Consider the following 72,089-nt stretch of genomic DNA (forward strand, 5'->3'; position numbering starts at 1 on the left):
CAATCCTGCTAGAGGTTCTGTAAGTCTGGAAATGTCACCCTTTTCCTTAAGGTTTTGCCTACAAAATGAAGCCCAAACTTTTCAGAGAACAAACTTTTCAAGCTCCACTCTCCTGGCCAGCCTCTTCTCCTCTGACTCACTCCCCATAGCACAGCCTGTGTTCTGGGCACAGCAAATTTCCAAATAGGACCTGTTTCTTCATACCCCAGTGCCTTTGCACAGGCTGTTCTCTCAGGCTGGAAAGTCCTTCTTCTCATCTTCACTCTGTAGATCTGTCCTTTATGTCTCAGGACCCAGTTCAAGTGTTCCCCCTCCCAGAAAGCCTTTTCCACACGCCCTCCACCCATCTGACCTACCCTGTGCCCAGTCCTCACCTCAAGAGAGTTTGCAGCCCCATCTTCTGCATATTCCCACAGCCCTCTCACACAGCCTCTATGGTATGATGAGGCACTTGCTCTGTTTTTGAGCCTCTAATCCTCCCACTAGTCTGGGAACGTGTTTATCTGGGAAGGCGTCTTATTTATCTCTGACTCCATGGGACCTACTTTGTGTCAGGCACATAGTAGGTGTCCCATCAACCTCTGTTGGATGATAGGACAGCTCTGTATGGTTCAAACACTTACAGGTCTGTCCTCTGCCCAGTGTTTGATCTTAGACAAGTTGCTTCGTTTCTCTGTGACTCAGTTTTTCTGTCAGTTGGTACTGGTTTATGTCGAGTTTTCAGATTAGGGTAATAAATAGAAGCAATGGGAATAGCTCAGGAGATGATCAATGGTGAGATAGGAATTTCTATGACAATCACCTTTTGATGATCCCTGGAAAAATTTAATTCTACACTGGCTCTCTGCCACCTCCTAGCCCGCGTTCATACCCCACCCTTGGCCATCAGTCAGGAATGAAAACTATTTGTAATATTGTCCCTACCAGAGCAGATTAGGAAGAAAATTGGTGCTGCATTGCATTTGGGAAGATTATATATATATATATATATGTGTGTGTGTGTGTGTGTGTGTGTGTGTGTGTGTGTGTGTGTATGCATGCATAGCATTTATCACAGTAAGGAACTGGCTGTTAATTCTACAGTAATAAGGATGCTAAGTTCACTTTGGAAGTAAATTCAGCCCTTTGGTAAGTTACCTTCTCTAGGCCTAATTTAAAAACCTTTTATTATTTCCTCTTTTAAACATGCTGTGTAGGTACATACAGAAAACTTGGAAATACACAGATACAACGAGAGAGAGAGAGAGAGAGAGATTCCCCCCTATAATCTCCATGCAAAAGACACCTGCTGTTAACATTGTGTGGTATTCCTTTCAGACTTTTTTTCCTCTAGATGTATATGCGTATTCACATGAGTATTTTCATACTTTATTTTAGAATGTTAGGATTACGTTGTTTGGTAACTCACTTTTTAAGAAAGTGAAAATGTAGCCTGAATATGTTTCTGCATTAATGCATGTCTCTTACTGGATGATGATCTTTCTGTTGTGGGCTCTTCTAGAAGTTGCTTTTCCATTGCCTATGTTACTGGGCCCAGTGAACACCCGGTGGTCTGCTGAAGAAGTCTGAGTTGCCCTAAATGAGGACCTACCTCTTCCACCAGAATGAGCAAAGTACACAATCCCCACCTTTCGAGGTCTCCAGCCACCCCTAGAACTCCCTCCCATGCATGTTCCCAAGCAGTGTGTGGAGCTTTCTTTCCAGTGGTGTGTATTATGAGAATAAATAGGCATGGTTTTCACTTTCTAAGTATGGGTTTTATGTTCCCCTCTGAATGTCAGTTTTCCAACAACACATTTCCTCCTCTCCCACATCATACAGCCCTCTCCCCACACAACCAGCTGCCAGTCAGCTCTGGTGGGAAAGGCTGCTCTAGCACAGGGAGTGGAGGCTCAGATCTGGGAGGCCAGGGACACAGGGATGCCCACTTTCATTGCCATGCTGGGTGCCTGGGAGGGAAGTGACTTGTCTGGGGTTTGTTTAGTGAGTCAGCAGCTTGGCCCGGCTGCCCTGAGAGTGCTGGGAATCGGCCCCAGGCCCAGGGCTGCCAGGCCTCAGCCTCTGACATGCACAGTCTTGCTCAGGGCGGAAACCTCTCTTCCTGGGAAGGAGGGGCAAAGGCCCTGGGGTGCGCGCCTGAGGCTGGAGATGCCTCCCTCCGCTAGAATCTGCACAGGGTGCTTCTGGGTGGTATTTTCCTGTGTGCGTCTTCTCTGTCCAGCCAGACTGTGACTGGGCAGGACATGGTCTTCCTGTCTCCTGTACCTTTCCAGGTTGAACCCCTTCCAGCACATTGCTGCAGGGGAAAGAAAGTGTGCATAGAGGGCAGAGACTTGGACCTGGCTCTCAGCTCCTCCACTTGGTAGCTGTGAGAGCCAGAGTGAGTCACCTCATTTCCTTGAGTCTCAGCCTCAGTTTCCTCAGCTGGAAGAATGGGGATACTGAGACCCCCCCACCCCTGCGCCGGGTGGATAAGTGGATTGAAATCTCATGCTGTCATCTAGTGACTCAAAGCAGGCGCTTAATAAATGAGCACAGCTCCTTTATGCTTCATCTTGCCATGGCCCATCCAGGAATCACAGTGGCTCCCTACCCTGAGCACATGGCCTCACATTTAGGGCCCTTTTCCATCCTCCTCTCCCCAACCCTTGTCTGCACCAAGACAGGCTTTGTGGAGGGAGCATGGCGCCTCAGTGAACACACAATTTATAGAACAACAGAGCTTGCTATGCAAATGCAGCTTCAGGCCAGGCTCCCCCAGTCCCCTTCTTGAACTTCGAGAACAGGAGCCCCCCAGCACTCCTACACAGATATCCTGAGCCCCTGGGATTCCAGAAGCCAGACTTAGGTCTGACACTGCTGCCAACTCTAACCGTCCACCCTTCTTCCCAGCAATGAGCCTTTGCTCAGGTTGGTGCTCCACCCACTCAGATGCCCCGGCCTGCCCTCCCTCCCTCTGAAGCCTCTTCTCCCTGTGGGGGCCTGAGTCCTGCCTCTCCTGTGACCTGTCCGCCCCTGCGTGCCTCTGGGCCTGCCACCCTCTGTCACATACTGCCCTATGGTGTTTTGGCTTCTCCTCCAGATGGAAACTTTTAGAAGAGACAGATCAAATCAGTGTGATGGCTGATTTAGGGGAAAGGGTGGAGAGTTAGGGTTAGGTCAGGGTTTGAATCTCAGAAGGTTACATACCAGCTCAGGCGGGAAGCACAGGTAAGTTCCCTGACTCCTCAGAACCTGTTTCCCTGTCTGTGAAATGAGGATAACGAGACGGAGTGCCTGGCCCTCGGGAGGTGCTGAGTATCAGGGTGAAGACGGCTTTTATTGTATTATGTCTGCATTCTCCTCTGTGCCTCGCACACCCCAGGGGGTTCCTCAAATGCTCCCCAAAGGAGGAAGCAACACACTGTGGATGGGGGGTAGCTGGTGTGAGTGGCGGGGCCGTGGGGCCGTGATGGGGACACAAACTGCACAGAGAGGCCTTATTGGGGCCAGTCGGAGCTCCACCCAGGGTTGACACCCTCAGTCCTCTCACGGGCTCCCTTCCACACTCAGTTTTAGAGAGTTTTCCATAGCTGCTCACACGGATCGGAGGGTGGCATGTCCAGGGATAGAAACTGGAAAGGGACTTAGAGGCAGAGCTTCCTACCGGGAAGGCAGCCCTTCCTGCACAAGCGCACGCACACGCGCACACACACACACACACACACACACACACACACACACACCTGCCAGCATCACAGTGTGGTGGGAAGAGTGAGGCTGGAAATTTTGGAAATTTGAGCTATGGGTTGGTGTTTTCCTTGCCAGTGGCCATGACAGTAACCTTGGGCAAATCCCTTCCTTTCCCTGGGACTCACTTTCCTCCCCTGTACTGTGGGGTGGCTGAATTGGATCCCTGCAGCTCTAATATTCTGTGACTCTGAGGTCAAACTTTCGGTCTCAAATAAATTAGTGTCAAGGTGATAGTTTACTCTAAAATTTCAGATAGGGTGACAGTGGCTGTGTGGGTGCAGGGAAGATTACTGTTGAGTAATGGCCGACAGCATTAATTAGTTAATTTGTTTATGTAATTATCCATTTATTTAACCCTTCATTTACCTAGTGTTCTGTGCCAATGTGGCAGATCAAATATGATTAAAAATATGTCACTTCCTATGCTGAGAGGCATGTCTATTTTCCTACTCCCTTGATTCTGGGCTGGGCCTAACACTGCTTTGGCCAATAGAATACAATGGAAGTGAGTCTCTGTGTGCTCCTTCCACTTCCTCCTGCTTGGAGCCCAGCAGCCATGTTGCGAGAAAATCCAAGAAGCCACATGGAGAGGCCCACTTGGAGGAGAATAGGGGCTCAAAGTCAACAGCATCAGCTGAGCTCCCAGTCAACAACCAGCATTGACTTGCCAGCCATGGAGCTCAAGCATCTTGGAAGTGGATCCTACAGCCCTGGTTGAGTTGTCCTTGTTGATCCTTGTGGAGCAGAGCCAAGCTGTCCACATGGACCCTACCCAAATTGCAAAATCATGATTGTTGTTTTAAGCCCCTGAGTTTGGGGATCGTTTGTTATGCAGCAGTAGATAATGGACACAGACAGAGCTAGTGCTGGTATATGGGGATCCAAAGATGAAGACAGGTGTCTTAGCCTATGCTCTTCCCCAAACAGAACCTAAGACAAAGGTTCGCTGGCAGTGTACAGTGTTTTTGGGGAGTGATCTCAGTGAGCAGGAATGAAGACAAAACGGAGGAAGACAGAGAAGGAGGAAAACCAATATCGGAGGTGCTTCTGAGGTGTCCACCACTGTGGGTGACTGGTGCTTGATCCCACTGGGACATTCTGAGAAGCCCTACCAATTGTGTCTCAATCCTGCCTGCCTGAGGGATGGGAGTGAGAGGCATTTAGCCATGGGCTCCCCACTTCGAATTGGCTGGGTTGTTTCCCGGGATGTTAAGCCCCCTGTACTTTAAGGATGTGCATGCACGAATGCTGTGCGGGTTCCTGATGGTGCCCCATGCCATGACTTCAGAGGGGTCCCCAGGCAGGAAGCAGGAGGCATTTGGCGTATGCTGGAGCTGAGGTGTTGTCAGCATAAAGTAGACAAAATCTGCATGGGAGAGTTTTTTGTAGCCTTGGCACAACTCAGAGCTGGGATCGTGAGAAGAGTAGGTGGCTCACAAGAGGTGTCTAGGATGACATGGACCTTTGAGGAGCTGGCCGTCTAGTGCCACCTCTCAGCCTGTGGTAGTGGCCATTCCATGAAGGTGTCAGCCTATCTCAGCTGCCCCTGAAGGCTGGAGTTTATCCTGGGGTTTGGGTCACAACCACCAGCTGTCTCCTGGTTCAGATTTTGAAAACGAGTGTCCTCCAGACACCTAAGATGTCCAACTGGTATTGTTCTTGAGACAGAAGCCACTGACTCAAGTTAGTGCTTCTTGTCAAGAGCCTTGAGCAGCACCACCCCACTTTCACCAAAAACTCTATCTTTTTGCTAGAAAAGTTCCAAGCCTTTGTCCACCTGCCTGGCCTAAATCGTTCACAAATGCATTAGGGACATTTGGGATTCAGAACCCAGATGCCAAGGCTGGTTTGCTCGAGAGGCTCTGGGCAATTTTGAACTGTGCCACTTCCTCTGCTGTGAGGTCATGGAGGTGGCATTTCCAGATTCTGCTGGATGTCCGGAACCCACAGGAAGGGCAACATCCCGAGAAACTCTTCTGGGATGATGGGGGGGGGTGGATAACATAGTCTTACTGTATCAGGTTCAGAAAATGATTTCCCTGTTCTCACTCTGGCCCAGGTGCCTGGGAACCTTGGCTGAGAGCCATGCTGCTATGTTCTTAGAATGTTGGAGAATGTAGGAGCCTCAAAAGGCATACGAGTATCACCTTGCACCTCATTTCACACTTGTGAGAACTGGGAATGGTCTCTGTTTTCTCAACCCTTTGAGTAGGTAAAAATAACTACAGAAAATGTTAGAAAGCCCTTTCAGTTCTTTAGAGGATGTTTTACAAGTACCACTGTGAGGTGTTATAATAAGGCATTAAGAATTGATAGAAGTTTGGACTTAATGCATGTTATGGTCAACACCCTATTAAATGAGTAGAGGGTGATGACACTGCTGTTGGGGGAGACGTTTCCTGAAGAGGCAACAATGATGACTGGTGAATTCTGTGTAGTGTTGCTCAAATCCTCCATTCGCCTTTGACTTTGTGTGTGCAAGTTCCCAGGGCAGAGGTTCAATCCCCTGGGTCCTGAATGAAGAGTAGATGCAGTGGCCTCATTCTGTGTCCAAGTCCATACCAAAAAGAGTGGCTTATACCCAGATGCCATTGCACAGGTGCACAGAGTGGTAAACGTGTACAGAGACTGTGCCCTTTGAAGCGGTGGATGAGCCAAGAGCTCTCATCTAGAGGAAAGAAGTTCTGGTTGCTTCTGCTAAGGCTTCACTACCTATTAGTTGCGTGATCTTGAGCCATCATTTTACCTCTCTGTCTTCGTGTCCTCCTCTGTCATGGGGGAAGCATTCCCTGCCCTGCCTGTCTTACTGACCTCAGTCAGATAATGGATGTGTGCACATTGGCTCAAACCATTGACAGGGGAGAGATGCCTCTAGGGTGACAAGATAAAGGAAGAACTTTTCTTTCTTTCTTTCTTTTTTTTAAAAAAGATTTTATTTATTTATTTGACAGAGAGAGACAGCCAGCGAGAGAGGGAACACAAGCAGGGGGAGTGAGAGAGGAAGATGCAGGCTCCTAGCAGAGAAGCCTGATGTGGGGCTCGATCCCAGAACGCTGGGATCACACCCTGAGCCGAAGGCAGACGCTTAATGACTGCTCCACCCAGGCGCCCCGAGGAAGAACTTTTCAATCAATATCTCCCCCTTCTCTTTTGCTTCCCTTTGCATATATTCTTCCCTCTCCCAGGCTGGAATCATAGCTACCGGCTGCTCTGATCAGAACCCTTCCTCCTCTCTAGGAAAATCCATGAATTAATCAACGAGGCTGGGGGGCATGGTGGGTGGGGTGAGAATAGAATATTTTGATTAGTCCAGCTTGAGTCATATGCCCATGCATGGCCCTACCACTGTGGCCAAGCACAATGGAGTACCATGCACCCATCCTTCAGCCTGGAAGGGAGGCACTGTGGCTAGGAACCCCTCTCAGAAACACTTGATTGGGGCAGAAGAAGCAAAATAGTTCTTCAAAGGAGCTCTTGACCTAGATAGTCAGAACTGTAAATGCCCACTGAGGTGCAGGGCTACTTTGCAAGCTCACCTGTAAGCCGGGTAACTGAAAGGTGGCATCTGTGTCTCTGTTGTTAGTCCTGTACCTCAGTTTCTTTTTTTTAAAAGATTTTATTTATTTATTGGACAGAGAGAGACACAGTGAGAGAGGGAACAGCAGCAGGGAGAGTGGGAGAGGGAGAAGCAGTCTTCCCGCCGAGCAGGGAGCCCGAGGTGGGGCTCGATCCTAGGACCCTGGGATCATGACCTGAGCCCAAGGCAGACGCTTAACAACTGAGCCACCCAGGCACCCCAAGTACCTCAGTTTCTATGGGAAGGAAGAGGGACTGGGACCCTGCTCCACTTTGAGTACCCTAGCCAAGAAGGATGAGGATTTAATTTCTTTCCTGTCACTGAAAATGCTGATGTCTTTTAGGTAAAACAGTTCTCCCCTTTGAAACAGAGAACACAGGATGAGTGCTTTTTCCCATCTTCTCATCGTGGTTCTCCTTTCCTAATCCATCCATGCAACCACCCTGAACTGGTGGCCTTTGGCAACACTCCAGTCTCTGAGCCTGCAACATGCCCAGATGTGTGAGGTGGAGAAGACACAACAGAGGTACAATGGCTCCTGGCTCTCATAGGAGTTGCAGACTAGCTGGTGGCACAGCTGGCCAGCAAGCAACAACAGTGCAAAGGGATGAGTGCTTGAGAGCTGCTGGGCTAGAGGAGCTTGGGATGCCCGGTCTGGGGAGATGAAAGTCCCCGCTTTTGTGGACTTCTCCTCCTCACCCCCTGTCTTTGCCAGACTGCCAAGCCTTGAAAGGAAGTAAAATATGGACGTGAAGAGTATGAACGCTGTCTATAATGCCTGGTGTTATTTAATCCCTGCTCATTAGTTTTCTCATTTATGCAATGGGGATGATAATACTAGTATGTACATCATAGGATTGTCATGAAAATAAATTATGTGACTACGTAAGAAGTGCTTACCAGAGTGCCTGGCACACAGTGTGTGTTCAACGCATGTAACTGGTTACCATGTGTCACACCCAATATTTTTACTCATTTATTCATTGTCTCTCACTCTTTCTCTGTCTCCCCACTAGATTAGAACATTCCTGAGCAGGGACTTTTTTACTGTTTGGTGAAGTATTCTTAGGGCTCAGAAGAGTCGCTAGCACACAATAGGCACTTACTAAATATTTGTGTATTGCATACGTGATAGCTAATATTATACTTGGCTTGAATTATTTTAATAACCTCCTTCCTGGTCTCTTTCCAGCCTCTATGTCCCTCCAATAATTTTGCTCCCCTGCCTAAGCCTTTTTTTTTTTAAATATGAGGTATTTTCTTTTTTAAAAAAAGATTTATTTTACTTATTTATTTGAGAGAAAGAGAATACGTGAATGTGCATGGGAGCGGGAGGAGGGGCAGAGGGAGAGAATCTCAAGCAGACTTCCATGCTGAGTACAGAGCATGACACGGGGCTGGATCTCACAACCCTGAGATCAGGATCTGAGCTGAAATTGAGAGTCAGATGCTTGCCAACTGAACCACCCAGGCACCACTCCCCTGCCTAAACCTTTTCTTTTTTCTTTTTTTAATTTTTATTTAAATTCAATTAGCTAGCATATAGTATATCATTAGTTTTTGGTGTAGTGTTCAAGGATTCATTAGTTGCCTATAATATCCAGTGCTCATCACATCACGTGCACTCCTTAATGTCTAAAACTTTTAAAGGCTCCTTTCCTCACAAGTCGAGTCCACAGTCTCTCCCTCTTTGTATAACCTCCCCACCCCCATACCCTACGTGGATGGCTTTGTCACTTGCCCTTGTGCTATCCGTGTAGCCACCTGGCACAGCCCACTTGCTGTCCTGGCTCCTGCTTTTCCTCTTCCAACCACAGCCTGTAATATGCTTTTATTTTCTTGCTGTATAATGTGCTTTCTCCTATTTCCCCTTCACTTAGAATCTTAATTATCTTTCAAAGCCCATTTCACATTGTCCTTCATTTGAGAACCTCTCCTTGATCCCTCCTTTAATACTCAATTTCTCCCCCTTTCTGTGTCTATTTTAGCATTTTTCTCCTTCTTCCTAGTGGTAGCATTAGCGGTGTATGCATCTGCCTCCTGTTTGGACCGCAAGCTCATTTAGGGCACTAATTGCCTTTTTCGCATCTTTAAATTCACCACCTATCCCAATGTCTGGCATATAATGGCCACTTAATATGTGCCTGTTGAACAGCCTCAGTAACAAAGTTCCTGTCACCCCAAAGTTACTTGAGTTCTGCACCTGCTTATGGTCTTCATATCTGGCATGCCAGCTGGTGAATATCTTGTTTATTTAATCGCTTCTCCATGCTCTGCATTTGAAACTGAGCTCAAGGATGGCAACCTTGTCTATCTTGTTTACTCTTGAGTCCCTAGTGCCTAAGAGCATCCGGAATGAACAACTGGTCAAGTGATATTTGGGGAATGAACAAATGAATTCCAACCGGCTCTGAAGCGCAGTATGTTTGTGGGAGAAGTCTGACTCTGTCCTGTGGAGTTGTTCTTCACTTTTTCCAATCCCTCCTCCACCTTCATTTCTACTTTCTGACCTTCTTGGTACAGGTCTGACCTCTGTATGCCCAACAACAAATTCGAGGTATATTTCTGCTCCATGTTTTTTTTTTATTTAGTAAGAACATTGATTTTACCAACATTTATATATTGGAAGTGATATTATCACCTCAAAAACAATTACTTGTGTCTGTCATGTTGAACTTTTAAAAAGCGAATTTCCCACGGTATTCACAATATTGAGACATGGTTCATCTTGAACAAAATGAATTTCTAAAAACTTTACTTTGATTGCCTGAATTAAATGAAAAAAAGTGAATTGTTGTTGGAATTACCAGATTTTTTTCCCTATTGATGCACATGATTCCATGAATGTAACACTGGCATCATTTCACCATGTGTGACATTCTTCTCTGGGTGGTCCTATCAAATAAACAGTTACCACTTCACTCTTAGCATGTGTGCAAGAAAACTTGGAATTGACAAATGTACTAGGCAGGTTCCCCAGAAAAACACAACCAATCAACAGCAGATTATATATATTCATGGAAGAGATGTCTTATAAAGAGTTGGCTCACATGATTATGGAGGCTGGCTAGTCCCAAATCCTCACAGCTGATGTCACAGGCTGGCAAGCTGCCATAGAAACAGGAAATGCTCATGTTCCATTTCAAATGCTGTGAGGCAGGGAACATTCTCTCTTACTCAGGGCAGGGGTGGGGCGGGGAGGTCAGTGTTTTGTTTTATTCAGGCCTTCAACTGACTGGATAAGGCTCACCCACATTAGGGAGAACAATCTGCTTTATTTAGTCAGCCAATCCGAATATTAGTCTCATTCAAAAACACGCTGACAGACACACCCAGGATAATGTTTGACCAAGATTTTATTTTATTTTTTTTAAGATTTTATTTTTTTATTAGATTGAGAGAGAGAGAGAGAGAGAGAGAGAGAGAGAGAAGGAGCAGGGGGAGGGGCAGAGGGAGAAGCAGATTCCCCGTTGATCAGGGAGCAAGATGCAGGACTCGATCCCAGGATGCTGGGATCGTGACCTGAGCCGAAGGCAGATTCTTAACCCACCAAGCCATCCGGGTGTCCCTGACCAGGAGTTTAGACAGTGTTCTTAAAGTCACTGACGACCTTTGAGTTAGGTGCTGATGCTCCCTGAGCAGATTTGAGTCTGCTTTTTATGTAGTGATATCACCATGGTTCTCAGGGCAGATGGTAAATGCTGATAACCATTTTGGGCATGTTACAGTTTTGCCATTAACTTTAATGAAAAAGAGAAACATATTTACATTTTCATGACTCATGCACTTTCTTTTTTTGTGGAACTCATTGCTACTGAGGGTTTATTGAAAAATGAGAATGCAGTAGCAAACACTAAGATAAATAGTTGTAGATTGGTACTACATGGTAAGTAGGAAAGTAGCTGCAGCAAGGCTGCTCCCATTACTGTCTATGAGCCCTGGAGCAAGACTGCTGCCTTCTAGATCCTGCACGTGGTGCCTGTCCCTGCTACTTTCCCCACTGACCTGGAGCTTGGCGGCCTGTGGCTTCCTGCACCTTGAAGACCATGGCATAACTGGCAACAGCAGAAACATTGGGTCTGTATCTTCCATCTGTCTCAGGGGGGAATGACTCTCCTCCATTGCTTGTGTCCATGTGCATTTCAATGTCTAGGGGGAGCTGCATGTGGCAGCCCTGAGAGGGTTGCACTGGGTTGGGAAAAGACTGGGAAGGATAGGCAGGTCAGCCCTCATCATCTTCCAGATTTAACCTGGAGTTTAAGTGAAAACTCACTTGCTCACTGCACACGTCACTCACACACCAAGAGATGCAACTGTGGCAGAAGCTGGAAGTACAAGGGAGGTGTACTGATCCGATCTTGGCTTCTTTTAAAGCCATTCTTAATAGGACTCCATTAAGCAATGACAAACTAGGCAGAACACCAGGACAACAGGCAGCAACTGGCACCATCCATGACAAACAGAGCATTTGGTCACCTGACCTACAGAAGCTTTATCCTTAGGCTCTAAGGGATGATCCAGTCTCAGCCCAGTTTTAGGGTAGTTTCTCTGTTTGGGGTTTCCATGTCTGTGTTGTGTCAGCATCCAGGCCTTGCATGAGCATGGGGGCACAGGTGGGGACTCTCCCCTCCACAGTAGACTTGGGGTCCTCCAAGAGTTGCAGCAGAAGCCTGCTCAGTGCTCCTTCCTCGGGTGAGTGGGAGGGAGGGGTTTCCCAAGGGGACCACCCATTCTCTGGTCTTACCTTGATGTAGAAAGCCCAATTTTAGCTCCCAGTGTATATGGGGCCTGAGGCCTCCACTCCCATCCCCACGGAGACCTTAAATCCACTTGTTGCTGGGGCTTCTTTCCTCATTTCCTCATTTCTGGTCCCTTGTGACTTCCCTGTCCCAGCCTCCTTCTCAAATGCAACTCAGCTACCCATGAAATGGATATTTAATAAGTACTGATAGCAGAACATCTACATGTTTGAGTAGGAGCTGGGGGAGGCACAGTGCTTAGGGTGTTCCCCTCCCTCACAGACACCAAGCCCCCAGGCCTCTTCTGTTTGTCCTTGAGTAGATGACACCAAATGATTGTGGAAGTCAGATGGGTACAGGGGTGTTTGTCTTCCTTACTAATTGGGGAGAACTTCCCCCCCCCCTTTTGAGAGAGCGAGAGTGCACACACAAGCAGGACGGAGGAGCACAGGAAGGCGGGTGGATATTAAGCAGGCTTTATGCCCAGAGCAGAGCCCAATGCAGGGCTTGATCTCACAATCCTGAGATCGTGACCTGAGCCTAAATCAAGAGTCGGATGCTTAACTGACTGAGACACCCAGATGCCCCTGGGAGAGCTTCTTGAGGGTAGAAACTTCTAGCACAGGGCTGAGCCCAGTGCAGGATTCCATAGGGAAGGCAGGGCAGGAGAAATTCCTACTTCTGTCACATGGTAGAGCCTACAACTCTGCTTTTGACCTTGGCAGGAAGGAGGAGTGTTTTGTGTCTGAGAAGTTTGGTAAGATTCTCAATACCTCTTTGGACAGAGAAAGGAAGTTCCAGGATTTTCTTAACATTTTCATTCATTCGTTCATTCATTCTTCCTTCACTCCCCAAACATTTTTTAACATCTACACCTCGTGTGTGGTTGAAACGCTAGCCCTGACTCCAACTGGTTAGGGAGAAGAGCTGCCCCTGAAGGAGGGGGAGGGCCCTGCAGGCTGACTGTGTGGACACAGGGCTGCAAGAGCCACTTTCTACTCCTTCACAGCCACTACAGGGAGCACCCGCCCCCTTGCTGGAGGCCTGGCTGGTGCTAGAGGAGTATTCTAGCCAGGCTGTGGGTCCACCCATGGGGATGGTGACCAGGGGCTCCCTTGGCAGGAGTGCTCCTGGGGAAGGTCCGGGTCCAGGGGAGGACAAGACCAATAGACCACTGTCCATAGCTCAGGGTCCGAGTGTCCTGAGACTGAAAGTGTTCAAAGCCTCAGGGGTCCTGCACATCTATCTGGACACCGGCAGGACAAGGCTGGGACCCTGGGTATGGATGGGATGGTTGAGCCCCCATCCATGTGGGAGGAAGGCAAGGCAAGAGGGAGCTATTTATCCTTTTATACTTGATTGACCGAGTCCAGTGTCAATCATTACTTCCTGTGTCTCCTGGACATGAAAACAGTGCTTTCAGCCCAGCTTCTTGTCAGGCTGGCCAGGGCATCTGATTCTCTGCTGCCCCAGCATCAAGGGTCTCCAGCATATGGCCTGGGCTGGAGCAGTGCCCACCTGTTGCATCCACTTCCTTCCAAACACCTACACATACTCATGCACATGCATGCACACATACTTACAAGCATAAGTACACCATGCATGCACACATGTGCATACACACATACACGTCTCATCCACACAGGCTGCAGGAGAGTTTTGCGATCCTGGTCAGGCCTGGGCAGAATAGGATGGCAGCTCTCATACTTCCCTCTGGGTCACCGTGGTTTCAGCCACACAGAAGATGTGGATGTTAAAAAAATGTGAAATATGGATACATTAATGGATGAGTGGATGAAGGGATGGATACTTTAAGAAAAACCTGGAATTTCCTTCCTCTGTCCAAAGAGGTATGGGAAAGCTTATGGAACTTCTCAGCTATAAAGCACACTCCCTGCAGCATCCAGGTAAGACAGGAGAGTGTGTGGGGGGGGTGCTCCTGGTGAGGCCCCTTCCCAGCTGGGGACCTCTTATCTCCTGGACTTCTGTCAGAGAGCTCCGGGTTGGTGACATGTCCCCTCGGGGCTCCCTCTCTCTACCTGAATCCAGCTTGGCCTCCAATAGCAGGCTGATTTTGCCTGGAAACACATGGAGCCAGGCATACTTTGGTTACAAGACCCCGAAGACAGCAGTGGCGAAGGAGAGATGGTGGACATGAGATGGGTATGGTGCACGATGGCCCATCCTGTCTTCAGCAAGGACACAGGGCAGATGACAGAGGTGGGCAGAGCAGGTCACTGGCTTGGGAAGAGGCAGTGAGTGGTAATGACCTTTCCACTCTGATCCTGGAGGCCACAGTCCCCTGTCAGTTACATGGCTGCTGTAAGCCAACTATTACAGGGTTTGTGCCCCTGTCGCCATGAGGCATGAGGCTGTAGGGGAAAGAGCACAGAAATAAGAGTCCAGACACCTGAGTTCTAGTCCTGATTCTTTCACTGCCTCTTGTGTGACTTTGAAGTGGGTACTTGACCTTCCTGAACCTTGAACCCCTTGAGAAATGGGAATAGTCAACCTTGGCTCATCTTTCTCCTAGGGAAGATGGGACCCTCCCAGGTTAGAGTGGGAGAAAGACCTGACACCGGCTGGCAATGCCCCCACCTGACAGAGAGAGAGAGCTGGGACCCAGAGACTAAAGGGATGTGGGCAAATTCACACATCAGACCAGAGGCAGAGCTGGGTTCAAAGTCAGGTATCTGGCTTCTAGGGCAGCACTGGGTCCCCTGCTTCAGTCTAAGTGATGTAGGTTCTTACAAAAGGAAGAGTTTTGCAGAGGCTCTAGGCAGCTCTAGGTCTTCTAGCAGGGAGATGCAGGCAGGCAGTCCTGTTGTACAAACTGCAGAATCGAAACAGAATCCCAGGTCCTGTTCCCATGCTAGCCAGAGAACCACTGTGTTAGCTGGAAGGCCTTCCTGGTATCTGGTGTCACCCTCACTCTTACCCACCTAAACCCACTGGTCATGGTTCTGTCTTTAACATCTAAACTCAGCCTGAGTCAACAAGTGGTGTTTGCCTGCCCATGGAGCACGAATTCTGTGCTCAACATAGAAAGACAGCTTTCTTCCCCCATGCAAGGAAAATCTGTTTGGGTTGGATTTTCATAGGGTAGAATATGGAGAGAGAAAGAAGAGAGGGGAAATCTGATGACTGTTGTTTTGTTTCTTTTAATCGCTAGAAATCTCTGATCTACTGGGTGCTGAGCATATCACATAATGTTTTCATAATTGTCAATTGCTTTTCCTCAGTCAAAGTGTTCAGTCAATGGACACCAGGGGCTCTCTACTTCTTCTTTGCTTTTGCTTTCTTTCCTTTGCTTGCTTTGTTGAACTTAAGAGATTCATCTTGGCCTTGCTGGCCAGTGATTGCAAGTGGGAAAGGGATAGGAGCATTGAGGTTCAATGTCTTCTTCTGAAGTTTCAGATCCAAAATATCAAAAGTTATTTGTATCTCATACTGAAGCAGCTCCTTCAGGCATTCGATCTGGATATGAATGGCCTCACTGATGAGATTTTCTAACTCCTGGAAGAAATGGAACATGGTTGGTGATCAGGGCTCTGGGGAAGGCTGAGGCCATCTGCACATAGAGTCCCTCCACAGGATCCAATTCTGAACACATCATCTCCTTTTTTTGTATTCTGGAACTTTCCATTTCCACCACCAGCTTTCTTGGCCACCCTTCTCCACCCTACTCTGTGCTCTGAAAGGCTGACTTATAAGGGCTTACCTCTGGCTTTAGGTTGAGTTCAGCCAACGGGAGGCCCTGGCAGGAGATCTGAGGCTGGAAAAAGAATGAAGTGTCTCTCCTCCTTCCCGATCTGCTGTGGGTTGGCCATGGCTCTAATCCTCTACCTACAGCTACACCTCCTACCCCATGGCCCTCTCCCATAGCTCTCTTTTTGGGTTCCAATGACTTTCTTTCCTTCTCCCTTCAGGCCTACTGTGCAATAATCCTGTTTGAGTGGGTCATTTATTATTAATATTGTTCTGGGCCTTTAGGCCAGTCCCGTATACCCCTACCTTCATCAATGGATGTTCCTTTTGTATATCATCCCCCTTCCTTACCCTCCTGCCCTTATCTCATTCTTACATCTCAAAGTTCTAGTAGCAGGCTTCATCAGAAGAAACAGGGCAAGTTGCTCAGAGAGTGGGCATGTCCCCAACCAGCCAGCCATGGGAAGAATGGAAATTCAGCCACTATCTGCCATGTTAAAAGGAGACCCTCTCTGTCATCTCAGTCAGGACAACGGCATCATGGAATCCTGGAGACATGGACCACGTATCTGTGTTTTTCCAAATTCCCTGACTGAGCAACCAAACATCTGAGGAAAGTTTGTGCTGTCTTGAGGGGCGTTGGGGGACGTACTTGGAGTACCTGATTGCCTAGAAAACATCTCTTTGAGATCTCACATTCTAATTTAAAAACTCATGCAAAATCTTACATTTGTCCCAGAATATTTTCTTGGTTGTTTTTCTATAAAAATAATGTTCTTCCCCTAAGTCCTTGGGGAGGATTGTGCTCCAAGAGGATACATCATGTTTATCCTATGGTGGTCAGTGTCCCCAGCTCAGGCACAAGACTAGAGGCACGCAGTGGAGAGGACTCTAGTCCACAAGCTCCACCAGGCAGGGACCAGCAGCAAAGTAATGAGGGCTGGCAGGGGAGATGGGAGGGGCAGGGAATAACAGCTGTGTGAAGAAGCAGGAGTGGGAGGGAAGGCAGCCCCTTGCATTTGTGGCCTTGTCCACATATTCTAGAGTAAGGAACCCCAGAGTGGGTGGAGACAGGCTGTAGTTTAGTTCTGTTGGGTCCTTCCTTGCTGGACATTTTAATGCACTAAGATTGCATGGCAGCCTTATGTGCTATTTCTCTGGAAGACTTAACTTTAGAAGAGCCTCATTTGTTCTGTTGTGTTGATTTTTCTTTAGAGATTTTCTCCATGTTTTATATATATATTTAAAGGAATACTTCATAGGACCATTCACTCTTTGGCTGCCAATTTAGAAACCTTTTGGAACACATAGGCTCTGGGACTCTCCACCACCTCCGAGCCCCAATCCCACCAACACACGCACACAGTTGTGTATACACATATGCACAGACTTGTCTCTATGTTCAAAGAAGATGCAATAGTTATGATATAAGTGCCTATGTCTAGCTTAAAAAATGAATTTGGACTCTGCCAGGCCCTTAAGAAGTTGGTTGCCCTGGGGCCATGCTAGTTACCATTTAGTAAAGACCTGGTCATTGAGACTCTGGCTCCTGGAGCCTCAGTGGTCTTAAGACTGGTCAACAGGGCAGCCCAATTTCTTAGATCCATGCCAGATTCTTCTAGGTTCTCTCTGACCCACCAGCCCCACCCCTTGGCCTACCTCATCATATCCCCACCTTGGGCTGTCCCCAGTGGTCCTTCCCTCATCATCTTCCCCCACCCCCAGGCCTTGATGGATGAAGGGCACTGAGAAAATCTGTGGTGATTCAGAGCCTGGGGTCTTCTTTAGTGGAATTTGTCACCGATGAATGTTGCAGTGGGAAGAACTTGGACTTCAGGGTCAGCCAGGCCTCAGTCCAAATGTAAACTCTACCACTTGCTAGCTTGGTGACCTTGGTCATGTTAATTAAATTCTCTGAGCCTCACTCAGAGAATACTGAAATGGGGACAGGAATAATACCTCACAGAGATGTTTCATGAAACATGCACACAAGTCCTGTGGCCCATGCTCAGTGACTGTCCCCTTCTGCCCCATCCCATGTATGCAGACAATGGTGTCCTGGCTGTGAGTGTGACTCCAGCTGCCATGTTTTCTTGGTAGGAACAGGCATCTGTATGTGGCAAGGGAGCATCCTCCTACCTCACAGGCACAGCCTTACCTCTCTCTTCAGAACCCGGCTGGGCTGCTCAGACCTCTCTGAGAACGTTCTCTGTAGCTTGTGCTCCTGCTCCAGGTGCAGCGCCTCCTTCAGGAGCAGCACATTGGTGCGTTTTTGCACCTCAGCCGTATTGAGCTCCGCCACCTGCTGCTCAAGCTGCCAGATGCCCCTGTCCATGCCCTTGGCCAGAGGGAGGGGTTGGGGAGGCGCACACACTTCCAAGTGTGTAATGGTCAGGTTGACTTCCTGGTCCTGGCCCAAGACATACTGATAGAGTTTGTAGTGGCGGATGAAAGTGTTGTGAAAGTAGTCGCAGAGGGCCAGCAGGTGGGTGGTGTTGAACTGTCCCTGGTAATCTCTGAGTTTGTTTCCCAGGATTGTTACAGCCTCAGTGATGGAGCAGCCTGCGGGCACAGAGGGACCGAGTGTTGAGTGTGAACAGAGGTAGAACTGCATTAATAGCTGATAAATAGAGGCTCTGAACCCAGGCCCTATGAACCCAGAGTCCACGTCCTACCAGCTATCCTATATTAGCATTTATTAGCTCTTAAAAGCTATGGAGTATATCACATTTCCCCTTTTGCCTTGGCTTCTGGGAAGCTCAGTGCCAATTTTATGTCGTAACTTACATTTACCTCATTTTTATAGGATTATCCCACTCCTTACCTATATTGGACTTTTAACTCTCATTTAAAAGGTTTACTTCAGCTGTGCTTTATATTGTTTCCACTTCAAACCCTTTAGAAAGGAGACGAGGGCAAAAAAAAAAAAAAAAGGATTCTGGTAAGAGTGGAGCATGAGATGACTAGAGAGAGAGATGTCCAGGCAACTGTTATCCTTGAGATGGTGTCACAGAGTTAGGTAAATATTATGTCTACCATGCAAAAATCTGCTCCAGAGTTACACCATGGGCAATGCTTTTCTGAGCAAACCATCTTCTCCCATCCGCTCCCATTCATTCCTTTTGCTCACAACTCCATCAAAAGGGGTAGTGACTCTTCCCAGCATATGATTGGGTCTTAACACAGGGGGTGGTTCAGTAAAGGGTCATGGCTAAATGATGTGTATGCCCTGGTGAACAGACATCAGGTAGAGTGAGAGGCAAGACAAGGGACGGAGAAAGAACATGCCCCAGTGTAAGGGTAACTGGATCCTCATACAGATGCCATCCCTGAAGTGCACTGTAAACTCAGTCAACTGTCTCTTGCCCTCTGACTCAGTGTCTACATCTGCAGAATGAGAGTTTGGACCAGCTGACCACCAAGTCACATACTTTTGAGGATTCCACAGTTTCATCTACTGAAGATAGAGACCAACCGTTGGATGCAGGGAGCCTGGCTTTCCTCCTGGAGTGGAAGCCCAGCCTATGTGTAGATCCCTTTCCTTGTTTCTGTTGTGTGAGACCCCCCTGGGGCCCTGGAAGAGTCTCCCACCTTCCTAGCCAGAGGGCTCCATGCTCCTGTAGGAGGGGCAGTCTTAGTCTTGCCCACGTGGTTGTTTGTAAAGTTCTCCACACCCCACCCCCATTGTATGTTCATTTTGGTTCCTCAATCTTGGCTCTGTATGGGAATATTTACCTTAAATCTCCCCAGATTACTGAAATGGTAGGTCACCACTGTCTTAGAAAATAGTAGTAGATGGAGCACTACTCCACTTTGAGCCTCATTAAAATGTGCTGGGAAGCATGACTTGGACGTAGACTTTACTGTCCTGTGGAAGAGATGAAGAGGGGCCTCTACACTGTGCTGAACTGAAGGTTGGTGGGCTGTGTTTTCCCCTTCTTTCAAGGCAAATCGGTAGTCTCAGAGCCCCAAAAGAGTGCTTCTGTTTCAGAGTGGTGTAGAGGAAGGGTTTGGAGGCCTGGGACAGCTCTGTCCCTTTCTAGCTGTGACACTTGGGCCTTCATTGCCACAGATGTAAAATGGGGGATAGTTATATTTAGTTGATAGGATTGTTATGAGGATCAAATGGGATGATATGTCCAAGTGCCTTGCACAGAGCCTGCTACAAGGTAGTAATTAAAAAATGCTGTAGGAAAAAAAGAGTTTGTTTCTGCACTGTGAGAAAAGTCTCTTCTAGCCACATCTATAGTTCCTTCCTTCCATCTCTCCATCTATTCATCCATCCACCCATCCATCCACCCATCCCTCTATCCATCCATCCATTTACCATCTATCCATCCATCCATCCATCCATCCATCCATCCATCCATCCACTCATCCACCCATCTATCCACCTACCCACCCACCTACCCATCTACCCAAGATTAATTTGTCAACTGTTACTGAGTGCTTATTAATTACTAGGCACTATGCTAGGTCTGGCAATACTATGATAAATGAGACATATCCCTTGCCTTCAAAGTGCTCACAGGAGAGACACACAGGTAAATGTTACATGTGTAAGAGAAACAGAATCAGGTGAAGGGGAAAGTTCAGTTGAGGACAGGGATTCCCCCTGAGAAGATAATGCACGAGCTGCATCTCAGAGGCTTAGTGGGACTGAGCCAGTAAAGATAGGGAGGTACTTCTTGGGTACAGCCTGTGCGAGAGCACTGGGGCAAGAAGCTGCAAGGCATGGGTGGAGAACAAGACCGGGTTTGTTCTTGTTGGCACTTAAAGATGGAGGCAGAATATGGCAAGCACTGAGTGGAGAAGTAGGTGGAAAACAGATGGGTGGGACTTGGAGGCTGTATTCAGAATCCAGCGATTTGCACTATAGGCAGTCCAGGGTCTGCCCAGTGTTGTAAGCAGGTTGTACACATGGCTAGGCTTGCCTTGAACAACTGATGGTCATGTGGTGCTGGTGCATGGTGTGGCCCAGTCCAGATGGGAGTTGCTGTGGCCTGAGAATGCCAGGTCAGCAGGTGTGGGCAGGAGCAGATTGAAGTGGCAGGACTGATGGTCAGACATGGAGTGTGGTAGAAACCTGCACAACTCCTAGGTGCTTACTCTGGGATACTTGGAGGGTGGTGGGGCCACCAATAGAATATGATATAGGTGGGACATTTACCTCTGACATGATCCCTGCCCTCAGAGAGCTTCCAGTTTGTAGAAAAGGTAACAATTACACAAATGCTTAACCCCCAGCACAGGGCTTTGTGCACAATAAGGGCCAATGGGTAGCTAGCAAGTCAATGGACAAATGTTGATATTAAGTGTGTTGATGGAACTGTTCATTAACCACCCAACAAGTATTAGGGGCCTTCCACACGTCAAGAGCTCTTCCAGGTTCCAGGGAGGCAATGAGGGGCTAGGAAGAAAACACACGGAGTGTAACTCTGCTCAGGGCTACACAGGCTGGGTGGGCACAGAATAGAAAGAAGTGACTTTGTCAGGGAAGTCAGGGAGCAATTCTCTGAGGAGGTGATGAAAGAGATGAGATGAGCAGTGTCAGAGCAGTTACTGGGTAAAGAAAGGTAAGAAAGAGTGAAGCAGGCAGGGACAACATCATGTGCAAAGGCCCTGTGGTTGGAGAAAGCATGGCCCATTTGAGGAACTAAAAGGCTGGAGGTGAGGGGTTAGCAGGTTAGAAGACAGCTGGTGAGAGGTGAGGTTGGATTCCAGATGAGATTGGGAAGTGGATAGCTGCCTGATGGTGCTGGGCTTCCTAAGCCCCTATGGGAGGAGTTTGGTCTTCAGCCTAAGAGTGGTGTTGTGAAAACAATGCCCCTTCCACAACATGAGTCAGATGGTGGTCCTCCTCTTTCCCCCTCTCCCTCTGCTCCTGCCTGACAAGCTGGCCTTCCCCTATTTTTCCACCATACCCTGTATACCCTTGTGCCAAGCCTTGGTCTAGGATGCCCTTCCTGACTGTGGACGTACTCCTCACTCCCACGGTGCCAGCTTCTCACAGACACCTCTGGGACCATCCTACCCCCACCCCATCTTTTCCATAAACTAGTTATTTACTGTATGAAGCAAATGTTGAAAGTTAAGTTTACTGAAAATAATTTTAAAAAATTAATTTTGTAAATTTTTTTGTCAAAGAAATGGCAGTTTTGCATGACATTTTAAGATTTGATTGCATTTCTATTATCATTATGTATCAATATAAATTGCTTCTTTGAACATGTAATTTGATAATTACAATTTGATAAATTACTTTAAAATTACTTAGAAGGTACAATTGTAATGTTAAGTTAGATGTGATAGCTTTTTATTTTTTATTTTTTAAGTTTTTAAAAAAAATTTATTATTTGAGAGAAAGAAAGAGAGAGAGGGAGCATGAGTGGGGGGTAGGGAGGGACAGAGGTGAGGGAGAGAGAAAATTCCCAAGCAGACTCTCTGCTGAGCATGGAGCCTGTAATGGGGTTCAATCCCAACCCTGAGATCATGACTTGAGCCAAAATCGTGTCAGATACTTAACCAACTGAGCCATCCAGGTACCCCCATTGATAACTTTTTAATTTTTAATTTAACTTAAAAATTTTAGTAATCTTTAAAAAGTTTTTTTGAATTTTTAAAATTTAAAATCAATTAGCCAAGGTATTTTTGATATAATGTTCAATGATTCATTAGTTTAACTCTGAATTAAATACAAAGAATAAGCTTTATATATGTATAAAGCAGATGTACATACAATATGTAATCAGAATATTTATGATGTTAAAATTTGAAAGGGTGGATCATTAGGGAAAAATGTCTAAAATGCCTCCTCAGTATGATCCAGCAATTCCACTTCTGAGTATATACCCAAAGGAAATGAAATCAGGATCTTGAAGAGCTGTCTGTCCTCCCATGTTCATGGAAGGGTTATTCACACTAGCCAAGACACCTAAGTGTCTGTTGATGCATGAATGGTTAAAGACATTGTGAGACATATATAAATATAGATATAGAATATATAAAGAATATATATATAAAGAATATATATATAATATCTCTCTACCTGTATACATAGAATATTACTCAGTCTTAAAAAAGAAGGAAATCCTGTCATTCCCAATGTGGATGGACCTGGAGGACATTATGCTAATTGAAATAAGCAAGACACAGAAAGACAAATGCTGCATCATCCCACTTACATGTGAAATCTAAAGAAACAGAGAGTAGAAGGATGGTTGCCAAGGGCTGGGGGGAGGGAGAAATGGGGAGATGTTGGTCAAGGAGTATAAAGTTCCAGTTATGCAGGGTGAATAAGTTCTGGAAATCTACTGCATGGGATAGTGCCAAGAGCTAGCAATACTGTTTTGCATATTTGAAATTAGCTAAGAAAGTAGATCTTAAATGTTCTCACTACAAGTGAAAGTGGTAACCATGTGAAATAACTTATTAGCCTGATTGTGGTAATCATTTCACAATATATACGTATATCAAAACATTACATTGTACACTTTAAATATTTTTCAGTATTTTTGTCAATTATACCTCAATAAGGCTGGGGGTATTTCCCACAGAAAATACTCAGAAAATAAATAAAACGGCTTCTAGGGGAACGAATAATGGAAAGAAAAGAGATGTTGTTTTAGCATGCTGCAGTGTGCAATGCACTTTTCCCCCATTTTCTGCTTTGATTCTCAGACCTTCTCACCTGTGTCACAGAGAACCAGTAGGCACTGGGACAGTGGCCCCTGTGTTCCTTGGCCCGTCTCTTGTGCTGGGAACTATCTGGCCAGGCAGCTGATCCTGTGGAACCCGTCATTCCTGAACTTGTGTCCCAGGTCAGCAGTGGGGAGGGGCACAAGGCCAGTGGGAGCTCTGTGTTCCGTAATCACTTGGGGCTTTCCAAAAATACAGACCCCTCCCTGCCCACCACACACACACCTCAAAAAAGGAAGTGCTGAGTCCAGAGTAGGGCTGGCTTGGGAATGGCTGCTGCTCAGTTATGAGCCAGATTGAGCCCAAAGAACTCAGACATTGACATGCAAGGAGTCATGAAATGCCCACGTGGTAGAAGGATGAAGCCAAAACCCCCAGATGCCCCATTCTGCTGAGTGACCTTTACACACGGCACCTGTTCTCAGGACCTCAGTCCCCTCACCTGTCATATGGCCACTGGGTCCCTTCCTGCACCGGTATAAGCTTTGTGCTGCTTGGATTCGGTGGGCCTTTTGTTCTGTACTTTTTTTGCTTTTGGAGAGGACACAGAATATGACACCGAATACACAAGTCTCCACTGGTTTTTTTAAATAGTGCTCATGTCCGTTACATAATGACATAATGAAAGTTGAAAACTCCTCTAAAAGCAACATGCAAACAAGTGCCCCGGGTGGAGGGCAAAACCGGCACCGAAGCGCAGAAAGGAGGAAGGAGAAACACAAGGAGAAGGGGTAAGTGCTTGCATTGGGAAGGCATCCTGACCCAGGACTCTGGGGGGGGGGGCAGGAGCCATGGAGGGCTTCCTGCAGAGAGGACACTGGAAGCCCAGAGTGGAAGAACGGGGAGGTTGGCAGGAGATGGTGGTGAAGGGCGCTCCTGGAGAAGGGACCGCAGGGATAAAGGCTGGAAGCAAGTGGGGTATAGTGTGGGCATGTGCATGATTCACATGGCTTAGAGTTTCTGGGAGGAAAAGTTGGAGTCTGGGGGACTCGCCTGGGGGCACAGAAGGGCTTGGTGATGTCTTCAGTTTGCAAAGGGCAAACTCTTGTATGTCACATGAAAGAGTTGGACTTCAAAACAGAAGCTGGGCTCCTCAACCAGAATTCATGGACCTCAAGAACATCCAAGGATGGTCCTCGGGACCCACTGGCACCTTCTGAAATTGCATCCAGAATTTCACATGCACTTTTTTTTCCTGCTGGGGAGTGTGCGCATAGAAAAAATCATCACATTTCTGAAAGGAAATGAAGAACCGTGGCCTAGAGCTGCAGAGCCACTCAGAGGTCTTAAGCCAAGCAGGGAGAGGTCAATTGGGCATTTCAGAGGCATTGGTGGTGGTGTGCAGAGGAAGGCAGGTATGATCAGTAAAGGAATCTCAGAGGCTGGGGGCCTAAGGTGAAGTCATTGTTTTCTGATAATCAAAGCCGAACTCCAGGTTGGTGTAGAGGCGAAGGTGTGTGAAATTCCTGAGGTGGATCATTGCATCTTCTCTGGGCTCCGTGGAACCAAATGAACATACGGCAAGTGCTCTGTCCCTCCTCCAGCCTGGCCTGGCATTCCATGGGGCTGGGATCACCCGCATCTTCCAGATGTGGGTGGCCACAACTGCTTGGTTTGTCAAGGCCTGCCCTTGGTCTTCTCTGTTCGGCTCCCTGCAGCTATGCACAGAGCTCAGGTATGAATCAAAAAGTCTGAGGGTAAGGGCACCTGGGTGGCTCAGTCAGATAAGCGTCTGCCTTCAGCTCAGGTCATGATCCTGGGGTCCTGGGATCGAGCCCCGCGTTGGGCTCCCTTCCCAGTGGGAAGCCTGCTTCTCCCTCTCCTCTGCCACTCCCCCCTGCTTGTACTCTCCCACGCTCTCTGCCCCCTCTCTCAAATAAATAAATAAATTCTTAAAAAAAAAAAAGAGGTCTGAGGGCCCAGTCATGCTGAGTGACCTCAGCAAACGTTGGCAGGTGCTCCCGGCTACCTGTCATCCTGGCAGGTGCCCTGTTATGGGCATGGATTATAGCCTTAGCCTTAAGGTCATAAAGCCCAAGTATGGACCTCCTCCAGGGTCACTGAAGAAGGAGTCCCTGGGTTGGATTCTAACTTCCAGTCCCAAGCCTCTTTTGACCAGCTCTGGTTTTCAGCAAAGATCATCCCAAGCTGGCTCCTAAGACACACTTTCTTGGCTCTCAGACCATTCTCCATTTGCTGCAGGTTGAGGAGGTTCTGATGACTCAGAAAGCCAAGGATTAAGTCTCAGAGAGAAGCCTCTGGCTGCCAGGGGACAGATCTGTACGTGCAAGTTGCTCTTCAATAACAGGGAGTGGCTTTCATTTGCATTGGCTGATGGAAACTTCCTGAAGATGGTCCCCAAACCCCTGGAGGCCAGCACCTGCACGGGGACGCAGGCACGGGAGTGGAGGAGAGCAATGAGCAGGGATAGAACGGGGTGGGGTGACAACAGCAGATGCCCCAGAAACAGGGCAAAAAGGCACTGAGCTTGGACCAGGCACTGTGGGTGCCCTCCTCCCACTGTCCCTCATAGGCGAGGTCTGGGGCTGGGTGAGAGCAAGGGAGATGCACCACGTCCCAGAAGGGTTGGGAACAGTGAAGAGGTGCTGCTACTTCTGGGTGGGAGTGAGGGGGAGGATCTAAGTGCCACCAGTGCCCCCTGACAAACCAGTTTGGTTGCCCCTGCCTTGGCTTGAAGGGGAGGAACCAAGTCGGGCTGCAGCCTGGCTGGTTACCTTTCTGAGCACCTACCAGGGCTGGTCTGGAATGGTGGGAAGCAGACAAAACACAGGACCTGCCTCTCTGCCCCCATCCTGCATCCTTGAACGCTGTCCCCTGCCCATCTCTCTGCTCATAGTAAGGTTCTGCCAAACTCATTTACACCAAGGTGCTAATGACAGTGACAGCTCAGAAGACAGGGTATGCTTTCCTTGAGGCAGCAGAGGACTCTTGTTTGGGGAGTTCTCACTGGGACTCGTGTGCCCTGGGTCATCTCAGGCTCCACCCAACCCCTCCTAGCTCTGTGAGGAGAAGAGTAGGCACTTTACCTGTGAGAGAAACTGAGTCTCAAGGAATCAAAGGATTTGCTTAAGAACATATAGCTGGTGGTGTGGGGAAGCCAGAATCCAAACCCAAGCCTGACCCAGCTATCCACTTCCAAGCAGCCATGGGCTCTCTCTGTAGACCCTTGGAGGTGGACACTGGAGGGGACCCCCCAATCCTTTCCACCATGATTTTCCAAAGGATGTTCTGCAATCAGTATTACATAGAAATGAATGCTCTGCAGCCAGAGACTTTGAAGATATGTTGAACAGAAAGAAATCAAACAGAGCCCTTAATATGCTAGTGGACTCAGCAAATGGCCAAAAAAGGTTGAGCATATGCAAAATTTCTCAAATTTATTTGAGGCAAATAGTCTCTCAGACCAAGGAGCCGATTGTGGCAACTATTGAACTAGTCTAGCCCTCTCATGCTAGAGATGGGAAACTGAGGCCCCTTTCTGCCTCCACGAACCTGACTAGAAGTTCTAGATACCTCATGCAAGTGCAATCCTATGGTACGTGGCCTTTTGTAGCTGACTTATGTCACTTAGTCCTCAAATGTCATCCAGAATTTCCTCCCGTTGTCAGGCTGAGTAGTATTTCTTTTTATGCATACATCCCATTTTTTTATCCATTCACCTGCTGACGGGCATGTAAACCCATATGGATGGGTTGCTTCTGCCTTTTGGCTGTTGTGAACAATGTTGCCATGAACATGGGTGGACATGTATCTGTTCAAGTGCCTCTTTTCAGTTCTTGGGGGGTTTATACCCAGAAGTGGCGTTGCTAGGTCACATGGCAATCCTATGTTTAATTTTTTGAGGAACCTCCCTACTATTCTCCTGCCTACCAGGTGTTTTGTTTTTGTTTTTAAGATAAACCAATAGTCACATTAAAGAAAAAACCTACCCCAACAGCAGGATTAGAAAGATTTTGTTGACCTTGTGAAGATTTCCTGACTCTTCACTATCCTGGAACTCAAAGGGCAAATACAGGGCCATGTATTTTAGACTGTCATGGGCTTTTGCCGAAACTCTTCTCCTTACCTAAAGTGGTCCCCCAACCTCACCTGCTTAGCATACGCACCCCCTCACTGTTTCACACCCCCATTCCTCAAGAAGTTGATGTTCTTTAATAAGGAAGTGTTTTTATTTTTTTGAGGTTTTTATTTAAATTCCAGTTAGGTAACATACAGTGTTATATTAGTTTCGGGTGTACAATATAGTGATTCAACACTTCTGTACATCACGTGGTGCTCGGTGCTCATCACAAGTGCCCTCCTTAATCCCCATCAGCTATTTCATCCAACCCCCACTTACCTCCCCACTGTAACCATCAGTTTGTTTTCTATAGTTGAGAGTCTGTTTAAGAAGTTTGCATGCTTAGGGGCGCCTGGGTGGCACAGCGGTTAAGCGTCTGCCTTCGGCTCAGGGTGTGATCCCGGCGTTCTGGGATCGAGCCCCGCATCGGGCTCCTCCGCTATGAGCCTGCTTCTTCCTCTCCCACTCCCCCTGCCCTCTCTCGCTGGCTGTCTCTATCTCTGTCGAATAAACAAATAAAATCTTAAAAAAAAAAAAAAGAAGTTTGCACGCTTAATGCTAAAGAGCTTTGGCAGAAAGAACAAACTCTGGGGCCAGAAGATCTCAAGGTTAATGATGGTTCTGTCCTTTACTGTGTGATAATTTGCAAGTTACCTAACCTCTCTGAACTTCAGCTGCATCATTGTGAAATGGGTACAGAGTACCCACCCACTTACAATTACTGTGAGCATTAAAGAGATGATTTATGAGGAGAGCTCAGCACATAGGGACGGCTGAAGGGACATCCCATCTTTTCCATCCTCTAGCACAGTGCCCTGGCAATGTTTGCTGCAGAATGGCTGAGTGAGTGGGATGGATTAGACCGATTCAGGGAAGAGGCTTTGGCGGGCAGAACGGAAGTCTTCAGGCAGAAGGCTCAAAGAGACCCATTTTATTTTTTTCATAATAATTTTTTATTATGTTATGTTAGTCACCATACAGTATACCCTTAGTTTCTTTTTTTAATGATTTTTTATTATATTATGTTAGTCACCATACAGTACATCCCCGGTTTCCGATGTAAGGCTTGATGACTCATTAGTTGTGTATAACACCCAGTGCACCATGCAATACGTGCCCTCCTTACTACCCATCACCGGTCTATCCCATTCCCCCAACCCCCTCCCCTCTGAGGCCCTCAGTTTGTTTCTCATAGTCCATAGTCTCTCATGTTTCATTTCCCCTTCTGATTACCCCCCCTTTCTTTATCCCTTTCTTCCCCTACCGATCATCCTAGTTCTTATGTTCCATAGATGAGAGAAATCATATGATAGTTGTCTTTCTCTGCTTGACTTATTTCACTTAGCATTATCTCCTCCAGTGCCATCCATGTTGTAGCAAATGTTGAGAACTCGTTCTTTCTGATAGCTGAGTAATATTCCATTCTATATATGGACCACAACTTCTTAATCCAGTCATCTGTTGAAGGGCATCTCGGCTTTTCCACGATTTAGCTATTGTGGACATTGCTGCTATGAACATTGGGGTGCATATGGCCCTTTTCTTCACTACGTCTGTATCTTTGGGGTAAACACCCAGTAGTGCAATGGCTGGATCATAGGGTAGCTCAATTTTTAACTTTTTAAGGGACCTCCACACTGTTTTCCAGAGTGGCTGTACCAACTTGCATTCCCACCAACAATGTAGGAGGGATCCCCTTTCTCCACATCCTCTCCAACAATTGTTGTTTCTTGCCTTGTCTATTTTTGCCATTCTAACTGGCGTAAGGTGGTATCTCACTGTGGTTTTGATTTGAATTTCCTTGATGGCTAATGATTTTGAACATTTTTTCATGTGTCTGTTAGCCATTTGTATGTCTTCATTGGAAAAGTGTCTGTTCATATCTTCTGCCCATTTTTTGATTTGTTTATTTGTTTCTCGTGTATTGAGTTTGAGAAGTTCTTTGTAGATCTTGGATACCAGTCCTTTATCTGTAGTGTCATTTGCAAATATATTCTCCCATTCCGTGGGCTGCCTCTTAGTTTTTCTGACTGTTTCCTTGGCTGTGCAGAAACTTTTAATCTTGATGAAGTCCCATAAATTCATTTTATCTTTTGTTTCTCTTGCCTTTGGGGATGTGTCATGAAAAAGGTTGCTTTGGCCGATGTCGTAGAGGTTGCTGCCTATGTTCTCCTCTAGAATTTTGATGGATTCCTGTCTCACATCGAGGTCTTTCATCCATTTGGAGTTTATTTTTGTGTATGGTGTGAGAGAGTGGTCAAGTTTCATTCTTTTGCATGTAGCTGTCCAATTTTCCCAGCACCATTTATTGAAGAGACTGTCTTTTTCCCACCGGATGTTTTTTCCTGCTTTATCAAATATTAGTTGCCCAAAGAGCCGAGGGTCCATTTCTGGGCTCTCTATTCTGTTCCATTGGTCTATGTGTCTGTTTTTGTGCCAGTACCATGCTGTCTTTGTGATCACAGCTTTGTAGTACAGCTCGAAATCCGGCATTGTGATGCCCCCAGCTTTGTTTTTCCTTTTCAACAGTTCCTTGGAGATTCGGGGCCTTTTCTGTTTCCATACAAATTTAAGGACTATTTGTTCCAGTTCTTTGAAAAATGTCCTCGGTATTTTGATCGGGATAGCATTGAAAGTGTAGATTGCTCTGGGTAGCATGGACATTTTAACTATGTTAATTCTTCCAATCCATGAGCATGGAATATCTTTCCATCTTTTTATGTCTTCCTCAATGTCTTTCAAGAGTGATTTATAGTTTCTAGAATATAGGTCCTTTACGTCTCTGGTTAAGTTAATTCCAAGGTAACGTATGGTTTTTGGTGCTATTGTAAATGGGATGGATTCCCTAATTTCTCTTTCTTCGGTCTCGTTATTCGTGTATAGAAATGCAACTGATTTCTGAGCATTGATTTTGTATCCCGCCACGTTACTGAATTGCTCTATAACTTCTAATAGTTTGGGAGTGGCTTCTTTTGGGTTTTCCATATAGAGTATCATGTCATCTGCAAAGAGAGACATTTTGACTTCTTCTTTGCCAATTTGAATACCTTTGATCCCTTTTTGTCGTCTGATTGCTGTTGCAAGGACTTCTAGTACTATGTTGAATAATAGTGGCGAGAGTGGGCATCCTTGTCGAGTTCCTGATCTTAAGGGAAAGGCTTCCAGCTTTTCCCCATTGAGAATAATATTTGCAGTAGGCTTTTCATAGATGGCTTTTATGAGATTGAGAAATGTACCTTCTATTCCTACACTCTGAAGGGTTTTAATCAGGAAAGGATGCTGTATTTTGTCAAATGCTTTTTCGGCATCGATTGAGAGGATCATATGGTTCCTGAGTCTTTTCTTGTTGATATGATGTATCACGCTGATTGATTTGCGAATATTGAACCACGCTTGCATCCCAGGTATGAATCCCACTTGATCGTGATGGATAATCCTTTTAATGTACTGTTGGATTCTATTAGCAAGTATCTTGTTGAGGATTTTGGCGTCCATATTCATTAGGGAAATCGGTCTGTAATTCTCCTTTTTGAGGGGGTCTTTGCCTGGTTTGGGGATCAAGGTAATATTGGCCTCATAGAATGAGTTTGGTAGCTTTCCTTCTGTTTCTATTTTTTGAAATAGCTTTAGGAGAATAGGTATTATTTCTTCTTTGAATGTTTGGTAGAATTCCCCAGGAAAACCGTCCGGGCCTGGAGTTTTGTTATTTGGAAGGTTGTTTATCACTGACTCAATTTCTTCATAATTAATTGGCCTGTTTAAGGAATCAATTTCTTCCGGTTTCAATCTTGGTAGTTTATAGGTTTCCAGGAAGGATTCCATCTCTTCCAGATTGCTTAGTTTATTGGCATATAGCTGTTGATAAAAATTTCTAATAATCCTTCCAATTTCAATGGTGTTCGTCGTGACCTCTCCTTTTTCATTCATAATTTTAATAATCTGGGTCCTTTCTCTTTTCTTTTGGATAAGTCTTGCCAGTGGTCTGTCAATTTTATTGATTCTCTCAAAGAACCAGCTTCTAGTCCTGTTGATCTGCTCTACTGTACTTCTGGTTTCTGCTTGATTGATTTCAGCTCTAATTTTGGTCAACTGCTTCCTCGTGCGTGGATTAGGCCTGTCCCTCTGTTGCTGTTCCAGCTTCTTGAGGTGAGAATATAAAAACTGCATTTTAGATTTTTCTATTCTTTTGAGTGAGGCTTGGATGGCTATGTATTTCCCCCTTAGGACTGCCTTTGCAGTATCCCATAGGTTTTGGACTGTTGTATTTTCATTCTCATTGGTCTCCATAAATTGTTTAATTTGATTTTTGATTTCCTGGTTTATCGAGTCATTCCTGAGCAGGATGGTTCTTAGTCTCCAAGTGTTTGAGTTTCTTCCAAATTTTTCCTTGTGGTTGAGTTCCAATTTCAGAGCGTTGTGGTCTGAGAATATGCAGGGGATAATTTCAATCTTTTGGTATCGGTTGAGACCTGTTTTGTGTCCCAGAACATGGTCTATTCTTGAGAATGTTCCATGGGCATTAGAATAGAATGAGTATTCTTTGGTTCTGGGGTGTAGTGTTCTATATATATCTATGAGGTCCAACTCGTCGAGTATGGCATTCAAAGCCTTTGATTCTTTGCTTAGTTTTTGCCAGGGTGTTCTGTCTATTTCTGAGAGTGGAGTGTTGAGGTCCCCTACTATTAATGTATTTTTATTTATATGTCTCTTTATTCTGGTTAAGAGTTGGCTTGTGTATCTTGCTGCTCCCCTGTTGGGGGCATATATATTTATAATTGTCATATCCACTTGTTGAATACTTCCCTTAAGAATAATATAGTGCCCTTCTGCATCTCTAACTATAGTCTGTAGTTTAAAATCCAATTTATCTGATATGAGAATTGCTACCCCAGCTTTCTTTTGAGGTCCATTTGCGTGAAAGATGGTACTCCATCCCCTTACTCTCAGTCTGAATGCATCTTTGGGTTCGAAATGAGTCTCTTGTAGACAGCAAATGGATGGGTCATTTCTTTTTATCCAATCTGCAACCCTGTGGCGTTTTATGGGATGGTTCAAACCATTTACATTAAGACTGATTACTGAGAGATATGATTTTAATGTTGCCATGTTGCCAGTAAAGTCTTTGTTTGTATTGGCTGTGACTTTCTGTTCTGTATCACTCTTGGGGCCTTTTTACTTTTATAGAACCCCCCGTAATATCTCCTGTAGGGCTGGTTTCGTGGTTACAAAATTGGTTAGTGACTGGCGATTCTGAAATGTCTTTATTTCTCCATCAATTCTGAATGACAGCCTTGCTGGATAAAGGATCCTTGGCTGCATGTTTTTCTCTGAAAGAGCTTTAAATATGCTCCCCCAACCCTTTCTCTCATTCCAGGTCTGTGTAGACAGGTCTGACGTAATTCTGATGCTTTTGCCTTGGTACATGAGAAATTTCTTTGCCCTGGCCGCTTTCAATACTGTATCCTTGCATCTAATATTTGCGAATTGCACTATGACGTGACGTGGCGTAGGTTTGTCGTGGTTGAGCTTGGGAGGGGTCCTCTCTGCCTCTTGGACACGAATGTTTGTTTCCCTTGCTAGATTAGGGAAGTTTTCAGCTACAATTTGTTCAAATATCTCTTCTAGACCTCTGTTTTTCTCCACCCCCTCGGGGATGCCGATGATTCTAACATTGGATCGTTTCATTGAGTCAGTAATCTCCCGTAACCTACATTCGTGGGCGTGGATTTTTTTAAGACCATCTTCTATTTTCATTTTTTCCTCTATTAACCCATCCTCCAATTCACTAACCCGTTCCTCTGCTTCTGCGACCCTGGCCGTCAGAGCCTCTAGTTTTACCTGCATTTGGCTCATAGAATTTTTAATTTCTGTCAGATTCGCTCTCATTTCTGTCCTTAAGGATTCTATATTCTCAGTAACCTTTTCGTTAATAGTTTTTTCAATTCTACTCATCATTTTGACCATCGTTACTCTGAATTCCATTTCTGATACTTTGGTTACATCCATATCCATTATTTCTGTGGCAGAGGGCACAGACTCACTGTCTTTTCTTTGCTGGGGGGGGGGGGCTTCTCCTTCTTGTCATTCTGATGAGGAGAGGTTGCGGGGTTGTCCAGAGCCCAAATTATTGACTGGGTCCCAGGCTGTGCCCCTTGTTTTATAGGGATCTTAGGGATGTGGGCTTCTTCTTTAAAGATTTTATTTATTTATTTATGTGGCAGCCAACCAGCGAGAGAGGGAACAGAAGCAGGGGAGTGGGAGAGGAAGAAGCAGGCTCCCAGCGGAGGAGCCCGATGAGGGACTCCTTTCCGGAATGCCGGGATCACGCCCTAAGCCGAAGACATGCGCTCAATGACTGAGCCACCCAGGCGCCCGGGTTGTGGGCTTCTTGATTTTTCAGCTTGCCTTCTGTGTTCTGGGGGAGGGGCCTGCCACGCTGATACTCAGGCAACCCTGTTTGGGTAGAGTCTCTGCGTCCCCTGCGAGGGGGGATGGGGATGGGCATGCTGTGAGCCGGTATTTCCAGGCTTTTGTTCTCTGGCGGCTTTCCCTGGCCTTTCTTCTGAGAGTCAGAGCAGCAACGGCCGAATTTCAGCCTCTGTCACAGAACAGAGGGATTGCGGCCCGTTCTCTAATGTTCTGGCCACTTTAACTCTGTTACTATTGGTGCTGCTCAACCCTGCAGCGTCCCGGGATGTGCGCCCCACACCCGGCGTCCCAGCCTTCACTTCCAGGGCCAGCGCGTCTCTATCCTTTGTGTTTCTAACGCCGCCAGCAGCCAGCCACCCCGCGTGCCGCGCGCTCCCGGAGCTCCCGGTCTCAGTCTGGATCCAGTGAGCACACCGGGATTCCGGTGTTCCGTGAGATGCCTGGTGGCGCGCGCTCCCGGCTCACGGTCTCAGTCCACTCTCTCAAGGGTGCCGGTCCGCGAGGCCGCCCGCTCCCCCGTGCAAGTGGCTACCGCTTCCCGGCGCCTGAATGCGGCGGCTCCCTCCCCCTTCCGTTTATCTTCCGATATCTGTGCACGGTTTCATGGCTCCCTGCTTCGTACCTCAATACTCAGTGCTGGAGATGTTCATTTGTAGAGATCCAGATGCATCTTCCTGCATCTCAGGCTGGTTCTGTGGTTGTTTAGGCTGGTCTGGTACCTATCCAGCTCGACTCGGGGGACCGGCTGAAAAAGGTGTCTCCTACTCCTCTGCCATCTTAACTCCTCCCTTCAGTATACCCTTAGTTTCTGATGTAGTGTTCCATGATTCATTATTTCCGTAGAATACCCAGTGCACCATGCAATATGTGCCCTCCTTAATACCCATCACCGGTCTATCCCAATCCCCCACCCCCTTCCCCTCTGAAGCCCTCAGTTTTTTTCCCAGAGTCCATAGTCTCTCATGGTTCATTCCCCTTTCTGTTTACCCTCCCTTCATTCTTCCCTTCCTTCTCCTACCCATCTTCCTATTTCTTATGTTCCGTAAGTGAGTGAAACCATATGATAATTGTCTTTCTCTGCTTGACTTATTTCACTTAGCATAATCTCCTCCAGTCCTGTCCATGTTGTGCAAATGTTAGGTAATTGTTCTTTCTGATGGCTGAGTAATATTCCATCGTATATATGGACCACAACTTTTTAATCCAGTCATCTGTTGAGGGGCGTCTTGGCTCCTTCCACAATTTAGCTATTGTGGACAATGCTGCTATGAACATTGGGGTGCATATGGCCCTTCTCTTCACTACGTCTCTATCTTTGGGGTAAATACCCAGTAGTGCAACTGCCGGATCATAGGGTATCTCAATTTTTAACTTTTTAAGGGACCTCTACACTTACGAAAAAATGTTCAAAATCATTAGCCATCAAGGAAATTCAAATCAAAACCACCTTGAGATACCACCTTAAGCCAGTTAGAATGGCAAAAATGGACAAGGCAAGAAACAACAAATGTTGGAGAGGATGTGGAGAAAGGGGAACCCTCTTACACTATTGGTGGGAATGCAAGTTGGTACAGCCACTCAGAGAGACCCATTTTAATTCAGCAGCAGGAAGAACTTTCTAGAAGCAAGGGCTTTATTAATGGAGCAGTCTAGCCTTGAGGAGTGGAGGCTTTTGGCTGGCGAGAGGATTCTTAAATAATGTGTGTGTGATGGTGTTGGTGGGGCTTGAGTCAGGTGATCTCTTGGGTCCCTTTTTGATTCTAAGGAGTTATGGTGATTTCCACAGAGCTGACAGTCTTCCACAGCCACATCTAAGGGGTGGTGGGTGCCTCATGGCCAAGCTCTGCAGCTGTTGCAAGTTTAGTGAACGGAGTTCTGACTTTGGATCTTCATCATCATCCTTGTTGTCATCATCCTTGAGTTGAAAATGACTAAGTAATCCCACAGTCTCAGGGACATGGGACTGCGCTTAGACTAAAAATAGGCTATTTCATACCCGTGCCTTGTCCCCTCTGATACCGGGGGGCTCCGAGACTGACAAGCCTGTCCAGATGACTGGGAAGGACATGGGAAGTTAGAAGTAGAGCATGAGGTCACTCCAAAGGGTCAGAGGTCAGGTTTGAGGGCACCGGTACCACCCACCCACACACAGGTGACACATCTGGGCCAGAACACACTAACCAAAGGACACAGCTCCTCTTCTCAGCTGGGCCTGTGCCACCCACCACCTTGGATCCATCCTGCTGGGGGGCAGGATCCCAGGCACATGCTTTAACTCCAGGTGACCCAGTTAGGAGCCCCACCCCCAGGTGTTCCACACCTTGTTCTTCCAGGTGCTCAGCTCTTCCTGCATGCCAGCAGTCTCATTCCACTCACCATGGGGTGCTATCCCAGGTTTTATGCTTCTCAGACCCTCATATACCCCGTGTACAGATCCCTTTGGTCAAGGTGGAAGGTCAGATGGCAGGATGTGTTCTGCTGTCAAGCAGACCTGGGTTCAAATCCCAATTCCATCTATTGGAGGTGTGACCTGGGCCAAGTTACTTCAACTCTCTGGGCCTCAATTCTTTATCATTAAAATAATGTCTATGATGCAAGAGCACAGTGAGGATTATAGATGCTACATGCAAAAATGCCAGGATCATAGAGTCCTCACTCTTCCTCCCTCTGCAGGATATATGTCCCTTGGGGAAGGCTGAGGGAGGTTTCTATGGCACAGTCTTGATTTCTGGCCTACCTACAGTCTCACCTGGAGAGCTGTGACCTTAGTGTATAGGCTGAATTAAGTGTCCCCATAATTCATATGTTGAAGTCCTAACCCCCTGTGCCTCTAAATGGGACTGTATTTGGAAATAGAGTCTTTAAAGAGATAATTCAGGTTAAATGAGGTCATGTGGGTGGCCCTAATTCAATATGACTGGTGTCCTTAAGAAAAGAAGAGATTAGGACACACAGAAACACACAGAAAAGGCCATGTGAGGTGCACAGGGAGAAGATGGCCATCTATGAGCCAAGGAAGGAGGCCTAAGAAGAAATCAACTCTGCTGATACGTCAATCTTGACTTCCTGCCTCCAGAACTGGGAGACAATAAATGTCTGTTTTTGGAACTGCCCCGTCTGTGGTACTTTGTTGTAATGGCCCCAGCAGACTGATACCCTCACGGAAGTATCTCTGAAAGAGCAGTTGCCCATTTGTCCCAAGAAATGGCTTTCTCAAGATTTCAATCGATGGCCTTTGTGGAAGCTTCCACTCTCCAGCAACAAAGAAGTTGCCGCCAAAGGCCCCTCCTCAGGATCTAGTGGGAGAGGCATGGGGTTCCGGTTGCCCTGGAGAAGGATGCTGGAAAAGCTACTTTCCAAGATGAGTGAAGGTGCATTTTTTTCTCAGCTTGGGCTGGTCCTAAATCGTTGGAGGCTCCCTGATGTGGGGTAGGGTACTCAAGGGGCTGGTGGAGTAGACCCTGGGCATGGCCACGTGTGTTCTGGTAGGAAGAGCTTGTGCAGGGTAAGTTGGGAAAGTAATGCCTCCTGCCAGCCCCAGGTTGCTGGGGGCAGCTGGTGTGGCTGCTTTCAATCCTACGGCTGCCTAGATGACATTTCCTGGAGAATCAGGAGTGGCCATGGATGGAACTACAGATACGGTGCTATGACCCACTGGGCAGTCACCTGGCTACCTCATGCCTCCGCCAACTGGTCATCAAGGCCCACTTCCTCACAGCCCCAGGATATGGGGCCAAGTCAGAAGAAAAGAAGTTCTTCTAGCCCAGATGTGTAGGGAAAGCATCAGAGAGTGAAGGCTGAGGCAAGAGAGGCTATTCCCCTCCCACCCCTTACCCACTACAATGCACCAGTCCGAGATAGAATGCACAGGGCCTTCTGGGTACCCCAAATCTCTGCCACTCCCAGATGCAAAGTTGGAGACCTCAGGGTTCCCATATGCCCCAACACCTCTCTCCTCTCCTTTCCCAGAGATTCAACAAGGTGTGCAAAATCTGCCCACTTCCTACGATTTCTTTCCATCAGGACAGAGCTGGCAACTTATTGTTTCTCTGTGGTGTGCCTGGTGACTTCACTCCAGGCCCCATGGAGACAGCAGGATGGGATCTGCCCAGGGCTTCCTGCAGGCTGGCAGAGGAGGTGAGGTCGACAAGACTCTCTCCTTTGGCCTGGGGTTGAGACCAGAACATCCTGGTAAGCCATTTGCCAAGACAGAATCAGCTTGTGCTTTTGAATAAAGGGCAGCTCTTTCCCTCCTGGTACTAAGGCCCTATTGGGCCAGGAGATAAGCTGGGCTGGCAGCCATCCTGTCAAAGCACTGAATCACTGTTGTACAAACATGAGCCTCCTTAAATACTATATGCCAGCTTTGTTATCTAGTATGCAAACAGAGCTCAAACTTCCTTAGCTTCAGATGAACAACAACAACAACAACAACAACAACAACAACAACAACAAGAAATCCCTGGAGAAGCTCCCTTCCGAGAAGAGTGACAGTCCACTGTGGACATTAGCCAAAACAGAAGCTTGCATGTGAGCTGGCCAGCCTGGGAGACCCCATTGTCTGCATCCTGCACCCCACCACCTGTGATAAATGGAACGTGTACCCCAGAGCAGGGACAGGGTGGAATGTGGGATGGGAAGGGCTACAACTCTTTTGGGACCTGACCTGCTGTCTTGCCAGCTCTTCCTGCCCCTTGCTGCCTGGATCCACTAACAAGGGTAGTGAATAGACGCCTTCCCCCTCATGCTGTTGGGCAGTGGTGCTTCTTCCCAAGGGCAGGTCATGGATGTGGAGTGGCTCTATTAGGGGCCAGGCTTGAAGTTGTCTGGACCTCCATTCTCCTGGCCTGTGATTTGAATGCATCTGCAGTCCTGCCTGCAAGGTGAGGGGAAGACAAGAAATGATGCAGATGGTGAGCCCTCTGAGAGGCAGCCTGCAGCACCTTCTAATCCTGGACAGCCAGCACTTTCTGTCCATCCCATCTCCGCTCCGTGTGTGATGGGCACATGGGAGCTAACACCAGTTGAGCATTTACTATGAGCCTGTCACTGTGCTATACATTTTGCTGGCCCCGTCTCATTTAATTCTCCCAACTGCACTAGCAGCTGGAACTATTATGCCCCTGTTTTAGAGCCGAGGAAATGAAGGTGCAGAGAGGTATAGCAACATTTCCAAGTTTACACAGTAATAAGTGGTGGAGGTGGGATTTGAACCCAACTCTTCTGACTGCAGAGTTAAGTGCTAATCCCCCTGTTATGGTGCCTCTGACATCACCTGGACATTCAACCCTCAATGAGGTCACCCTGGAAGAGTCAGGCACCCTAACCTCCTCTCAGCATACAGGACATATCATCTCCAGGGACACCAAGAATCATTCATTCATTCATTCATTCATTCATTTTCTTAATGTAGCACCTACTCTGTGCCACACTGTGTTTGGCACAGGGGTACAGATAGAGTGAGAAAAGTGAAGTAGGCATAGACCCCTCTCCAGAAGATCCAGCCTCCTCAGGGTCTAGCCTTTCTTGCTGTCTAACCATGGCTCTTTGGGGAAGAGTTTAGATCTGAATAGAGAAGGAAGGAGGATACCTCCATGGATGCAGGGTTTGAGAAGGATGAATGAGGCAGCCACTGCTGGTTGGGTAGGGGGGAGGGATGCTTGCATGCATGTGGGTGCCCAGAGAGGATACAGCTGCAGAAATCCAGTTATGAAGTATTGAGAACCTTGGGAAGGTGTGGCCATGGCTGGGAGAGAGTGGGCTAAACTTGGGCCTGATGTGGGAAGGTTTGAGACTGGCAAAGTCTGGGGACCTGGAGGGTGAGGTGTTGGCATAAGGTGTGGGAGTGTGAGAAGGCCCTGGACTCTGAGATCAGCATGGGGGGCCTCTCAGAGGTGGTGGACATGAGTGGAGAGGGCCTCGGCAGGAGAAGGTTGAACAGAGAGAACATTTGGAAACACCCTCCAGCAGATGGGGCTGATGTGAGGTGCTCCTTTGTCCAGCTGGACACTGGCTCAGTTGGCCCCCAGTAGGTTAGATCCCAGGTTAGGAGGGGAATTTACCCAGAGCCGGTAGGCACAAGAAGGAGCAAAGGGTACATGGGCCAACTCCTTAGAGAATGTGTTCTAGACTTAGGTAGTGCGGCTCAAACAACACCAGGTGGGAGAGAAAGAGAAGATCAAGGTTGGGTTGGGAATTGGGAAGAATGGGAACAGAACTAAGTTAAGCAAAGACAGGGGTTTTGGGAATAAAGCCAAGAGGAACAAACCAGACACCTTCAATGAACAGTGCTGAAAGGCTGCTTCTTGCTGCAGGGGTTAAGATCTACATTTCTGGACAGACAGTGGAGCCCCTGGGAGTGCATGAAACCCTTGAGGAATGGGTATTATAATAATAATGGCCAACCAATTGCACATTCACAGGGCTTCCTATGTACCAGTCACTGTTCCAAGTGCTTTACCTACATGAACTCATCTAATCCTTGCAATGATCCCATAAAGTTGGTGCCATTCCTGTTCTCATCTTGTCCTTACAGTCATCTGAAGCACAGAGAGGTTAAGGGACACTCACAAGGTCACACAGCAAGGAAATAGCAGAACCAGGGCTCCAGGAATGTTGAGAACCAGTCCAGCCTGAGACTGGGTTTGACTGTAAAGTGAGGAGGAAAATCCCGGGAAGAAGGAGGCTTTAATTCCATTCCCTATATTCACAGTACTGATGAGCTTGTTCAGTGCTCTTGCAAGTGTCCCTGTACTGGATTTCTGAGAAGCAGTGTGGGCTTGGCTGTCATGGAGGTGCCATCTGGGCCAGGTTTCAGGAGCAACAGGCATCATCCTGAACAGCACCATGGGGGACCCAACGTGAGCAGGACCTAGCTCAGGAGGTCTGGTTCTAGTGTGGCTCTGTATCCATGGGTGCTCCCACCACACCCCATCATCTACTCCCTACAAACCACAGCCAGCCTGGTACTGCTCTCAAGAGTTGGCTCTCACAACAAGTCAGTTACCTGGGAGAGGAGCTGGAAACAGTCTTGTCTGCCTCTTTCTCGCCTCTCCAGTTCCCAAACAAGTCTGCCAGTTACCTTTAACTCCTGGGCCTGCCTCTGGCTGAAGTGCCAGCCCCTTTGCTCTCAGCCCATTGTCCTCCCCCACTCCCTGTGCTGCAGGGTCAGCTGCGTTAGTGCTGGCATCTGAGGAGAAAGGGCCTCAGATGGTCTCTGCTGCCCTTGGGAGGGAGCTGATGCTGCTTCTGTATGTGTGGAGGCAGATCTGTACTGGGTGCTGCGTCAACATGCATGCAGCCACATCTGATCAAGCCATCTCTGAACCACATCACTCTCTCACGTCTTGGGTCTTTGCCCCTATAGTCCCCTCTTAAGAATAACAGCTGGTGTGACTAACATAATATAATAAAAAAATTAAAATAAAATAAAAAAAGAATAACAGCTGGCTTTCACTGAGTCTTTACTAGGTACCAAATGCCACATTATGGGCTTTATGTATGTAACATCATTTAATCCTTAAAACAATCCCAGGAAGTGGGTGTTCTTGCTTTTCCCATTTTCTAGATGTGTAACCAGAGGCTCAGAGGTACTGTGACTTGCCCAGGACCATACATCAAGTAAGGGACTGAAATAGGATTGGAATGTTCCCTTTGGGAGCTGAGCCTCCTGATGGATTCTGTCTTCAGTGAGTCAAATTTCAGGCGTGGGGGCCCACCCAAGAACTTGTGCATATTCAGTGTTTGTACCAACCATGTTTCTCAAATTTGGGGATGATTTGAAGGTAAGAGGAAGAACGCATAAGCTGAAGAGCCCAGGATCAAGATTTAAAAGATGTCAGGAGGAAGGAAAGATAGCCAACACTGACAAGATGGAATCAGTGGGGATAATTGTAAAGTCTTGCATGTGCAATCAAAATTCCCATTGCACAAGGGGAGGATGGGGAAAAATGGTTCCCATGTGAGACTGTCTGCCCAATATAAACCAATGTGACTTTGATGTTGATAAAGTAAATGTACCCATAGGCTATATAAACAGGAACATCATTACCAGGACAGAGGAGATGATAAAATACCTAATCACAATTCACTGATCAAATTGCAGGCTGTTTTGTGATTGAATTTGGATGCGTATTTTCAGAACAATATTGACAAACACAAATATGACCAGAGAAGGGCAGAAAGAAAGAGGACAGTGGTGGGAGGTAGGGGGAAAGGGTCTATGGAAATGATGCCATATTAAGAATGACAAAAGTAACTGTGGACGTCCAGTCTAAATGTAAAGACATGGTAGTCAGATTATATAAAGCTAATGAAATATCTGCAGGGCCTGCATTCTGGTTCTAGAGGACAGACTTTGAGCATTTGAATGAAAGGTGCAGAAGGAAGATGTAGCTAGATAGGAACATCTAAATAACAGGAGTGGTTGTACAAAGGAATGAATTGCCTCAAAAGGAGGGAGCACCCTGTTGCTTGGAGGGTGTCGGCAGAGCCTGGAAGAAACTTGTTGGCTGGTTGAGGGGGCTCCCTGCAGTAGAGAGAATTAAGTTTCCAGATCACCAGTGTCCTTCCAACTGCAAGGTTTTAGAAGTTCACAAGGCAGAGCCAGTCTGCGCTGGCAAGTTATGCGATAACCAGAAATACTGAAAGCTCCAGCGTGATCTAATCTGCATCACCATTGACAGTTTTTCGTGGACTCAGCCTGTGGAAGGCTCTGATGGAAACTTGAAAGAGCCCGAGTTCCCACCTGCTTGGGGCTGACATTCTTCTTCCTGCTCGTCAGTGTTTGTTCTGGCTTTGAGCCACTGCAGGGCTCAGCCAACGGGGGTGAACTCTGGTACCTGTGCATTGCTGTGAGCAGCAGGGAGGAGAACCAGAGGGATGCCAGGAAGGCCCCAGGGGTGAGGATTGAGTGGGTTCTGGGGTGGGATGAAGTTTCCTGAGGCTCTCTGAAGCCAGCCCAGGAGCAAAGCCATGTCTGACTCAAGCCTACAGACTGGGATCACTGGTTTGGAGGAGAGAAGTGAAAGGAAGGTCACACGAGCAGTGCAAGAAATAAAAAGAGGCTGATCCATGTTCACAGAAGATGTGTGATTCAGTGCTAGCCACGAAATGGCTCGAAACACAGGAGTGATGGGATTTTATTTGTGTCTGAACAAAATCACCGTGCTGTTCAGTGAGAGGATGCAGTATAAGATTTGAAAGCAGTGGGCTGGTTAAGAGGTGGAGGTGGGTTAGAAAGTGGTGGACAAGGAGCTGGTGAAAAGTGGTGAGATTAGGGAGGGACATGGAGGTACTGCTGCTTGGACTGCTGGGTGAGCTCTGGGCACGTAAGGGATGGGGATCTAATGTACAGGGGACAGGGCATTGTGTGTCCGATTTGCTTGGCAGCTTTTGGAGACCTTCGGCAGAAGTCCAGAGGAGGAGCTCAAATATGCCATAAGTTAAAATATTATACTTAAAAAATTTTCAGAATAAAAAAATACAGAAAAGTTTCAAAAAGAGAACGTAATCAAGGCAGTGTGGTATTGGCAAAAGAAACAACAAATAGATGAATGGGATAGACACAAGAGAGGGCCCAGAACAGACCCACAGAAATACAGGCAACTGATATTTAACAGAGGAGCAAAGGCAATACATTGGAGACAAGATAACCTTTTCAACAAATGGTGCTGGAACAACTTGACATCTACATGGAAAAAAATGGAATCTAGATACAGACCTCACATCCTTTACAATAATTAACTCAAAATGGATCATAGGTCTAAGCCTAAAATACAATACTATTAAACCTCTAGAAGATAACATATAAAAAAACCTAGGTGACCTTGGGTTTAGTGATGACTATTTTATTTATTTATTTATTTATTTATTTATTTATTTATTTATTTATTATTTATTTATTTATTATATTATGTTAGTCACCATACAGTACATCCCTAGTTTTTGATGTAAAGTTCCATGATTCATTACTTGCGTATAACACCCACTGTACCATGCAATACATGCCCTCCTTAATACCCATCACCAGTCTATCCCATTCCCCCACCCCCCTCCCCTCTGAGGTCCTCAGTTTGTTTCTCAGAGTCCATAGTCTCTCATGGTTCATTCCCTCTTCTGTTTACTCCCCCTTTCTTCTTCCCTTTCTTTTCCTACCGATCTTCCTACTTCTTATGTTTCATAAATGAGTGAAACTGTATGATAATTGTCTTTCTCCGCTTGACTTATTTCGCTTAGCATTATCTCCTTTAGTCCCATCCATGTTGCAGCAAATGTTGAGAAATCGTTCTTTCTGATGGCTGAGTAATATTCCATTGTATATATGGACCACATCTTCTTAATCTAGTCATCTGTTGAAGGGCATCTTGGCTCCATCCACGATTTAGCTATTGTGGACAATGCTGCTATGAACATTGGGGTGCATAAGGCCCTTCTCTTCACTACGTCTGTATCTTTGGGGTAAATACCCAGTAGTGCAATTGCTGGATCATGGGGTAGCTCAATTTTTAACTTTTTAAGGGACCTCCACACTGTTTTCCAGAGTGGCTGTACCAATTTGCATTCCCACCAACAATGTAAGAGGGATCCCCTTTCTCCACGTCCTCTCCAACAATTGTTGTTTCCTGCCTTTGGTGATGACTTTTTTAGATACAACACAAAGACATGGTCCATGAAAGGAAAACTGGTAATTTGGACTTCTTTAAAATTTAATATTTCTGCAAAAGACGTTGTTAAGAAAATGAGAAGACAAGCCACAGACTGGGAGAAAATATTTGCAAAAGACACACCCGATAAAGGACTGTTATCAAGGACGTTTAAAATTCAACAAAAAGAAAACACCCTGCTTGAAAAATGGGTAAAAACCTAAAAAGACACCTCACCACATATATATCCATATATGTATGGCAAATAAGCATATGAAAAGGCAATACGCACCTTATGTCTTCAGGAAAAAGCAAGCTACCACTACACGGGTATTAGAATGGCTAAAATCCAGAAAACTGACACCACCAAACGCTAGTGAGGATATGGAGCAATAGGAACTTTCATTCATTGCTGGTGGGAATGCAAAATGGTGTGGTTACTTTGGAAGACAGTTTGGCAGTCTCCAACAACACTAAACATATTCCTACCTTACAATCAAACAATCTCATTTCTTGTTATTTACCCAAAGGAGTTGAAAACTTATGTCCACATAAACCTGCACGCAGATATTTGTTGCAGCTTTAAATGGCCAAAATGGGGGCGCCTGGGTGGCTCAGTCATTAAGCGTCTGCCTTTGGCTCAGGGCGAGATCCTGGCGTTCTGGGATCAAGCCCCACATCAGGCTCCTCTGCTGGGAGCCTGCTTCTTCCTCTCCCACTCCCCCTGCTTGTGTTCCCTCTCTCGCTGGCTGTCTCTCTCTCTGTCAAATAAATAAATAAAATCTTTAAAATAAAAAAAAAATAAAAAAAAAATAAATGGCCCAAATGTGTAAGCCACCAAGATGTCCTTTGGTAGATGAATGGATACATAAACTGTGGTGCATCCAGACAATGGAATATTATTCAATCCTAAAAATAAATGAACTATCAAACTATGTAAAGACATGAAGGAAACTTAAATGTATGCTACTAAGTGAAAGAAGCCAATATGAAAAGACTGTATGATTTTAACCATATGACATTCTGGAAAAGGCAGAAGTATGGAGATGATAAAAAGCAGTGGTTGCCGGGGTTGGTGGAGAAGGAAGAATGAATAGATGGATCACAGAGGATTGCTAGGACAGTGAAACTATTCTGTGTGATACTTTAACAGTGGACACATGTCATTATACATTTATTGAAATCCATAAAATGCACAAAACCAAGAATGAACCCTAACATAAACTATGAACTTCGGGTGATAATGATGTGTCAAGGTAGATTCATCAGTTGTAACAAATGTCCCACTCTGATGGGGGGTGTTGATAGTGGGGGAGGCTGTGCATGTGTGGTACAGAGTTTCTGTGGGAAATCTCTGTACCTTCTGCTCTACTTCACTGTGAGCCCAAAGCTATGTTAAGAAATAGTCTACCAAAAAAAATAACATAACTGAAGCCATAAAACTCCTACAAGAAAACAGGAGGAAACCTCCTTGACATGGGTCATGACCATGATTTTTTGGATATAACATCTTAAGTATAAGAAACAAAAGCAAAAATAAACAAGTGGGACTACCTCAGAGTAAAAAGCTTCTGCACAGCAAAAGCAATTATCAAGAAAGTGAAAAGGCATCTTATGAAATAAGTGAAAATATTTGCAGAGCACATACCTCATAAGGTGTTAATATAAGGCACTCATACAACTCAATAGCAAACGCCCAACTAATCTAATCAAAATGGGCCATGGACAAAATAGGTATTTTCCCAGAGAACATATTAAAATGCCCAATAAGTCCATGAAAACAGGCGCAATATCACTCATCACCACGGAAATGCAAATCAAAACCCCAATGAGATATCTCCTCACACACGTTAGAATGGCTAGTATCATGCGTCTGTTAGCCCTTTGTATGTCTTCATTGGAAAAGTGTGTGTTCACGTCTTCTGCCCACTTTTTGATTTGTTTATTTGTTTCTTGTGTACTGAATTTGAGAAGTTCTTTGTAGATCTTGGATACCAGTCTTTTATCTGTAGTGTCATTTGCAGATATCTTCTCCCATTCTGTGGGCTGCCTCTTAGTTTTTTTGACTGTTTCCTTGGCTGTGCAGAAGATTTTTATCTTGATGAAGTCCCACAAGTTCATTTTTTCCTTTGTTTCTCTTAACTTTGGAGATGTGTCATGAAAAAAGTTGCTGTGGCCGATGTCAAAGAGGTTGCAGCCTATGTTCTCCTCTAGGATTTTGATGGATTCCTGTCTCACATCGAGGTCTTTCATCCATTTGGAGTTTATCATATGGTTTCACTCATTTATGGAACATAAGAAGTAGGAAGATCGGTAGGAGAAGAAAGGGAAGAAGAAAGGGGGTTAAACAGAAGGGGGAAGGAACCATGAGAGACTATGGACTCTGGGAAACAAACTGAGGGCTTCGGGGAGGGGGATGGGATAGGCTGGTGATGGGTATTAAGGAGGGCACGTATTGCATGGTGCACTGGGTGTTATACGCAAGTAATAAATCATGGAACTTTAAATAAATAAATAAATAAATGTAGAAAAAGAAAGGTGAAGGCAATAAGTTGAGGAATAGCAATTAGCAGATAATAGGGTTTTAGAGAGAATGTATAGGATTTAATTTGCTTTGCAGAACAAAATCACTGTTTAGACAGAGAAGAATGGGGAAGTTTTGAAAACTAACAAATAAAGAACCAAATTTAAAAAAAAAAGAATGGCTAGTATCAAAAAGACAAGAAATTAAAGTTGGCGAGGAAGTGGAGAAGAGGGAACCCTCACGCACTGTTGGTGGGAATGCAAACTGGTGGAGCCACTGTGGAAAACAGTGTGGAGGTTCCTCAAAAAATTAAAAATAGAACCACCATACGATCCAGCGATTCCACTTCTGGGCATATATGCAAAGGAAGTGAAATCACTATCTTGAAGAGATATCTCTACCCACATGTTCGCTCCGGCATTATTCACTGCAGCCAAGTCATATAAACAACATATGGTCCATCAGTGGATGAATGGATAAAGAAAATACGATATTTTTCAGCCGTAAAAATATTACTCAGCCATAAAAAAGAAGGAAACTCTACCATTTGCAACAGCATGGATAAACCGTAAGGGTATCAAGACAAATACTGTATGATCTCATATGTGGAATTAAAAAAAAACAAAACAAAACAACTCATGGAGATGAAATAGACTGGTGGTTGCCAGAGGTGGGTGGGCAAAATGGATGAAGGTGTTTAAATAGTACACACTTCCAGTTATGAGATAAATAAGTCCTGGGAGTTAATCAGCATGGTGACTGTAGTTAACACAACTGTGTCACATATTTGAAAGTTGGTAAGAGAATAGATCTTAAAAGTTTTCACCACAAGAAAAAAATTGTAACCACGTGAGGTGATGGATGTTAACTCAAATTACTTTGGTAATCATTTTGCAATATGTACATATATCACATCATTATGTTGCACACCTTATACAATGTTAAATGTCAATTATATCAATAAAACTGGAAAAACATACTACAAAGTAATTTTTCCCAAACTACTTAAAGAATAAGCAGCCCACAAAATGCCCCATCATCAGATTGCTTTCATGTATGTTACCTAACACAGGGCATTCATAACCACAACCATCAGAATCGGGAGATAACCCTTGACACACCACTATTGCTTAATCTCCAGACCTCATTCGAGTCTTCCCAGTTGACCCTTATATACATCCTTCATAGCACAAAGGACTGAAACTGAGGCCACATGTCACGTTTAGTGGCCACATCTCAGTGTCTTTCAGTTTAAAACAGCTCCTCTGTCTTACCTTAGCTCTCAGGACCTTAATGTTTTTGAAGATCACAGGTGAGGGACATTGTCTAGTGTCACTAAGTTAATGCTTTCTTGTGATTAGATCAGGTTCTGAGTCTTTGCTAGAACCATCACTGAAGGATGCTGGGTTCTCCTTTTGCATTCTACCAGGTGGAATATGATTCTCAATGTGTACTTTTAGTGATGACGTTGACTTGGATCATTTGATGAAGGAGGTGTCTGCCGGGCTCCCTTGCATAGAAGTATCCTTTTCCCCTTTGTGATCAGTAAGAATGTTGTGGGGAGGAAGTATGTAAATATCCCATTTCTCAACAAGCTTTCACCTACTGGTTTTAGCACTTATTGATGATTCTTGGCTGAGTGCTACTATGATGGTGGCCAAAGAGGGGCTGTTCCAGATATTTGCTTAATGAATGAATCTGAAGCTCAAAGCCCAAGAGGTGGATGGGTGTGATCACATTCCCTTGTGCTATGGAGTCACAGGGAGAGAGGCTCTCCCTCTTCTCATGAAGCCAGGGCAGGGGTGGGAGAGATGTTCCCTCTATAAACTCACTTGACTTCTTTTACCCCATCTGTGCCAGCAAGCTGATGCCTGTAAAGGATTCCTCCAAGACATTCAGCAAACTAAAACCTGATATGTGAAACAATTTGCAGTCTTTCAGGAATGCAATGGGGAGTCAGTGAAGGGTTTTAAACAGAGGAGTCACATGTTTATGTTAAGTAAAAACAAAATGAAACAAAAAAAAAATTATGAGTCTTGGCCCCTACTCCCTTCCCTAAAATAAAATCTGACTCCATTCTGAGCCTACTCTCAGCCAGCTGCCCCAGAGGTATTGATCTGATAATGAGAGTCATACTAAATTGCAAATAACCGACCAAGAGACAAACACCCTAACTGCTGTGTGAACAGCGTGGAGTAGTGCAAAATTTTCAGCAAGGGAGATGAGTAAAAAGACCCAGGAAGGACATTCAGTTTGTTTCACTTTCCGGAAACCTAGACAGGAACCTTGTTTACGAGCATGTGAAGATGCTAAATGTCGGAGAAAGAAAAGAATCTTTCAGCTCCTCAGAGGGTTCCTGAGGCTATGGACCACAGATGGGTCCTGTGCCCCCCATTCCCCAGCAAGCCTCGCTGACTGCTGCTCCAGATGCCCCATACCTTTGGTTTCCTTGAGCAGCTCTTCTGTGAACTTGACCACCTTGGCCACTTCCACCCATGGGAAGCCTTTGCCTACGGCAAAGATGATGCTTTCGTAGAGGGTATCCAGCAGAATGCTTCGGCGGGAGTCTCTCGCTTCATCAAACTCCTCCCAGTTCAGCAGTCTCCGTAGGTGCTCCCTACCTTTTGGTTTCTGCAGGACATGATATGAGGGATGGAGGGTGAGACTGAGGAATCAAGATGCCATTCTCACTGTGCAAACCACTACTGGGGTCTTCACAGGGCTCCCCATCGTCCTAAAGAGTGACCAGGAACATGGGTATGCCTGGGCAGAATTATGCTTTCATTTCTGGACAGCTTTCCCTCCCTTTTCTAGGAATGTGCTTTTCTTTCTAGCACTGCTCCTTCCTCTGAGAGTTCTCATGCTAGTCACTGCAGCTTCCAGGTTTATATGCCTCCAGCAGGCTTCAAGCCCTGACTTATGGTCCCTCTTTTCTCTTTCCTAAAACAAAATTTGACTTCCCTCTGAGTCTATTCTCAACTAGCTGCCCCAGGGGTATTGATCTGATAATGAAATTCATGCTGAAGTGTAAATGACTGCAAAGAGGCTTGGTGAGGCTATGCTTTAGGGGAAGAAATATGTCTGACTTGGTGAAAATTCAAGCACTTTAGCAGACCAGCAGGAGGAAGCTTGATCAGAGTCCTAACTGTTAAGAACCGAATTCATCTGAGAGTTTGGACCTTCCAGAAAGGTTCTTATAGAATGTCAACAGATATAGGAGAAGCAAGTGCTTTTTAAGGAGGGGGTAAGACAAGGTGTGGCATGAAGTGGAGACCCACTGAAAATGGGAGTGTTGCTCCTCTGGGGTGAGGGGAAACTCTGGCTGGGGGAACCCTGTAGGGGAACTGACAGCAGAATTGCTGCCAGGTCCAGAGCCCTTCCTCATCCCCCAGAGACTCCTCTCTCACCACCTGACCCAGTCAGCCCTTGCCTGCAGCACTCACAGATCCCCAGGTTGGTGTCTGAGGGGACAGCTGGCTGGGAGATCTAGAACAGCTGGTGAAAGCCCATGCCCCATCCCACCGAGAAAGCCTTTGCCTGGTGTCTGCTCATCAGCTCATGGCTGCAGGTCAGAAGCTGATCTGTGCATATAGTCACATGGGGTCCTCTTGCCTGGGCTCTATAGCAGTGCCGTGACACCCCTCTGTGGACAGCCCTGCTCTGGAAGGTGCTTGCAGAGAGCTCCAGGCCCTGCTGTTGGGTCCCCATGACTCCACAGCCCCCCTCCCCTTGCTCATGCCTTTCTGCCTCAGAATTGGTTCTAAGAAATCAACAAAATCTGCCCCCTCCCTGCATTAAAGCAACAACCCCTTACCCACCTCCACCCCACCCCACAACCGCACACACACAACCACACATATTTGGGCATACAAGCGCAAAGTGCTCACAGGGCCCTGAGGCTCTGAGGTGAGAGGTGGCATTTCATGGTGACCAGCCCCAAGGGCCTCCCTGACCCTCCTCAGAGTAGAATAAAGTAGTGTCTTTGTGCTCGTCTCCTACTTTGCTCCAGGCAGGTTCTGTCCCTGTAGGCTGGGAAAACAACCTCCAAGCTCCAAAGGCTGCTAAGCCTCTGGCCTGGTATTCCAGCTGGCACACATCAATTGGGGGACTCACAGGTGGTGTGTTGGGAAAGGAGTCATATCCAAGGTGTCTGTCTGAGGACGTACCATCGAGGCACCACTTCTCACACACACATCTCACCATTCCACCAATCTGAGCAACTCCTTTTAAAAGCTGTCTTTTCTCTTCACCTGAAATTGGAAGACTTTTTTTACTCCCTGGGGTGTTAAGAGTGCCATGGCCCCTGCATCCAGTTGCTAGGAGACCTAGCCAGGACTGACTCAGAGTTTCTGGAACCCTGGGGGTGAGTGTGCCAGCTTTGTGAGGTCATGAAGACCTGCTTCAAGGTGGCTTTTTCCTGGCTTCTTCCTCCTGGCCCCTCTTTCCCATCTGGGCTCTGGGTCTCATCCCCTCACACCTGCTTTGATTCCTTTCCTACAATGTCCAATCTCTCCTTCACAGGAGGTGAGCTTTCTCACGCTCTCTTGTGAACACTCACTGATGTCCCCCATCTTACATCTCCTTTAACCCAAGCCCCACTTCTCTCCTTTCTTTCATGGTCAAGGATTTGTCTCCATGAAAACACTGGCCTCCAGTTGCTGTCTTCATGTCCTCATGGACTTTTCTCCCACCAAGATCTGGTTTCAGATTCATTCTTCTTCACTGGCCAGTAGCAACTATGACTCCCTATTTCCGGCATCTCACTTCGCTTCAGGGTGCAGAAAACAGTTCTGTGGGGGGTGTCTTCTCACTTGGTGCCCAAGCACCCACATGCCGAGATGAGTAGGGATCAAGTCTCTTCTTTTGGTGTTGGTAGCTGAGCTGTCTGATCATGGGGCTGCCTCCACTGGTACCTTCCCAGGCCTCCTTTTTGGTTTGGGCCTGGCAAGGGAGTTTATGGCCAGAAGTGAGAGCTTCCAGGTTATAGCTCTTCCCTTCATGGGAGAAAAAGTAAGAGCTCCCAAGCTTCCAGCATCCGCCACTTCAACCATTCAAAGGCATTATTCATGTTAGACCCATGACTCCATCAAGCTGGTTCCATGGCCCACCTTTGTTACCCTCATGGACATATTACTTCAGGACTCTTGGTACCTTTCCTGCCATGAGGAAGAAATTGGTTAGGGTCACTTACTTCCACTCCTGCAAATTACTAGGGACAAAAGGATGGGGAGGGGGTGCCTTTCCTTCCCATGAGGTCCTTGGGCTCCTCATGCCAACTTACCTATTCTCTTTTTAGCAAACCTCACACTCTGGTTAATGTCATGGAGCGTGTCCCTTTGCAACGTGTGGTTGCTTCATCATGGTTCCCTTTCTATCCTCATCATCCTCAGCTGATGCTTCTTGGCTTCATTTCATTTCATTTCATTTCATTTATTTCATTTCATTTCATATTTCATTTCATTGTATTTTATTTCTTTTTTGGTTTTATTTAAATTCAAGTTAGTTAACATATACTGTAGTATTAATTTCAGGGGTAGAATTTAGGGATTCATCAATTGCATATAACACCCAGTGCTCATTACATCAAGTGACCTCCTTAATGCCTATCAACCAGTTATCCCATCCCCCCCACCCTCCATAAGCTGCTTTCTCCTGAATGATCTCTCTTTCCACCCTTCCCCTCTCTGCCTTCTCTGAAAACTTCTCTCCCTCTATTTGCTCCTTACATGTTGGTGCTGTCCATTGCTCTATGTTTACCCATTTATCCTTCTAAGCCACACAATTTTTTAAAAAACTCGAGTATGGTAGCACTTAACACAAGATCTACCCTCAATACATTTTTTTTAAAGATTTATTTATTTATTTATGTGACAGAGAGACAGCCAGCAAGAGAGGGAACACAGCAGGGGAGTGGGAGAGGAAGAAGCAGGCTCCCAGCGGAGGAGCCCGATGTGGGACTCGATCCCAGAACGCCGGGATCACGCCCTGAGCCGAAGGCAGACGCTTAACGACTGCGCTACCCAGGCGCCCCTACCTTCAATACATTTTTAAGTGCACAACACAGTCTTGTTAACTACAGGCATTCTGTTGTATGGCAGGTCTCTAGAACTTATCCACCTTGTGTAACTGAAACATTATGTCCGTGGATGAGCAACCCTCCATGCTCCTCTCCTTCTAGCCCCCAGCAGCCACCGTTCTACGTGCCGACTTTATAAGCGTGACTACTTTAGCTATCTCATATAAGCAGAATCGTATGGGGATTTGCCCTCTTGTTACTGGCTTCTTTCACTCAGCATAATGTCCTCAACGTTCACAGGTCACGTATTCTTGAGGGATTTTTTTTTTCTAGTTGCATGACTTTAATGTCCATCCATAGCAAATGACTTCCAAATTTGTGCAATGGATGTGTCCACTCTCTTCTATCCCCAGCTTGGGGTGTGCTGATGTGCTGTCTCCTCCCAGAAAAGGATGACTGGGGAGCTCACCTACTTGTTAGGTTTGAGGTACTCAAGGGGTTTCAGGGCTTCTGTGGAGCATGTTGCTGGGGGGAATCCTGATGCAATGGTTTGAAGGGGTGAGTCCCCAAGCTTAGGCCTACTCAGTGGGAGCTGTCCCTGAGTGTAGTTCTGGGGTAAATCCTGAAGGCCAGCCACTGTGCCTCGACAATCTGATGCTCTTCCTTGACTTCTCTCCCAAGTGGCATTGGGCTGGGGCTCGATACCCCAGACCCAGAGCCCCATCTCATCTCCTTTCCCATCCCTCTCAATTTTCTCCTTATGATCACAACTGTCTTTGTTACATCAGAAACTCAAATGGGCTTAGACCAAATGAGATTTTACTGTTGCACATAACTAAAATGTCATGGGGTATGTTTAAGGGGAAGCTAGATCAAGGTGTGAAAATTTCTATTCAATCTCAGGATCTTCCTTGAGATTTTCCTTTACCACCCCTTTCCTAAAATGTACTTTTCACTCCCCTCACCCGGCTAATTCTCATGGATTTTGCAAAACCCAGCCTGCACATTAGCTTTTCTGGAAAGTCTTCCAGATCCTTCTTCCCCAGGCTTGTTAGGTGTCCCTCCGTTTGTTCAAGCTGGCAATTCCTGACTGCTCCTCCCCCTGTTCCTTCCCAGACACTCCAAGATTTACCAACTTTATCTCCTAAATATTTATTGAGTTCCTTCTCTTCTCTTCATCCCCATTGCTACTTACCAAGTAGAGCCCCCATCAATTCTTGCCCCCACTCCCTTCACCCATTCTCCATACTGTCGCCTGAGTAAACAAACAATTCTGATTATGAGCTGGAAACTGGCAAGGGGGAACTTGCTAGGGTGATCATAATGTCCTGAATCTTGTTTTAGGGGTTGGTTACTCTGGCATATATCTTCACTTAAGATCTCTGAATTCTATCTTATGTAAATTACATCTTCCCCTTTCTCTACACATGCAAATACACGCACACATAAAATTGGATTATGTCAGTTTCTTGCTTCACAACTTTTAATGGCTGCTCATAGAGCAAGCCCCAAAGGCTTCATGGGGCTTGAAAGGCCCTATAATGATCTGGATCCTTTTTCCTTGTCCAGCCCATCCTGACGGCTCTGCCCACTGCCACTTTTTCAGTCCTCCTCTGTGCTCCCTCCAGAACTTTGTACACACTATCTTCTCTCCTAGAACACTCTCTCCTCCCTCACTCTGCATCCATTATTCTTATACCTCATGTCTCAGCTAATCATTGCTTGCCCAGGGAAACCTTTCCTGAGCACCTATGACATGGTCTTGCAGTACTAAATGCATCACCAGCAGCACTTTGCTTATCATAATTGTTCACGTTGATTAACCATTTTGATGTTTTAATGCCTGTTTCCCTCTAGACTGTAAGGCATGATGGCATTTCATTTTTTCTTAAAGATTTTATTTACTTGACAGAAAGAGCAAGCGAGAGCACAAGTAGGGGGAGCAGCAGGGGGAGAGGGAGAGACAGGCTCCCCATTGAGAAGAGAGTCCATTGCGGGGCTCAATCCCAGGACTCTGGGATCCTGACCTGAGACGAAGGCAGTGCTTAACCAACTGGCCATCCAGGTGCCTCCGCATTTCATTTTATTGATGATGATTTTACTCCCTGCTCTCCAAGCTGTAGTAGGCACAGCTGCTTGTTGAGTGGGTGTGACTATCTTTATCATAACGACAGGATATTTCACCTGTTTATTGAGGGCTTCCCCCTCTAGCCTGCTTTTCCCATGAAGACATGGACAATGTCTTCCTCTTTGGGGCCCCACTGCCCTGTGTAGGGCCTGGATGATGGCTGGCAGTAAGTGTTCGCAAGATGAATAACTGCAAACATCATGAGGTGATATTGAGGAGGAAAACAAGTTATGGACCTACCTTTGCACTTGACTCATTTTGGCCACACCCAATGTTCTTTAGTAAAACATGGACTTTCTCAGATCTCCCCTGAGATCCATACAAAAGCAACAGAGTCCAGCACTCTTAAACTCAATGGTGTTTGAGGTACCTTTTCCTATTTAACGTTTGTAGAACGAATACATATATGTCAACTCACCTATCTTAAAGGTCTGTTTGGTCCTAAGAATGATTTCATATACTTATCAAGCAAAGCTAAAGAGTGTTTTCAGTTAGTAAATAGAGCTACATTTCAGGAGCTTTAACTATCTCTTTTAATCCTTGCAATAATTCCATAGAATAGATATAATAATGATCATTCTCATTTGGCATATGAGGAAACTGAAGCTTAGAGAGATTAAACACCTTGTACAAGATCTCACAAAACTAGTGGAACCCTGACCTTAACACTCGGTCATACTAATGGCTATTGCAGGATTCAAGGGTTTTCTAGATCAGATCTGGACATTTGGGTTCACGGACTCCAGTTAATGTTCAAGTAGAGTTTACATAACTTCTCACTTCAGGCTACAATAAACACCATAATCTAGAGATTTCAACTACCTTTGAATGATTCAGGGCAGATCTGACCATTATTTTCCTTTTTATCCTTTATCTTCATCAAAAACTTTTTTTGTAGCTGTCACCATGTTACCCATTAGATCCTCAGACCTTATTCATTTCATATCTGGAAGTTTGTACCCTTTTACCAGTCTCTCCTCATTTCTATTTCCCCAACCCCAGCCCCTGACAACCAACCATTTTTAAAGTCTCTGTTTCAATGAGTTTGCCTTTTTTTTTTTAATTCCGCATATAAGATAGATTATATAGGCGGTGGATCAGTTGGTTAAGTTTCTGCCTTCAGCTCAGGTCATGATTCCAGGGTCCTGGGATGGAGTCCCGCATCGGGCTCCCTGCTCAGTGGGGAAACTGCTTGTCCCTCTGCCTGCTGCTCCCCCCACTTGTGCATGCTCTCTCTCTCTCTCTCTTGTTCTATCTCAAATAAATAAATAAAATCTTTAAAAAAATAAGTGAGATCATATAGTATCTGTATTTCTGTCTGGCTTTTTTCACTTAGTATAATGCCCTCTAATTTCATTCATACTGTCACAAACAGCAGGATTTCCTTCTTTCTTATGGCTGAATAATATTCCATTACACACACACACCCCACAAATGTACCATGTTTTCTTTATCCATTTATCCATCAGTAGATACTTAGGTTGTTTCTATACCTTGGCTATTGTGAATAATGCTGCAATAAATATGGAGATGCATATATTTCTTTGATATCCTGTTTCATTTCCAGAAGTGAAATTGCTGGAACACTTTTAATTTTGGGAGGAACCTTCATACTCCATAATGTTGATCAACATTGTTTTTATCACCTTCATCATCATACTAAGGCATGACTGTGGATGCTAGAAATACAAAAAGGTACACAGTAAGGCAATATTTAAAAATATTTAATATTAAATATTTAAATTAAAATTTTAAATATTTTAAATATTTAATATTTAAAAATATTCCATCTGGAAGTGAGCATAGAGATATTCTTGTCCATGTCCTTAAATTTCTAGATAATGGAATGAGGCCCAGAGCAAAGGGAACATCACTGGTTAGATATCAGAGTCCAGACTGAAACTCAAACATCTGACCCCAAATTTAGTGCCATTTTCTCTATATCATGTTACCTGCCCATGATGGTCAGTTTTATGTGTCAATTTGGCTGGGCTGTAGTACCCAGTTATTTAATCAAACACTAAGCTAGGTGTTGCTATTTAGGTATTTTGTAAGTGTTATTGACAGCTACAATCAGGTGACTTTAAGTAAAGATTACTGTTGATATTATTGGTGGAGCTCTTCTTTTTTTTTTCTTTAAGATTTTATTTATTCGACAGAGATAGAGACAGCCAGTGAGAGAGGGCACACAAGCAGGGGGAGTGGAAGAGGAAGAATCAGGCTCACAGTGGAGGAGCCTGATATGGGGCTCAATCCCAGAATGCCGGGATCACTCCCTGAGCAGAAGGCAGACGCTTAACCGCTGTGCCACCCAGGCGCCCCCGGTGGAGCTCTTCTAATCAACTTAAGGTCTCAAAAGAAAAACAGAAGTTTCCTGAAAAAGAAGAAATTCTGCTTCAATGCTGCAGTATCAACTCTTACCTGAGTTTCTAGGTTGCCAGCCTGTCCTATAGATTTTGGACTAATACACTGTAATCACATAAGCAAATTCCTTAAAATAAATCTCTTAGTATCATCTCTATCTATCTATCATCTATCTACTATCTATCTATCTATCTATCTATCTATCTATCTATCTATCTCTATCATCATCATCATCACGGTCTATCAATTATCTATCAATTTATCAATCTATCAATCTACTATCTATCATCATCACTTATCAACTATCTATCTATAATCATCATCTGCCTATCTCTTCTCTTGGTTCTGTTTCTCTGGAGAACCTTAACTGATAATGTGCCCTTAAGGAACTTAAATGGCACACATAACTTTCAATTACATATATACAGCATAGGTACATTTAAAGAAAATACATAAAAAAACAAAATTGTCTAAAAAATGTGATCTACCTACTAAGAATGACCAAGGTAAGGTGAAAGCAGTCTAATAGGACAGTTAACAGATTGGCTATGAGATGCTGGCTTGTGGTGTCAAGAGAACTTGATTCTTTATTCTGTTCCACTGGTCTATGTGTCTGTTTTTGTGCCAGTACCATGCTGTCTTTGTGATCACAGCTTTGTAGTACAGCTTGAAATCTAGCAACATGATGCCCCCAGCTTTGTTTTTCCTTTTCAACAATTCCTTGGTGATTCAGGGCCTTTTCTGGTTCCACACAAATTTAAGGACTGTTTGTTCCAGTTCTTTGAAAAATGTCATTGGTATTTTGATCGGGATGACACTGAAAGTGTAGATTGCTCTGGGTAGCATAGACATTTTAACTATGTTTATTCTTCTGATTCATGAGCATGGAATATTTTTCCATCTTTTTGTGTCTTCTTCAATGTCTTTCAAGAGTGATTTGTAGTTTCCATCTTTTTGTGTCTTCTTCAATGTCTTTCAAGAGTGATTTGTAGTTTCTAGAATATAGATCCTTTACGTCTCTGGTTAAGTTAATTCCAAGATAACTTATGATTTTTGGTGCTATTGTAAATGGAATGGATTCTCATCTTTTCTTCAGTTCATTGTTTTTGTATAGAAATGCAACTGATTTCTGAGCATTGATTTTGTATCCCACCACATTACTGATCGTTTCTATAACTTGCAGTGTAGTTCGGGGTGAGTCTTTTGGGTTTTCCATATACAGTATCATGTCATCTGCGAAGAGAAACAGTTTGACTTCTTCTTTGCCGATTTGGATACCTTTTATCCCTTTTTGTTGTCTGATTGCTGTTGCAAGGACTTCTAGTACTATGGACCCTCGGCTCTTTGGGCAACTAATCTTTGACAAAGCAGGAAAAAACATCCAGTGGAAAAAAGACAGTCTCTTCAATAAATGGTGCTGGAAAAATTGGACAGCTACATGCAAAGAATGAAACTTGGCCACTCTCTCACACCATACACAAAGATATACTCCAAATGGATGACCTTGATTCCTGATGTGACCAGGAATCCATCAAAATCCTAGAGGAGAACATAGGCTGCAACCTCTTTGACATTGGCCACAGCAACTTTTATCATGACACATCTCCAAAGGCAAGAGAAACAAAAGAAAAAACGAACTTGTGGGACTTCATCAAGATAAAAAGCTTCTGCACAGCCAAGGAAACAGTCAAAAACTAACTAAGAGGCAGCCTGACGGATGGAGAGGAAGATATCTTGCAAATGACACTACAGATAAAAGATTAGTATCCAAGATCTACAAAGAACTTCTCAAACTCAATACATGAGAAACAAATAATCAAATAAAAAAAAATGGGCAGAAGATATGAACAGACATTTTTCCAAAGAAGACATACAAATGGTTAACAGACACATGAAAAAATGTTCAAAATCATTAGCCATCAGGGAAATTCAAATCAAAACCACATTGAAATACCACCTTACGCCAGTTAGAATGGCAAAAATGGACAAGGCAGGAAAAACACAAATGTTGGAGAGAGGATGTGAGAAAGGGGATCCTCCTACATTGTTGGTGGGAGATGCAATTACAGCCACTCTGGAAAACAGTGTGGAGGTCCCTTAAAAGTTAAAAAATTGAGCTACCTATGATCCTTCAGCAATTGCACTACTGGGTATTTACCCCAAAGATACAGACGTAGTGAAGAGAAGGGCCATATGCACCCCAATGTTCATAGCAGCATTGTCCACAATAGCTAAATTGTGGAAGGAGCCGAGATGCCCTTCAACAGATGACTGGATTAAGAAGATGTGGTCCATATATACAATGGAATATTATTCAGCCATCAAAAAGAACGATTTCACAACATTTGCAGCAACATGGACAGGACTGGAGGAGATAATGCTAAGTGAAATAAGTCAAGCAGAGAAAGACAATTATCATACAGTTTCACTCATTTATGGAACATAAGAAATAGGAAGATTGGTAGGAGAAGAAAGGGAAGAAGGAAGGGGGGTAAACAGAAGGGGGAATGAAGCATGAGAGACTATGGAATCTGGGAAACAAACTGAAGGCTTCAAAGGGGAGGCAGGTGGGGGATTGGGATAGGCCGGTGATGGGTATTAAGGAGGACACGTATTGCATGGTGCACTGGGTGTTATACGCAAGTAATGAATCATGGAACTTTACATCAAAAACTAGGAATGTACTGTATGGTGACTAACATAACAATAAAAATTATTATTAAAAAAAAGAACTCGAATTTCTTCAGTAGAGATACAGAGAATGCTAGTTGTTCTCCAATACTTATTCTCTGCCTTTGCATTACTAACAGAATTCTCATGTTTGGGGAAAGGGGCAGCACTATGTTCAGTTAAAAGCTACATTCTTAGACTTTTTCATATAAGGCTGGCCAAATGATAAAGTTTTTCCCCAATAAGATATAAGCAGAAGTTCCTAGCTGGACTATCAGGGAAGGATAATGCCTTTTAAAAGGAGCATATCCACCTGGAACACACATTTTTGTCTCTTTTTCCTCCTTTATTCTTCCTGCCTAGAACATAGATGCTGTGGTTGAGGCCTCAGAAGCATCTTGGACTATAAGAAAAAGGCTAATCAAATCAGAGAGGTAATAACTTTGACACACCAAACCAACACCATCAGTTATCTACTTGTAGACTGTTCATTGGACGAGAAAAACATATCTGTATTTAAACCGCCATAAGTGGATCAATGGTACTCACAATTCTGTCAGTTCCTCCTGAGGCAGACCACAGTACCAGGAGTGGGATGCTATAATTAACAACCTAATATTTGAAAGTGACTGAATGAAGAAAGTAGGTCAAAAGATATTAATATATCAGATATTACAGAATAAAAGCTATGTAATACACATTTAAAACTGTCACCTGCTGTACCTTGGAAATGCATACCACATGTCAACCAAAGTTGTAGCACCAGGGAATATGGTAAGAAAAATCCAGACTTCTGGCAGCAAAATTCAGAGAGAGAGATAAATTTGGACTGGAATAGGACAGTCTGCAAGTAGAGATGGATGAAAATACTGATTTTCTTAGAGATACACCATTCGCCTATAGTCTATAATCTATGTTTGCTGAGAGCATTGCAATTTTTTTGCTTGTATATTTATTAAAGATGATGTTTTAAAAATTATGGCATGGGGCGCCTGGGTGGCTCAGTCGTTAAGCATCTGCCTTCGGCTCAGGGCGTGATCCCAGAGTCCTGGGATCGAGCCCCACATCAGGCTCCTCCACTGGGAGCCTGCTTCTTCCTCTCCCACTCCCCCTGCTTGTGTTCCATCTCTCGCTGGCTGTCTCTTTCTCTGTCAAGTAAATAAATAAAATCTTAAAAAAAATAAATAAAAATTATGGCAAAATACACATAACATAAAATTTACCATTTTAATAATTTTCAAGCATACAGTTCAGTGACATTAAGTACATTCACATTATCATGTAGCCATCGGCAACATCCATCTCCAGAACTTTTTCATTTCATTCCATTTCTCCTGGGACTCTGTACCCAGCAAACAATAACCCCCCATTCTCTTCTCCCCAAAGCTCCTGGCAGCCACCATTCTACGTTCTGTCTCCACGAATTCGACTACTCTAGGTACTTCATATTGTTGGAATCATAGAGTATTTGTCCTTTTGTGACGGGCTTATTTAAGTTAGAATAATGTCCTCAAAGTTCATCCATGTTGTAACCTGTGTCAGAATTTCCTTTTTAAGGCAGAATAATATTCCATTGTATGGATAGACTATATTTTGTTTACCCATCCATCCACTGGTGGACACTTGGGTTGTTTCCACCTGTTGGCTTTTGAGAATCTTGCTGCTATGACCATGGGTGTCCAAAGAGATCACTGTAATTTGGAGTCTTACAAGATCAAAAAAGCCAATTGCTTCTATACTTCAAAATGAACAATTTTTAAACAGAAACTTAAAAATGGCAGCCACAGTAAAGAAAGACTGCTATCCCGCCAGGCAAAGGAAATGATCTCCTAGTAAAGATAGGATTAAACCTTCCAAATGGAACATTGTTAGAAATTACCTCAAGTCAGTAGTTTTATTTTATGGGTGAAGGTATTACACAGTGGCCAATACAAAAAGGCCAGCAGCCCTAAAAATTAAGTCTAGGTAGGATCTTTGGTTCTGTGTGGTTGGTTGCACATAGAATCAACAGGAACCAATGAGAAACAAAGTCAGTTAAGTTTTTAGAAAACAATATTACCGTTGAAAGCCCAACCTGACCTGCAGCATCCCATGACTCTTAAAACAAATTCCTGTACCTCTAAACCCGAACATTTAAGAGGTAAGTTTAAGGGCTGTGAGTTTCTAAAAAAAGCCAGCCTTCCAAAAACAAAACAAAACAAAAAAACAACAAAAAAACACAACATTCTGAGATGGAGCTTGGGAAATAATGGATGAAGAAAGCTTCCCAGAGGGGAGAACAACGAGGAAAATGCTTAAGGAAGATTGTCTCAGAGGTTGAAGCAACTGGCCAGGACTATGATGCATGGCCAAGACCAAGAGCCCACACTTGTTCGACCACAGAGTATTCCAGGATTGATATCAATCAATGAATGCTATGGGTTTCCCATTATTCTCTCTCCTTTATGAGAGTTTTAAAGACAGTTATCCTCCTTTTCTATCATTGCATATGGAGGATGCTGGGGCAGACTCTTTGACTTTCGGTTTTTAGACCTTGGACTACAGGGATCACATTTACACATGACAGAAAAGACAGCCTCACCGTTAGTGGGCATGAATATGAATATGGATATGAATATGAATATGAAGAAGGGTTTTATGGATAATGGGTAGCTCAAAGGGGTGGATCCTGACATACTCTTTGTTGTCTGTCCAGTATTTATTCTCCCCTAGTAATACCAATAGGACTCCAATTCTCCCAGGGGAGCAATGTACACAACTGAAAACATTTACCTGCCTCCTTTGCAGATTGGAGTGATTATGTGACGTATACCCTGGATAGGTTTTCTGGGCTTTGGTAATCCCATTTGCCCTTTATCCCTTTCTTTTTCCAATTGGAATTGGAGCTCTAACAATCATGTTGCAAGCACATGAGTGAGAATTCCATCTTGGAGTCCCTGATGATAGCTAAGGCTACTGCACCAGCCACTGACTACTGAAATCTGAATTTTGTGGTAGGAGAGAAAAAAACACCCACTTCTTAAGCCACTGTTATTTGGGTTTAGAGTTATGTGTATCTACACTCAGTCTCTCAGAAACTAATTTCTGAGGCTCAAGTTGGGTCAAACCAGGTCATGAGATGGATCAGGCAATGGGGGTTTCTTGTTCACAGAAATAAAGCGATTTACCAGAACCAGGAAGTGGGGGCGTTTAAGTTGCAGGATATCTCCCCTGGTCACCAACGTGCATTGCACGTCCTACTTCCTGTCAAGGCCCTGAGAAAGAGACAGTCATCAGTCATCTTGGGAGACTTTTCCACGGCTGGGGGGTGGGTGAGCAGGAAGTCTGCTCATTAACATAAAAGGAGCCCTGTTAAAGACAAATTATTATGATAAGCCAAAGGTCTTCCCTGTTGCGGACACTACTCAGAAGGTAAATTTAGGCTTTGTGAGTATGCAACCTGTTAGACCCTAGTTTCCTTGGGCAAGGACCCCTGGAAGTGGGATGGGGAAGGTACACAGTAAAGAAAGACCATTTTTAGGACACAGTGAACCTCAGCATGTTTCTAAGCAATCATTCATTTATTCATTCACTCAAAAATGTTTATGAAGCATGTAAGAGAAGCCATTTTGCCACAAGTGTGAGATACCTAGATTACTTTTAAAGTCTTTTATGATGTGGCCCCTCGTCCTTGCACTGCCTTGGGGCGTGCTCCTTCTTGGGGATTTTGAACCTTTTCTTGCCTCTGTCCAAAAGGCTCTTCTCTCAGGTACCTGTTTGGCCAGTTCTTTCCACTCAGGACTCGACCACATTTCACATCCTCAGAGATGCTTTCCTCTCACTCTCCGTACCCTCATCCTGCTTTATTTTCCTTCACAGCACGTATTACCACCTGCCATATATTCATTTACTATATATTTGTCTTCCCCTTACTAGAATGTAATATCCATGAGAGCAGGGTCTTTGCTTTGCATACTACAGGGACCATGTGCCTATAACAGTGTCTGACACACAGCAGACACTTCATATTAACTGAATGAATGAACACAAGCCTTGTCCCCAAGATGCCTCCAGTCTGGGAGAGGAGAAGATCAAGTCACCAATAGTGCTGTCTAAATGCAAGAACAGCCCTCAGGAGGCTGTGAGGGAAGAGAGGAAGGGCACCCGGACCAGATGGGATGGATGTCTGGAGAAAATGACTCTGCAGACACAGAGCAGGACTAATGGGGGACTGAGGGTCAGGGCAGAGAAAGAGGATGGAGTCTGGTCGATTAGCCAGGTGAGACAGGTTGGGGAGCTGTTCTTTCCCTAAGTCAGGAGAAGTGAGTGGATGATTAAAAAAAAAAAAGACAAATACCATATGATTTTACTCATATGTGGAATTTAAGAAACAAAACAGGTGAACATGGGGGAAGGGAAGGAAAAATAAAATAAGATAAAAACAGGGAGGAAAACCATAAGAGACTCTTAACTCTAGAAAGTAAACAGAGGGTTGCTCGAGGGGAGGTGGGTGAGGGGATGGCGTAACTGGGTGATGGGCATTAAGGAAGGCACTTGATGGAATGAGTACTGGGTGTTATATGCAACCGATGAATCACTAAACTCTGCCCCTGAAACTAATAATACAGTAGGTGTTAACTAAATTGATTTAAATTAAAAATAAAAAAGAATGGTAAGGGGGAGGTGTGGGGTCATGATGGAAAGTTGAGAAAGGCCATCATAAGACATGACCTTAACTTCAATGTAGGAAAGAGAAATGTGGAAGTTAGCTTTAGGGCCAGGGGAGAGATCATTCTGGGGAGATATTTTTTTTTAGAATAACTTAATGGTCTTCTTTGGTTGTGCCAAGATGGTTCTCGGGGAATACTGGAGCAGAGCGCGGAAGGCTACATAAATGGCTCTGCATAAAAAGTGGATAGAACATTCAGTATTCGACCCCCAAAAGTGGGGTCTTACTGGCAATGAAGAAAGTAGGCATGGCAGTTAGGTAGGCAATCAGCCTCACCTGCCCCAACAATAAAGCCTTTCTGCCTGAGGATAATAAAATTTTCCTGGGGAAAAAGGAGTGGCAGGGCCTTGGGTGTAGAAGAGGTGAGTAATCAGGGGACTCCAAAGAGGACCTTGAAGAAGAGGGTACAATGATGGAAGCTGGGGCCCACGGGGAGAGTCCACCATGAGAATTCCTCACTGGTGGGGAGGGTGTGAGGACCAAGGTCTTTGGCACACAAGGATGTCTCAGAGTCACATTAAAGTGTTCTCCCTCATTGGGCTGTAACATAACCCCAACTGCCCTTCTCTACCCCCCAAATCCCAGATGTCTATTATGCACAATGGTCTGGTTATGAAGAAATTAAGATCGATGTGGGGCAGAGAAAGGTAACAACTTGAAAGCTACCTGGTGAGAGAGTGGGAATTTGGCTGCAGTAAATGAGACTTAAATGCAATGAGATGAAAGTTCTAGCTCCACCAAATCCCTCCAGAGACAAGGGTGCTAAGTTTCGCATCTATATGGGATGGCGCTAGAGCCTGTTTAACAGCTTCTTTGAGAAGAGAGTGACCCCATTCTGATTTTTACTTTACAGTAGTAGGGCATAGATGATATTGTTGCTAAGGGTGAGGGGGCATGAATGGGGTTTGGGAGGGTGGGGAAAGCAGAGGTTTGGAAGAGCAGCTTATATCCTCCAAACTGTGGAAAACATAATTCAATCAATGTCTTTACCACACCTAGTGAATACATATTGGTCCAAGTCTAAAGTTTCCCTGAAAACCTCTCTTGGAGAGGAGGGGGTGGTAGAGAGGTCAAAACCTGGGGAAGGGCAAGTCGCTGAGGAATAATTTTAATCCTATGGACAAAGACCCCAGCTCCTATTATCCTGGTCAGAGGTCTGTTGAGACAGTGACCTGGAGAAATTGGTGATGGCTTAGAGTAGCTAGAACGAGGACTGGACCTGACCAGAGAATGGCAGAAGCATTGAGGAGTAGCATTAGATGCTCCGATAATGTTGAGACCGTGAGTTGGCAGAAACTTCAGTACACAGGAATGGGTGAATTCCTCCAGAAGCTTCCACCCCCTGAGGGTGGAAAAGAAGAAGGATGTGGCTGGATCGATCAGCAAGACAGTGGCTGAAGTAATGTCCCATGGGCACTAGGCTGGTTGCAAAGTCATCTGGTGCAAGGAAGGGGACAAAGGAATCTGAGGAGAGTGACTAAGGTCTGATGAGCATGAAGAACAGACGTAGTTGGGGGAGGGGGGAGAGCCAGAGCTAGAAGTCCATGACCTGAGACCGATCTCATAGAGTTGAGGTTTCCAGAACCAAGCATGTCTGTCAGGGCGACAAGGAGGCCTGGAGAATGGACACGGTTTTCACAGTGCTGTACCCCTCCTGTTTTTTGACTCTTCTCTCCTGGTTCCCTTTTTGACACTTCATGCTTTTTCTTATTCCTTTAATAAAATCATTCCTTCTCTGGGCCTATGCTGTTTGCCCTACAAAAAGCATAGTATAGTGGTTAGACACAGGGAGACTGATACCAAGCAGCCTGGATCTAAATTCTGGCTCCATCCCATACCAGCCAAATGACTTTTGCGAAGTTAACCTTTCCAGGAGTCAGTTTCTTCTTTCAAAAAGTACAATAATAATACCTACCTCATAGGATAGATGAATCAGCATTTCTTGAATACCAATGAATGTTATACACTTTGCAGGTACTCAGTGAGCCAATATACACCCTCTGAAATTTCTTTGTGTTGTCTATGTTCTACAGTTGGCATGGAGAATCTGGATTTCAGCCAATGACTATTGCATTGGACAATGTCTGTTCTGACTTATTAAGATTACCTGGGCAAGCCCGAGGTGACAATTAATTTAATGTATTGACTTGACTGGGCTAAAGGATGCCCAGACTGGTAAAACTTTACTTCTGGATGTGTCTGTGAAGGTGTTTCTGAAAGAGATTCACATTCAAATAGGTAGAGTCAGTAAAGCAGATCGCCCTCTCCAGTGTGGGTGGACACCATCCAATCTGTTGAGGACCCCAAAGATCGAGAAGGCAGAGGAAAGATTAATTTGTTCCCTCTATTTGAACTGAGATATCCATCTTCTCCTGCCACATCAGTGCTTCTCATTCTTGGGCCTTTGGACTCAGACTGGGTAGCATCATCTCCTTTGGTTCTCAGGCCTTCCGGCTGGGACTAGAACTACAACACCAGCTATTCTGGCTCTCCAACTTGAAGATGTGGGACTTCTCAGCCTTCATAACTGTGTGGGCCATCCCTTATAATTTCTTTCTATATATCTAGATCTCTCTCTATTCTATTGGTTCTGTTTCACTTGAGAACCTTGACTAATACACCTAGCTTTCAAATACAGAGTGATCTTCACTCTGCAGCCCACGTGGATGTACATCTGATTGGATTGAATCCTGCATCTGTCAACCAGAGGCAAGCCTTGAGTGATTTCGTTTGCAGAACTCATCAGTCATGTTGATATTGAATGTACATTGCCTAAGTTGTCACCTTGTGATGGCAATGCACTCTCAGTCCCAATCGTTTCTGCAGATGGCTCTTTCACCTCATTAAATTCCAGTGAGGAAGCCACCAAATATTAGTTCATGTAGTTCATTCCTGCCTCTAGGCAACCCTGCACCTAAACACGAATATTCTAAGAAAGAATAGTTTTCTGCCTTCAGAGAGAGTGGATTTGATAATTCCAGGCTTCCATAGTTCCCCAGAAGTGTTACCAACATAAAGCCAAAATGATCAATTCAGTCTAAAATGAGTAAGTGGGGTCCTCCAAGGGTTAGTAGAGAAAATAGCTGATGGATGGGTTTACCCGTCAGCTGGTTCTTTTAGGCCTTCATACACCTAATTCCTATCTCATGCAACGACACCCTATTTCTGCAAATGCAATGATATTCCTTTTCTGATTTATTCAGGGAGATGGGAACCAGCCAGCCACCTCTCCCCTAGTGTCCCTGACTCAGGACTTGTGTTTCCATGGAGCACCCCCCTGCCAGCTCAGGCTGTTTGTGGCCCACCCAGGTGGCTAGAATCAGGTGGGAGCCCCTGGTGCTGGGAGGGCTCCCCTGAAAGCCCATGGGGGCTGTGTTTAACAGTCTTGAAGAGTGCATCCTTGGGCAGAGGGCCAGGAACAATCTGTGTATCCCACTAAGCTAATTATTCTCTCTGCAGATGGTGTCCCCCACTAATCCTCTCTCGGTTTGTCATAATCCAGTTCTTTTCTGAGGAGAGCTGCTGGGTGTCCGTCCGGCTTTTGTGCAAAAAGGCTATCTGCAAAAGCAGAGGAGATAGGGTTCCTGCTCTGTGGGACTGGAGTTCCAGCTCTTGAGCCAAGGAGAGCAGTTGGAAGGACTGTCCAGAAGAAGGCCACTGGCTCTGTGGCTCTAGGAGGCTGAACCAGCTTCAGAGAGTGGGGCAAGCATCCACACTGGCCTGACTTTCCTCCGCTGGCCATTTCCTTGGGGCTCAGAGGGCTCAGAGGAGCCGGCCATGACCTTTTGCTCTACAGAGGACGGTGAGTCTGCAGGTCTGTGTCCCTTGGGGTCAGCTTCCCCAGGGGCAGAGTATCTTGGTTCTGAGAAGTCACAGCCAAGAGGGAGGCCGTTTCAGCCTGAGACTCTGGGAGGGACGTCTTGAGCGGGATGCTTGCGGTGATGCAAGATTGGGTCTGTTCCCCCAGTCTGCTGGGTTGTTTGGTGGTAGGTCATGTTTAAACACGATGCTGCTGAGATTCAGGTTCCTGCTCGTTGATTTACAGGATATTAATATTATAGCCTGTCTGGTTCTCCCACCTGTCCCGGGAGAGTGAACAATGCAGTCACTGGAGCCAGAAAGGGAGAAATCCCTCCTGAGGACCCTCCTCAGGCTCTTAGAGTGGAGGGGGGCTGCTCCTCCACTCCTGAAGGGTGAGGATGGCCCATAGTGGTGTGGTTCAGGGGTCACAGTTGCTTCTCAGAGGATCAAGACTTCAAGAGAAGGCTATAAAGAGCCCAGTGAATATAAAGATTGGCAGGGGAAAGGGTTGGGAGTCCCTAGGAATTACCACATTGAATTTTCTCTACTGGTTTCAGGTTAGCACCCATTCCTACAGAAGAAAGTGGGGCATGGAGAAATTACATTATGGAAGGGCCACAAAGTCAAACCCAGTTTCTGCCTCAAACCTCTTTCCTCTTTGTTGCTCTTTTTATGGTCATCCCTGGGTAAGACAAATGCCATCCTCGTGTCCCAGGTTTACTGACAAAGAAACTGAGACCTGGGGTAGCTAGGTGATTTGCAGAGGGCACACAGTCAGTGAGGACAGACTCGGAGCCAAGTCCAGTGTGACTGCCACTAATTGTCTCTGTGCCTCAGCTCTGTACCTTCCCACAGGGCTCCACCCTACTGCCGACTCATCCCCTACTTGGAGGAGGAATTCCACTCCATAGTGTGGGGAAGGGAGCACAAGCCACTGCCTCCCAGTTGTGTAACCATAGAGGAGGCCTGGGAAGACATCTGGTCCCTTCCCACAGTGCCGAAGTGCACTTGAAACAGTGGGAATATCCTCTGCTGGGGCAATTTCTAGAGAAGTATAACCCACATCAGTCTCTATTTACCTTCTTAGATATATAAACGTCATCCAGAAATCCTCTTATTATGGTGACGTCAGACAGGCCTGCTTTCCTTATCTAAGCCTAGGGGAAAGAGGAGAGCTGGTTGCCATTTTTAGTACCTTTGTGCTTAAATATATGTTTGTGTATGTGTGTGTGGGTGTGCATGCCTATATTTATGTGTCAGTGTGTGTACATGTGTAAATGTGCAGCCTGTAAGCTGTGTATATGTGAATGGATATTTCTTTGTGCATGTGTATGCACTTGGGGGGGGTGTGTGCCCACTGGTGCAGGAGAGCTGGGGGTGCTGAGAGACCACTGGACTAGCAATCACAATGCCTAGACCTGCTCTGGCTGGCTGCCTGGTACTCCTGCTCTCTGGGTCTTGGTTTTCCAGGTAGAAAGCAAGCAGGATGAACTAAAGGAACCATCTCTGCTTTACAGAGCAATAGCCTATGCACGCAGTGTTCAGAAGCTTTCTCAGCTCCAAGTTAAATAACCCCAGTCCCTATAACCTTTCCCTGTAAAGCACATTTTCCAATCCTTTAATCATCTTGGTTATTTTCCTCTGAACTCCCTCCAAGATACCTATGTCATTGGATAAGTATGTCGTATAAATTAGTCAGTAAATCAATCTGTCAACAATATCTCTTGAGCAACCACCCTGTGGCTTGCAGGAGGTGCTGGGCTGATACAATCCAACCACACAGGAACAAAAAGAGTTTTCACTGTGGCTCAGACCAAGGGTTCATTTGTCCAGCAGTGGCCTGAAGCACTGTGGACAAGCTAGGAGGATACTGTTCCTTCTAATACCATCATCTCTTGAAGATCAGGGCCGTGCCTCAACATCAATATCTGAAAATGTTTTAAATAAACATTTAGGGGCACCTGCTCTGTTCAGAGCCCTGTGCTAGGTATTTTGAGAGTTAGGGAAATGAGCATGGTGCTGTCCCTGACCACTGGGAGGAGAGACAGGTGCATGAGGTAGAGAGTAAAAAGTGGGTATGGAAGCAAAGGACGATAAGTGTGCCCTAAGTGAGGACCTAGCCAACCTCAAGGCTGCAGATAGGACATTGGTGTTTGATATGGGCTGTTTTGAAAGCTTTTCTCCCAGATGCAGTATGATCAATAATAAAGTGAATAGCCAAAAGAATTAAGAATTTGGAGTAAACCAGACCTTTATTTGAATTATGATTTCACCCCTCATTAGCTGGGTGAAGCTCAGGCAAGTTAGTTAAGGTTTCTGAGTCAGATTCTTTACATGGCAGGATAGTAACTACCAAGAAGGATTGTTCGAGCTTAAACGGCATCACATTTGTAAAGTGTCTGGTCCATAGTAGGTCATTGGTATTATAATCTCCCCTCCCCTAACCAACTCATTAGGGATCATTCTCTGAAAAGTCTTCAGCTCTTCTGGATGGATATATATGGTTGATCATAGCACTACTCGGGGTTCTAAGTTCTGTGAGTTGTTTATGTGATGTATACAGTAGTATCATCTCTGCTTATTGATCCTAAAATAATTTTGTTCAAGGTTGGAGGGCAATCTTTTATTTATAGTATAGCATATGCTTCATGATTTTATAGTCTGAGATCAACAGCCGTGATCTTAGCTGTTATCGTTATGGTTGGGGGGGGGGGTCCATATTCTTTTTCAGTTAACATCAACTTTTTGTATTAGAAAGAGCACTTGGCCCTTGACTGACACCTCTGGCTAAACTGGCAGGGTAACTTTGGGCAAGTCACTGAAGAGACAGCTGTGGTACAAAGCAAATGCTTCTCAAATGTGAGTGTGCATCAGAATCACCTGGAGGTCTTAGTAAACACAGATTGCTGGGCTCTATCACAGAGTTTCTGCTTCAGTAAGTCTGGGTAGAACCTGATAATTTGCATTTCTAAGACATTCCTTGGTGATGCTGAGGCCATGCACTGTGAGAACCACGGATACAGGAAGAACATCTACGGAACTTAGTGGAGTTTGGCCAACTGAGCCTGCTTCTTTATTTATAAACTTCTACCTTACAGATCAGACTTAAAGGTAATAATTAGAAAAATTATGATGAGCAAAGCACTTCATAAACTATAAAACACAATATAACTATTAATGGCTTAATATTCCCCATCAGCTTTAGCTTACTCACCCATAAAATGAGGATAATAATAGTAATTTTTATGAAGATGAAGTGAGATGACCGATA

General features: G+C 45.4%; 1 protein-coding gene across 1 annotated transcript; it reads right to left on the reverse strand.

Annotated features, from left to right (window-relative positions):
* Positions 1-15,324: 15,324 nt before the first annotated feature.
* On the reverse strand, positions 15,325-51,429 carry CUNH8orf74 (chromosome unknown C8orf74 homolog). The gene is made up of 4 exons (XM_008705133.2): positions 51,382-51,429; positions 49,570-49,762; positions 17,915-18,318; positions 15,325-15,564 (listed from the first exon to the last, which is right to left on the reverse strand). The coding sequence occupies exons 1-4, from the start codon at positions 51,427-51,429 to the stop codon at positions 15,325-15,327; spliced, it is 885 nt and encodes a 294-aa protein (XP_008703355.2).
* Between the last annotated feature and the right edge of the window lie 20,660 nt (positions 51,430-72,089).

Source organism: Ursus maritimus, unplaced genomic scaffold (assembly GCF_017311325.1).
Source record: "Ursus maritimus isolate PB19 unplaced genomic scaffold, ASM1731132v1 scaffold_11, whole genome shotgun sequence".
In the NCBI taxonomy this organism is placed as follows: Eukaryota; Metazoa; Chordata; class Mammalia; order Carnivora; family Ursidae; genus Ursus; species Ursus maritimus.

Bases quoted from the DNA above. Each gene is read 5' to 3' on its own strand.
- CUNH8orf74 (XM_008705133.2), bottom strand. From the start codon at position 51,429: ATGGCACTCTTAACACCCCAGGGAGTAAAAAAAGTCTTCCAATTTCAG. The intron at 49,763-51,381 runs GTGAAGAGAAAA...CATGTCCTGCAG, and splicing joins AAAAAGTCTTCCAATTTCAG to AAACCAAAAGGTAGGGAGCA. The intron at 18,319-49,569 runs GTATGGGGCATC...CTGTGCCCGCAG, and splicing joins GCTGCTCAAGGAAACCAAAG to GCTGCTCCATCACTGAGGCT.